Raw genomic sequence first — 72089 nt, forward strand, 5'->3', positions numbered from 1 at the left:
CAGGTCAATAAGCGTCCTTCAACAATAGACAGATACCAATACAGTATATCAAGCCATAAACTCCCCTCGGTACTATCACGGTGTAAATAAATCCATACACAGGTCAATAAGTGACCTTCAACAATAGACAGATACCAATACAGTATATCAAGCCATAAACACCCTTTTCGGTACTATCATGGTGTAAATAAATCCATGCCCAGTTCAATAAGCGGCCTTCAACAATAGACAGATACCAATACAGTATATCAAGCCATAAACTCCCCTCGGTACTATCACGGTGTAAATAAATTCATGCCGAGGTCAATAAGCGACCTTCAACAATAGACAGATACTAATACAGTATATCAAGCCATAAACCGCTCCGGTACTATCACTGTGTAAATAAATCTATGCCCAGGTCAATAAGCGACCTTCAACAATAGACAGATACTAATACAGTATATCAAGCCATAAACTGCCCCGGTACCATCACTGTGTAAATAAATCCATGCCGAGGTCAATAAGTGACCTTCAACAATAGGCAGATACTAGTACCAATACAGTATATCAAGCCATAAACTCCCCTCGGTACTATCACGGTGTAAATAAATCCATGCCCAGGTCAATAAGTGACCTTCAACAATAGACAGATACCAATACAGTTTATCAAGCCATAAACTTCCCTCGGTACTATCACTGTGTAAATAAATCCATGCCCAGGTCAATAAGTGACCTCCAACAATAGACAGATACCAATACAGTATATCAAGCCATAAACTCCCCTCGGTACTATCACGGTGTAAATAAATCCATGCCCAGTTCAATAAGCGGCCTTCAACAATAGACAGATACCAATACAGTATATACAGCCATAAACTCCCCTCTGTACTATCACGGTGTAAATAAATCCATGCCCAAGTCAATAAGCGACCTTCAACAATAAACAGATACCAATACAGTATATCAAGCCATAAACTCCCCTCTGTACCCTCACTGTGTAAATAAATCCATGCACAGGTCAATAAGTGACCTTCAACAATAGACAGATACCAATACAGTATATCAAGCCATAAACTCCCCTCTGTACTATCACTGTGTAAATAAATATATGCCCAAGTCAATAAGTGACCTTCAACAATAGACAGATACCAATACAGTATATCAAGCCATAAACTCCCCTCGGTACTATCACTGTGTAAATAAATCCATGCCCAGGTCAATAAGCGTCCTTCAACAATAGACAGATACCAATACAGTATATCAAGCCATAAACTCCCCTCGGTACTATCACGGTGTAAATAAATCCATACACAGGTCAATAAGTGACCTTCAACAATAGACAGATACCAATACAGTATATCAAGCCATAAACACCCTTTTCGGTACTATCATGGTGTAAATAAATCCATGCCCAGTTCAATAAGCGGCCTTCAACAATAGACAGATACCAATACAGTATATCAAGCCATAAACTCCCCTCGGTACTATCACGGTGTAAATAAATTCATGCCGAGGTCAATAAGCGACCTTCAACAATAGACAGATACTAATACAGTATATCAAGCCATAAACCGCTCCGGTACTATCACTGTGTAAATAAATCTATGCCCAGGTCAATAAGCGACCTTCAACAATAGACAGATACTAATACAGTATATCAAGCCATAAACTGCCCCGGTACCATCACTGTGTAAATAAATCCATGCCGAGGTCAATAAGTGACCTTCAACAATAGGCAGATACTAGTACCAATACAGTATATCAAGCCATAAACTCCCCTCGGTACTATCACGGTGTAAATAAATCCATGGCGAGGTCAATAAGTGACCTTCAACAATAGGCAGATACCAATACAGTATATCAAGCCATAAACTCCCCTCTGTACTATCACGGTGTAAATAAATCCATGTCGAGGTCAATAAGTGACCTTCAACAATAGACAGATACCAATACAGTATATACAGCCATACACTCCCCTCTGTACTATCACTGTGTAAATAAATCCATGCCCAAGTAAATAAGCGACCTTCAACAATAGACAGATACCAATACAGTAAATCAAGCCATAAACTCCCCTCGGTACTATCACGGTGTAAATAAATCCATGCCCAGGTCAATAAGCGACCTTCAACAATAGACAGATACCAATACAGTATATCAAGGTATAAACTCCCCTCGGTACTATCACGGTGTAAATAAATCCATGTCCAGGTCAATAAGTGACCTTCAACAATAGACAGATACCAATACAGTATATCAAGCCATAAACTGCCCCGGTACTATCACTGTGTAAATAAATCCATGCCCAGGTCAATAAGCGTCCTTCAACAATAGACAGATACCAATACAGTATATACAGCCATAAACTCCCCTCTGTACTATCACGGTGTAAATAAATCCATGCCCAAGTCAATAAGCGACCTTCAACAATAGACAGATACCAATACAGTATATCAAGCCATAAACTCCCCTCTGTACTATCACTGTGTAAATAAATCCATGCCGAGGTCAATAAGCGACCTTCAATAATAGACAGATACCAATACAGTATATCAAGCCATAAACTCCCCTCGGTACTATCACGGTGTAAATAAATCCATGCCCAGGTCAATAAGTGACCTTCAACAATAGACAGATACCAATACAGTATATCAAGCCATAAACTCCCCTCGGTACTATCACTGTTTAAATACATCCATGCCCAGGTCAATAAGTGACCTTCAACAATAGACAGATACCAATACAGTATATCAAGCCATAAACTCCCCTCGGTACTATCACGGTGTAAATAAATCCATGCCCAGGTCAATAAGTGACCTTCAACAATAGACAGATACCAATACAGTATATCAAGCCATAAACTCCCCTCGGTACTATCACTGTTTAAATACATCCATGCCCAGGTCAATAAGCGGCCTTCAACAATAGACAGATACCAATACAGTTTATACAGCCATAAACTCCCCTCTATACTATCACGGTGTAAATAAATCCATGCCCAAGTCAATAAGCGACCTTCAACAATAAACAGATACCAATACAGTATATCAAGCCATAAACTCCCCTCTGTACTATCACTGTGTAAATAAATCCATGCACAGGTCAATAAGTGACCTTCAACAATAGACAGATACCAATACAGTATATCAAGCCATAAACTCCCCTCTGTACTATCACTGTGTAAATAAATCTATGCCCAAGTCAATAAGTGACCTTCAACAATAGACAGATACCAATACAGTATATCAAGCCATAAACTCCCCTCGGTACTATCACGGTGTAAATAAATCCATGCCCAGGTCAATAAGTGACCTTCAACAATAGACAGATACCAATACAGTATATCAAGCCATAAACTCCTCTCGGTACTATCATGGTGTAAATAAATCCATGCCCAGTTCAATAAGCGGCCTTCAACAATAGACAGATACCAATACAGTATATCAAGCCATAAACTCCCCTCTGTACTATCACGGTGTAAATAATATCATGCCGAGGTCAATAAGCGACCTTCAACAATAGACAGATACTAATACAGTATATCAAGCCATAAACTGCCCCGGTACTATGACTGTGTAAATAAATCCATGCCCAGGTCAATAAGCGACCTTCAACAATAGACAGATACTAATACAGTATATCAAGCCATAAACTGTCCCGGTACTATCACTGTGTAAATAAATCCATGCCGAGGTCAATAAGTGAACTTCAACAATAGGCAGATACCAATACAGTTTATCAAGCCATAAACTCCCCTCGGTACTATCACGGTGTAAATAAATCCATGCCGAGGTCAATAAGTGACCTTCAACAATAGGCAGATACCAATACAGTATATCAAGCCATAAACTCCCCTCGGTACTATCACGGTGTAAATAAATCCATGCCGAGATCACTAAGTGACCTTCAACAATAGGCAGATACCAATACAGTATATCAAGCCATAAACTCCCCTCGGTACTATCACGGTGTAAATAAATCCATGCCGAGGTCAATAAGTGACCTTCAACAATAGACAGATACCAATACAGTATATACAGCCATAAACTCCCCTCTGTACTATCACGGTGTAAATAAATTCATGCCGAGGTCAATAAGCGACCTTCAACAATAGACAGATACTAATACAGTATATCAAGCCATAAACTACCCCGGTACTATGACTGTGTAAATAAATCCATTCCCAGGTCAATAAGCGACCTTCAACAATAGACAGATACTAATACAGTATATCAAGCCATAAACTGTCCCGGTACTATCACTGTGTAAATAAATCGATGCCGAGGTCAATAAGTGACCTTCAACAATAGGCAGATACCAATACAGTATATCAAGCCATAAACTCCCCTCGGTACTATCACGGTGTAAATAAATCCATGCCCAGGTCAATAAGTGACCTTGAACAATAGACAGATACCAATACAGTATATCAAGCCATAAACTGCCCCGGTACTATCACTGTGTAAATAAATCCATGCCCAGGTGAATAAGCGTCCTTAGACAATAGACAGATACCAATACAGTATATACAGCCATAAACTCCCCTCTGTACTATCACGGTGTAAATAAATCCATGCCCAAGTCAATAAGCGACCTTCAACAATAAACAGATACCAATACAGTATATCAAGCCATAAACTCCCCTCTGTACTATCACTGTGTAAATAAATCCATGCCCAGGTCAATAAGCGACCTTCAACAATAGACAGATACCAATACAGTATATCAAGCCATAAACTCCCCTCGGTACTATCACGGTGTAAATAAATCCATGCCCAGGTCAATAAGTGACCTTCAACAATAGACAGATACCAATACAGTATATCAAGCCATAAACTCCTCTCGGTATTATCATGGTGTAAATCAATCCATGCCCAATTCAATAAGCGGCCTTCAACAATAATAGACAGATACCAATACAGTATATCAAGCCATAAACTCCCCTCTGTACTATCACGGTGTAAATAAATTCATGCCGAGGTCAATAAGCGACCTTCAACAATAGACAGATACTAATACAGTATATCAATTCATTAACTGCCCCGGTACTATCACTGTGTAAATAAATCCATGCCCAGGTCAATAAGTGACCTTCAACAATAGACAGATACCAATACAGTATATCAAGCCATAAACTCCCCTCGGTACTATCACGGTGTAAATAAATCCATGCCGAGGTCAATAAGTGACCTTCAACAATAGGCAGATACCAATACAGTATATCAAGCCATAAACTCCAATCGGTACTATCACGGTGTAAATAAATCCATGCCGAGGTCAATAAGTGACCTTCAACAATAGGCAGATACCAATACAGTATATCAAGCCATAAACTCGTCTCGGTACTATCACGGTGTAAATAAATCCATGCCGAGGTCAATAAGTGACCTTCAACAATAGACAGATACCAATACAGTATATACAGCCATAAACTCCCCTCTGTAATATCACGGTGTAAATAAATCCATGCCCAAGTCAATAAGCGACCTTCAACAATAGACAGATACCAATACAGTATATCAAGCCATAAACTCCCCTCTGTACTATCACTGTGTAAATAAATCCATGCCCAGGTCAATAAGCGACCTATAACAATAGACAGATACCAATACAGTATATCAAGCCATAAACTCCCCTCGGTACTATCACGGTGTAAATAAATCCATGCCCAGGTCAATAAGTGACCTTCAACAATAGACAGATACCAATACAGTATATCAAGCCATAAACTCCCCTCGGTACTATCAATGTGTCAATAAATCCATGTCCAGGTCAATAAGTGACCTTCAACAATAGACAGATACCAATACAGTATATCAAGCCATAAACTCCCCTCGGTACTATCACTGTGTCAATAAACCCATACCCAGGTCAATAAGTGACCTTCAACAATAGACAGATACCAATACAGTATATCAAGCCATAAACTCCCCCGGTACTATCACTGTGTAAATAAATCCATGCCCAGGTCAATAAGCGTCCTTCAATAATAAACATATACCAATACAGTATATAAAGCCATAAACTCCCCTCGGTACTATCACTGTGTCAATAAATCCATGCCCAGGTCAATAAGTGACCTTCAACAATAGGCAGATACCAATACAGTATATCAAGCCATAAACTCCCCTCGGTACTATCACTGTGTCAATAAATCCATGCCCAGGTCAATAAGTGACCTTCAACAATAGGCAGATACCAATACAGTATATCAAGCCATAAACTCCCCTCGGTACTATCACGGTGTAAATAAATCCATGCCGAGATCACTAAGTGACCTTCAACAATAGGCAGATACCAATACAGTATATCAAGCCATAAACTCCCCTCGGTACTATAACGGTGTAAATAAATCCATGCCGAGGTCAATAAGTGACCTTCAACAATAGACAGATACCAATACAGTATATACAGCCATAAACTCCCCTCTGTACTATCACGGTGTAAATAAATTCATGCCGAGGTCAATAAGCGACCTTCAACAATAGACAGATACTAATACAGTATATCAAGCCATACACTACCCCGGTACTATGACTGTGTAAATAAATCCATGCCCAGGTCAATAAGCGACCTTCAACAATAGACAGATACTAATACAGTATATCAAGCCATAAACTGTCCCGGTACTATCACTGTGTAAATAAATCCATGCCGAGGTCAATAAGTGACCTTCAACAATAGGCAGATACCAATACAGTATATCAAGCCATAAACTCCCCTCGGTACTATCACGGTGTAAATAAATCCATGCCGAGGTCAATAAGTGACCTTCAACAATAGGCAGATACCAATACAGTATATCAAGCCATAAACTCCCCTCGGTACTATCACGGTGTAAATAAATCCATGCCGAGGTCAATAAGTGACCTTCAACAATAGGCAGATACCAATACAGTATATCAAGCCATAAACTCCCCTCTGTACTATCACGGTGTAAATAAATCCATGCCCAAGTCAACAAGCGACCTTCAACAATAGACAGATACCAATACAGTAAATCAAGCCATAAACTCCCCTCGGTACTATCACGGTGTAAATAAATCCATGCCCAGGTCAATAAGTGACCTTCAACAATAGACAGATACCAATACAGTATATCAAGCCATAAACTGCCCCGGTACTATCACTGTGTAAATAAATCCATGCCCAGGTGAATAAGCGTCCTTAGACAATAGACAGATACCAATACAGTATATACAGCCATAAACTCCCCTCTGTACTATCACGGTGTAAATAAATCCATGCCCAAGTCAATAAGCGACCTTCAACAATAAACAGATACCAATACAGTATATCAAGCCATAAACTCCCCTCGGTACTATCACGGTGTAAATAAATCCATGCCCAGGTCAATAAGTGACCTTCAACAATAGACAGATACCAATACAGTATATCAAGCCATAAACTCCTCTCGGTATTATCATGGTGTAAATCAATCCATGCCAATTCAATAAGCGGCCTTCAACAATAATAGACAGATACCAATACAGTATATCAAGCCATAAACTCCCCTCTGTACTATCACGGTGTAAATAAATTCATGCCGAGGTCAATAAGCGACCTTCAACAATAGACAGATACTAATACAGTATATCAATTCATAAACTGCCCCGGTACTATCACTGTGTAAATAAATCCATGCCCAGGTCAATAAGTGACCTTCAACAATAGACAGATACCAATACAGTATATCAAGCCATAAACTCCCCTCGGTACTATCCCGGTGTAAATAAATCCATGCCGAGGTCAATAAGTGACCTTCAACAATAGGCAGATACCAATACAGTATATCAAGCCATAAACTCCAATCGGTACTATCACGGTGTAAATAAATCCATGCCGAGGTCAATAAGTGACCTTCAACAATAGGCAGATACCAATACAGTATATCAAGCCATAAACTCCCCTCGGTACTATCACGGTGTAAATAAATCCATGCCGAGGTCAATAAGTGACCTTCAACAATAGACAGATACCAATACAGTATATCAAGCCATAAACTCCCCTCGGTACTATCACGGTGTAAATAAATCCATGCCGAGGTCAATAAGTGACCTTCAACAATAGGCAGATACCAATACAGTATATCAAGCCATAAACTCCCCTCTGTACTATCACGGTGTAAATAAATCCATGCCGAGGTCAATAAGTGACCTTCAACAATAGACAGATACCAATACAGTATATACAGCCATAAACTCCCCTCTGTACTATCACGGTGTAAATAAATCCATGCCCAAGTCAACAAGCGACCTTCAACAATAGACAGATACCAATACAGTAAATCAAGCCATAATCTCCCCTCGGTACTATCACGGTGTAAATAAATCCATGCCCAGGTCAATAAGTGACCTTCAACAATAGACAGATACCAATACAGTATATCAAGCCATAAACTGCCCCGGTACTATCACTGTGTAAATAAATCCATGCCCAGGTCAATAAGCGTCCTTAGACAATAGACAGATACCAATACAGTATATACAGCCATAAACTCCCCTCTGTACTATCACGGTGTAAATAAATCCATGCCCAAGTCAATAAGCGACCTTCAACAATAGACAGATACCAATACAGTATATCAAGCCATAAACTCCCCTCTGTACTATCACTGTGTAAATAAATCCATGCCCAGGTCAATAAGCGACCTTCAACAATAGACAGATACCAATACAGTATATCAAGCCATAAACTCCCCTCGGTACTATCACGGTGTAAATAAATCCATGCCCAGGTCAATAAGTGACCTTCAACAATAGACAGATACCAATACAGTATATCAAGCCATAAACTCCTCTCGGTATTATCATGGTGTAAATCAATCCATGCCCAATTCAATAAGCGGCCTTCAACAATAATAGACAGATACCAATACAGTATATCAAGCCATAATCTCCCCTCTGTACTATCACGGTGTAAATAAATTCATGCCGAGGTAAATAAGCGACCTTCAACAATAGACAGATACTAATACAGTATATCAATTCATAAACTGCCCCGGTACTATCACTGTGTAAATAAATCCATGCCCAGGTCAATAAGTGACCTTCAACAATAGACAGATACCAATACAGTATATCAAGCCATAAACTCCCCTCGGTACTATCACGGTGTAAATAAATCCATGCCGAGGTCAATAAGTGACCTTCAACAATAGGCAGATACCAATACAGTATATCAAGCCATAAACTCCAATCGGTACTATCACGGTGTAAATAAATCCATGCCGAGGTCAATAAGTGACCTTCAACAATAGGCAGATTCCAATACAGTATATCAAGCCATAAACTCGTCTCGGTACTATCATGGTGTAAATAAATCCATGCCGAGGTCAATAAGTGACCTTCAACAATAGACAGATACCAATACAGTATATACAGCCATAAACTCCCCTCTGTACTATCACGGTGTAAATAAATCCATGCCCAAGTCAATAAGCGACCTTCAACAATAGACAGATACCAATACAGTATATCAAGCCATAAACTCCCCTCTGTACTATCACTGTGTAAATAAATCCATGCCCAGGTCAATAAGCGACCTATAACAATAGACAGATACCAATACAGTATATCAAGCCATAAACTCCCCTCGGTACTATCACGGTGTAAATAAATCCATGCCCAGGTCAATAAGTGACCTTCAACAATAGACAGATACCAATACAGTATATCAAGCCATAAACTCCCCTCGGTACTATCAATGTGTCAATAAATCCATGTCCAGGTCAATAAGTGACCTTCAACAATAGACAGATACCAATACAGTATATCAAGCCATAAACTCCCCTCGGTACTATCACTGTGTCAATAAACCCATACCCAGGTCAATAAGTGACCTTCAACAATAGACAGATACCAATACAGTATATCAAGCCATAAACTCCCCCGGTACTATCACTGTGTAAATAAATCCATGCCCAGGTCAATAAGCGTCCTTCAACAATAGACATATACCAATACAGTATATAAAGCCATAAACTCCCCTCGGTACTATCACTGTGTCAATAAATCCATGCCCAGGTCAATAAGTGACCTTCAACAATAGACAGATACCAATACAGTATATCAAGCCATAAACTCCCCTCTGTACTATCACTGTGTCAATAAATCCATGCCCAGGTCAATAAGCGTCCTTCAACAATAGACAGATACCAATACAGTATATCAAGCCATAAACTCCACTCGGTACTATCACTGTGTATATAAATCCATGCCGAGGCCAATAAGCGACCTTCAACAATAGACAAATACCTATACAGTATTTCAAGTATATCAAGCTTGAAAAGAGAGGCGAAAGATACAAGAGGGACAGTCAAACTTGAAAATAAACTGACATGGCCATGGCTAGAAAATAAAATGACAAACAGACAAAAAGACAAATATTAGTACACAAGACACTACATAGAAAACTAAAGACTTAGCAACACGAACCTCATCAAAAACCGGGTGGTGATCTCAGGTGCTCCGAAAGGCTAAACAGAGGCTGCTCCACATGTGACAACCGTCGTGTTACTTTATTTATTACAAATCCGGTAAATAGTCTAATTCGGTAGGTCCCATTTGTGAAAAGGGAAGGGTATTGTAGTTACGAACATATCCGATATCATCTGTGAAACGGTTATTCCATAACGGTCAATCAACTCGTGATGGCGTAACTGTCCCCGGTACTAAAACTGTGTGAATATATTCATGCCAAGGTCAATATGCAGTCTTCACCAACAGACAGAGACCAATGCGGTATATCAAGCTATACACTGACCCAATACTAAAACTGTAATAGCAAATCTATCAAGAGGTGGGGGCAATAGGGGTTCCGTTAACATGTTAACAACAACCCGATTTTGTCAAAAACAGTTAACAAAAATGCACAAATGCTGATAACAGTTAACAAAGTGGGTTGAAAATAGTTAACAGCTTAAATTGATCTCAGATAACAGATAGCAACACCTTGAAAAGGGCTATAATAGGTTAACACTAAAAAGTATTGCCCCCTCTATCAAGGTATTTCAAAGGTGTACCATCAACACAAAACTTCTCCAATGAATATATGTCATATTATTAAAAATCAAATTAACATGGAAAACCGAAATCATTGCAAAACTCGTACAGAAATAGCTATATATGATAAAAAACTTAATGTTTAAAAATCAAATAAAAATTCAATTTTGTAGAATGTTTTGCACAATAAAACTGTCTCTGTATCAATATAAAAAAGAAGATGTTGGATGAATGAGACAACTGTCCACACGAGACTAAAATGACACAGACATTAACAACTATAGGTCACCGTACGGCCTTCAACAATGAGCAAAGCCCATACCGCATAGTCAGCTATAAAAGGCCCCGATAAGACAACGTAAAACAATTCAAACGAGAAAACTAACGGCCTTATTTATATAAACAAAATGAACGAAAAACAAATATGTAACAAATAAACAAACAACAACCACTGAATTACAGGCTCCTGACATAGGACAGGCACATACTTAGATAATGTGGGGGGTTAAAAATGTTAGTTCATTTTGGTATGTTTTAATACAACTGATTTATAAAGTTCAGGCCGAAGTAGTATTTATATCAAGTGTTCAAGTTCTACTTAACTTGAAAGGATTAGATGTAAACATATATTACAACACTTTGAGACTAAAGGCGAACGATAAAAAGATAACACTTTGAGATCTTCCCTCTCACAACTGTTATACCGTTCCGGTCGTTAACTAGACTAAACGTTTTAAAGATCTTCAATTACATCAAATCTGATAATTTATAATTATATGTATATAGACATAGTTTGTTTATGAATGAGCTTCGTGATTTTTAAAACCCACTTTATTTGAGATCATTTATGATAAAATGTTGCTACATGTATTTATGCATGTTCAGTGACTAAAATGCAATCATTGGTAATTATTAAAAAAAACATTGAAGTTGATTATTAAGGGTTGATATCTTTCCAAAACAAACGATGCAAACGGCTAAGCGCGCACATGTTTGATCATTTGTTTCTAACATACGTTTGCTAAGTTTAAATAAAGTAGTCTGTTGTTATTTATGTATTATTGTCATTTTGTTTATTTTCTTTTGTTACATCTTCTGACATCAGACTCGGACTTCTCTTGAACTGAATTTTAAATGTGCGTATTGTTATGCGTTTACTTTTCTACATTGGCTAGAAGTATAGGGGGCGTTTTTGCGCCTGTCCCAAGTCAGAAGCCTCTGGCCTTTGTTAGTCTTGTATTATTTTAATTTAATTTCTTGTGTACTATTTGGAAATTAGTATGGCGTTCATTATCACTGAACTAGTATATATTTGTTTAGGGGCCAGCTGAAGGACGACTCCGGGTGCGGGAATTTCTCGCTACATTGAAGACCTGTTGGTGACCCTCTGCTGTTGTTTTTTCTATGGTCGGCTGGTTGTCTGTTTGACACATTCCCCATTTCCATTCTCAATTTTATTTGACAAACTATGCACTCGCTTAAAATACGTCTACAGTTTGTCGTTCATCGTTTGTTAGAACAACGCTACTATGATAGTCGGTTAAAGAGCTCACCAGAGCTCATGTTTTGTCAGTTATTATGTAAGTGATATAAGCCGATAACAGTCCATTCTGTAAAATATTGGACAGGTCTGAGGCCGCAATATTTTACAGAATGGACTGTTAGAGGCTTATATCTTACTTAAAACATTGTTTAACACGTCGAAAAAGGTAAAATAAAAAAAAAATAGCAAGCAAAGATTTATTTTCATCAAGCATGAAAATTGTTTTGTGAATAAACTTTCATTACATTAAAATATATCCTACATGTTGGCTCCTTTAAATAGTAGCTCAACTTAAAAAACATAGAAAAAAGAATGTACAGCTGAAGGTAAACAGCTATTACTACATGAAGAATAAGACATAATTTCCGCTCACAGTTTCCGTGAATACCTTAACATGCGTTTTGTGTTTTAAAATGGATAAAATGATGAAAATATAATTATATTATTCTAAATGCTACGAAGAAAGAGATGTCGTTATTAGTGATTGTGTTGTTTCAAACTTTGGATTAAAATCAAATGTGTATTCAGAATCTATTAAGATTCATTATTTCAGGGTGGATTACAAAGAGAATATAAGAAAAACAGTTAATTATTGCAAGTTTAATATATAATATTATATAAAATTAAAATGCAGTCCCCTCCTATTATCCTATTAGTTTTTTGTTTCTTCTCGGATTTTATTTTTTACTAGGTGAATGAGAAAACAAGAGAATAGCATATGAAGACAGGTTCTTGTTGAACCATATCGAGTGCATCGCAGTCGATTTCATTTCAATTAAATGATTTATATGAACAAATAAAGAGATAACAACATGCAGTCAGTTATATTCTTTTGATGGAATTTTCAAGAGACTGCTTTTGTTTACCCAAACGGTACCACCCGAACCCCCCCCTTTTTTTCTGTTTTTTTTTTTACTTTTCTGCAAGGTCGTGTCGCTCTTTTTTTCGTTTTTTTTTGTATTCAGTCCTTTGTGTGTTTTTTAAATGTTCCCGAACCGTAATTTTGTCTCGATTTTCTTTTGAAAAAAAAATCTTTATAAAACGATCACTTGCGAACAAAGTGCGAATCGGACACACGATTGGTTTGTTTGACAGATAAAATGCGGTAATGTATTCTTTTATTCTACTTCCCATATTCATCGTCGTTCATAAGCGAAGTCTTGCATTATATTCATATTTAAGCAATAATATCAGACTAGAAAAACAACAACTTGTAAATAAACGGTTACGCCGAAACGTGAAAATTACAAAAACTATTATAGGTCCCTAGTTCACGAAGGAAGTTCTAGATTCGCACTTTGTACACAATATAAGATTGAGGTTGTTCATGGCCCTTGTATTGCGGTATGATCTATCAAATTTTAGAAACATTACTTAATTGCTTTTTTCATTTTAATTTTAATTGAAAATGATGTTCGGAGAATAAGAGCAACACCAGAGGTCAATTTTGATAACCTTAAGACGGACGAGAATAAATCTTTTGAACATAGAAATGCATAAAGCAACAAAAAGCAAGATTTACAACGAGCATAATCAACTTAGCGAATTAGTGCTAACAGACACAACCATAAAACATGAGAAAAATGTGCTGTGATATAAGTATTGGTAGTGATAATATTCAATTTAAAAGTGATTTCTTTCCTCAAAATACTTTTGATGAGTGACAAAATTATTGTATCGGAAGGTGACTATAATATAATGTTGTTTTTTTTCAATTGTCATTTGTTCTTTTGTTGTACTTTTGTTTACATGATGAAAACAATTGGGGTAATTAATAGGTTTTTCTTTATTTCAGTGATTGAACTATCATTTACCTGTAAGAATCAGTTATGCTACCTTTAGCCATGTTAGCTGTCCAATATTTTTAAGAAAGAAAGAGCAGGGATATTCTTAAAAATACAGCGAAGGTAAAATAATGATTTCTTACAGGTAAATGATAGTCCAATCACTGAAATAAAGAACGGGTTAAACAATAGAATGACGTCACAACAATGTTTTAGTATATATATGCCGACTCTAAATAAAATTTACTTACTTACTTACATACTTATTTGTTTCTAACTACACCCCGATTAAACAATGTATTTGTTTTTACGTTTGTAAAAAGTATGTTCACCAACAACATATGCATGCATTATTGAAAGTTCAAACAGGCTCAGTAAACACTGATTAAACGATGTATTTCTTTCTACTTTTGTAGCATTTAGAAAACAACAAGAAACGCCACACAACGTTTACAAATTTTGGTTAGGAAGAAATGCATTCTAAATCTTCATTCTTTATTCTTTTTTTGAATGGTGAATAAGTAACTACATCGAAACACAGATTGACACGTTAAGCGGCTAAACAGTTAGCGTGGCCTATATCGTCCATATCTTTTTGTTCATAGTCTGACCATCTTCCCAAAATCATATATTTTCCATGGTACCTTACAGGTTTCGTGTCTTAAATAAGTAAACACGGAAGCGTCAATAATTATGGGTAACACTCAGTTAGTTTGTTAGTTTGGAATCAGAAAACAACAAAAAGAATGAAACACCTTTTCTGAATAAACAAGTCACACTAGTCCCTTTGATATGTATTCACTTTCACCGAGCGGACCAATCGGAACCACATATAATTCTTTTCTGACTTTTGACAAAACGGCTGATAATTATCTCGACTGCAAATATAGATGTTATCACGGTTATTTCATTACCCCCTTGCAATGTCCGAAATTGATGCAGCGAATGTGTACTTGGATGATTTATTTTACTTGTGAGTAACTTTTCCAACAAACTTTGATTTAATTCCTACCATTCCAAATCATCCTTAATTGTCACTCTCTTCGGTTTGACTGCAGTCGGTTTCTTTTTCATGTTTTTATTTTCTCCTTTCATACAAAGTTCGGGTGTCCTTTGTATGACCTTGGCATGCAATCTGTTCTTTCGGAACTTTCCATGGCATAGTATATCTGCAACCTGTAAGAATATATACATCTATAATACTAAAATTACGAGGTCCAATTTGTCAGCCGTCATCACGTAAAAACGACGAATCAAAGAATTCAACTTTCTATATAACTAATATAGTACAAAGGTGTAGATAAAAAATTACACCACTCCAGGCCCTTTTGTTTTCCACGTAATTAATATTGCCAATAATTAAGAAGTTCCGGGTCGAGTCCGATACCGCTACCAATAGTATATTCACCTGTTACCGATTACCTTATCTGTACGTTCCACATCTGACAGGCGCACCGCCAAACCGTGTATTCAGGATTAATATGCTATATAGTATTACACGGGTCATAATCACAGGGTTGACATTACTTAATTGTCAAATTATTACCTATTGTAGTATTTTAATCAGTTAGACTTTCTAAGATAACAATACGAATACTAGAAATCTGGACTAAAGTAAGGCGTATAGGTACAGTTTTCAATTTGTTAGCGGGCATGACGTAAAACAGCGAGTCAAAAATTCAATATTTATAACTAATATACAATGCTGTTGATTAAAAAATACTCCATTCCAGGACCTTTTGTAATCCAAATAATTAATATTATCAATAATTGATAAGTTCCAGTTCGACGGGTTCAAACAGAAAGATTTGAAAGCAGAGAAAACTGTGTATCTTATAATCAGCATGACTTTATCAGATGACAATACTGATACTAAAATAAGGCTTGCGCATAGTTATATACTTTAATTCAGTCACGGACCCGCGATATACGGGTGTGTTCTAGTATTAATTATGAATAAGAAGATATATGTATACTTGCCAATAAGACAACTTTCAAGAAGAGCCCAGAGGACACAGAAATTAACAACTTTAGGTCACCGAACAAACTAAATACTTAATCAAAACACGAACCCCATGCCAAAAATTGGGGTGATCTGAGGTTCAACGGAAATGCAAACAGGTCCTGTCTCAGGTATAGACTCAGTATAAGATATCAATCGAAACAACACAACTAAACAGTCAAATCTAGTGAGTACATATACATTGAGCATGCGCGTAGCTACGTTTACGTCAAAACGCCCGGGCGTACACTTGCATTTTGATAAACAAATATTGTATTGTTAATAAATGAAAAAAAAACCTGGTTAAAAACACAAGAAGTCTTGTAATTCTTTCCCCAACAGCCTGTAACTACGAAAAAAGAGACAAAAATTACTTTTAAAACAAATAGTATCGTATTACATTTCTTTTCTTTTTCTGTCAAAGTCTGAATCTACTGTGAATTCTCCTCACTTTCCTTCTGCTGAGATTCGAAATGCGGTTTGGGTTTTTGTTGTTATTTCGACATTTCTGTCGCAAAAGCGAGACATATATAGCGAGCGATCTTAGATCTCATTAGCGGCGTCAACATTTATGTTCAGTGTGTGGTTAAAGTTTTTTAAAATATTAAATCTTCATCAAAAGTTAGACAGGAACTTTTTATGATCAAAATAGTGTCCAGAGCATAATGGTGAAATAATATTTGTTTTTCAATTTCCCGTATTTTACTGATCATTATGCTCTGGACACTATTTTGATCATAAAAAGTTTCTGTCTAACTTTTGATGAAGATTTGATTTTTTTTAAATCCTGTAATTGAATAAAAAAAAATGTTCACTTTAGCGGGAAGAAATCACAAGCGAGAACCACGGTTACGAAAACGGAATTCATATTACACCTGAACATCAATGAAAATTAATTATTTCATGTCCATAAACGAAATTTGCTCATAAAATGGGTTTAAGTGGAGGAATTGCTTTACACCACAGATCCCTTTAAAATCATTTTAAAATAACTGGTTTGGACATTTTCTCTAAAACAAAATAACCATGAGATTCCAAATCAACACAATGAATATAAATTAAACATTAAAAAAAAACTAATTAGAATCTATAAAAAAAATATTGTTATTAATTCATTTTTAATAGCGAGAAAAATGATATCTCGTCCTCGATAACTTGTCAGGTTCCGGGTACTTCGAACCCCTAGTACCTACTACCAGCAGGTGCTGTGACCTGGGCCCGCTACCTGGGGCCCTTAGAACCTTCACCTAGGTTCGGGCGTACACTTTAAAATGGCCTAGCTACGCCACTGTTGAGTGGTTTATTCTAGTAAGTACAAATACCTAAAGGTGTTTATTCTGTTAAGTACATATACCTGAAGTGGTTTATCTTTTACTTTTGGTTCATGATATTCTGTCTCTTTGTCTCCGGGGAAAATGTTAGCCTGATATCCTGGGTTTTCAAAGATATCTTCTCTCGTCTCAAAGACATCTATACCGCCACTTCTAGGTGCCAGTACATCGTTGTCTGATTTGTTCTCAAAGACGTCGATGACTTTTTTGGAAAATATATCGTTTGATTTCTTCTTGAAAATGTCATCCATCTTTACCAAGACTCATTAAATACCTGAATTATAAGATACAAATGGTTTAACATTGACAAAATGGTCATCATATCTCGTAGCACTTGTTAAGTTTTCCCTCCAAATTAGACTCAGAGAAATTAGCGATTGGGAAGACAATAATTTAACAGCAGTAAACGGTAAGAGTTTGAAAAAAGATGATTTTCTTTAAAATAAATGTACAATTGTTTTACAGTAAAACTTAGTCTTTCAAGTATATAAAACGTATTCATGGTTGTTGTATTTGATACATATATTAAAGGTAGATGTAATATGTTTCGCATGACTTTAGAATTAAATTGCTCCCCATGTATTTATAAATGTCCGTTACAATGTGTCCTTTAAATTATTCAATTAAAAGTCCAACATTCAATTATTGAATAATGAGAAAGCTTTCAAACCGAATCAAATTAATTGAACTGGAAATTGTCAAAATTATACATTTTAAACATACTAACTGAACGGCTGACTAAAATTAAATAAAACCGTTTCTTATTAACGACTACATATTTTAATTCTGGATTTAATTCAATATAAACCTTCTTATGAGTGTAATTCGTCATATAAAAATGATACTTTAAGACTGAAAAACGAGAAAATGTGTAAAATATCTAATTAACCTATATTGAATAGACTTACATTTAACGCTCATCTTAAGTCTCAATACACTGTATACTATTTGAAATATTTAAATTAAAGTATCGCCTTTTGTTTTAATTGTAAAAGATTTTGAATGCGATAATCAATCGAACAAACTTAAAGTTAAAACTAACATAAGATAAAAAGATAACATACATGTATAGTTAAATCATCAAACTGGTCCCCTCAACTGGTTCCATATTTGCATTGATTGTCATCATGCCTATACGCTGTCCCAATGTCCTATTTTGCATATCCTGTTTGATAGAATATTCATCAAGACTTGTGTATGTTTTTCTATACGGTCTGAAAGACTTCGTATATACTAAACAACTAAAGAAACTTAAACCAACTATGCGAATTTCTTTGGGGTGATTTATTAACTGTCGTGTGAGTCTTAAAGCGTTTATAATGAAATAAGGAGATGAGTTATAATTTCCAAAAAGACAACTTCAAATGAAAGTTAAATGAAGTTGCTTCAAATTAATGAAAAGGCGTGATCATAAAAAAACTATTTGTAGAATGCTTTGTTCAAATTTTGATTAATAAGTTGAGATCTGATATCCAGATTTAATGGTCTATCTCCCTTTATTAACCAACTAAGTGCATTATCGCCAAATGTGACTGTTTATTAAAAATTACATATTTTCTGTAATGGCCCTGTTTTTCTGTAATGGCCCTGTTTTTTTCTGTAATGGCCCTGTTTTTCTGTAATGTCCCTGTTTTTTTCTGTAATGGCCCTGTTTTTCTGTAATGGACCTGTATTAGTGCCCAGTTTGTCTGTATTAAGCCCTGTTTGGGTTTTTGATAAAGTTAATAAAACTAAGTTGTAAACAGTAAAATACCTTTTTGTATTTTATTTAATTTAGTAACCAGCAACCAACATTAAAGAACCATATAAAGGGATCACTGTTCATCCTGTTTTTTAACACATATCTCTTTCAACTTAATATTTTGGAGATTTGGTATATTTAAAGCTTTATAATGGTGAAGTACAAATTATTTTGTTTAAACTAAACTGTCATTAAAAGAGTAAGACAGTACATCAAGTTAGCAGCAACACATACACTTTTGTTCAGTTGGTTAATAAATGTATTAAGAAATGGGTGTTTTTATAATGGCCCTGTTATATGTCCTCGGTCAGTAATAATGGCCTCGGATGTCTGTAATAGCCCTCGGCGTTGCCTCGGGCCATTACAGACTTCCTGGACCATTATTACAGACCTTGGACATATAACAGGGACATTATAAAAAACACTCGTTCATTAATACCATAATATTCAACATGCATTACGAGATATTTTCATTCGTTCATTTTGTGAGAACTTTATTGTATTTTCTCCATACTCCCATTCATATAATTTCTTATCATTTCATGATGATTTTTTGTAAAGAGCAGTTTGATTATTGACTAATCTAAGATTTTTGATCTTTGACTTTTTGAAATCCTATCTTGCATCTTCGATATTTTTATGATCGTGATGAGGAATAATAGAAAGGACTATGCTGTTCCAATTTTTAGAATAAACTTGCACTATTGACCCATTTAAACATATACATATATTCGTGTCTTGAAAATCTAGAGATTGAAAATTGTATTGGCTGTTAAATCATTTATAAGACACGAAAGATCACCTTCGTTTCCGTATTCAGAATTTTCAATTTTATTCATTAGCATTCAACCATCGCTGGTGTGTATGGTATACAACGTCAACAATAATCCATGGCCCGTGTTTGCGATAATACAATTTTTAGTTGAAAATATTACCAATGTTATTTCAACTGATCGGGCGGAGCTTACGTTTTTATTTGCATTAGGACAGTCTATTTGAAGATGTGTGTGATAAGGATGATTGCCGTTATATTATTGTTGATTTCTAATCACCTATCATTGTCATTGAAGGAATTTACAAAAGAATGACAGGACACTTCATTGATGAGTTTATCCTAAAACACCTATAGATGGACTGGTTTATAATGAGCGAACCGGTTAAACCCCACCCAGTCAAGTGAAATAAATCGAGTAATACCAGCGTATAAGGATGTTGATTTGCCTAATTATAATGAAATTTCTGTTGCACTTGACTAATAAGAATATTTTCCATACGTGGTAGAAACAACCCTGTCCTCTATTAGTCTTATATGCAAATCTACGATATGCAACATTATTTTGGTGGGCTTTTTTTGTGTGTGTGAGAATGAAACTTTACACACAGTCCATATGGATTTTAAATGTGAAGGTAGTAAATTTGCTTCCACTTTATGATTTTATTAGGTTTAATTGTTTTCTTCATGGTCTTTATTTTGCCTTTTTTAGTCAGCACCTTGTTCATCTTTTGCTATGAGAAATAAGGTCTAGTATTCATTTATTGATCTGGTAATCCATGTAATATTTACCAATCAACCATGACATACATAAAATCTGAACTTAAGCAGCTATACGAGAGTCAATAGTGAACCTTTTGTTCGTGAGGATCAATCCTGTTGTCGGGAATTTCTTTTGTTGACTATTATTTTGCTTTAATATTATGTCTATTGGATTCGGTATTGCTATTTTTCAACAGACCACAGCATCCCCACACATCCGATTTAACCGTAAAATAGATGTATAAATACACAGCCATGTCCGATCTGTGTTTTCGTTAGATGTTTTTTCTGCTTGTATCGATCTGATAGTTTCAATCAATTTCAACTGATTGTTATAGTTTGTTCTTATGTTGTGTCTTAAAATCCCTGTCCGCTCTAGGGTAGGGTTGAACACAAACAAACATTGTTTAATCTCGTAATACCCTTTATGTGCTTGTTTCAAGACAGGTACCCGTGGTTCAGTGTATGTCTTTGGTTCATGTCTGTAGTTTTTTTTTCTCTTAAATTGTTTAGTTATAAATTGGGACGTTAGTTTTCTCAATTGAATTTTGTCATATTCATTGTTGAAGGACTTGCGGTTACTTGTTATTGCTTATGTCGCATTCATTTGAACTTTGATGGGTAGTTGTCTCATTGGCAACCATACCATATTTTCTATATTTTCTTTTCTAAATAAATTTACAACACATGGTCCTGACAGTCTGTCACTTTCATTTCATCTTGATATAGTAGGTCACTGTGACATATTTACAAAATGTATCATGGTCGCATTTTTTTAAATCCTCGATGATGGAAGTCAAATACATTAGTTTACTTCTCAAAAAATAAATTTAAAGGATGACACATTTTGTCAAAAATATATATAAGACAGCAGAACAGACCACAACCACAACCAACATATGACTTTTCCTTAAACAGACTAGCTTTCCAACTTTTTTGTTAATGTATCACTACAAAATAATCAATCTACAACACAAACGATCCAGATAGCCTGACCTTGTACGAGCGTTGAACGAAGTTGGGACTAAAGTCTAACAACAAGTATGAACTAATATTGACTCTATGTTCTACTGCTTGTACGCATGAGCGTGTTGTAGGTGTAAGATCAAAGTGGTCTTTTTTTTTTTTTTTACTAAAGTCGTATTTTAAGGGGTTCCATAAAATATGTTCTTGACATTTATTTTATTACATAAACAAATAAATTGGGAAAAAATAACCCTCAGATAACAGTTACATAGTTATGCTTAAAACATTTATCTATATCACAGTCATTTAAACCCTCATACTAAAACATATAAATATAAATACTGGTATAAGTTATGTACAATGGTACATGATCGTATGTTATATTCTATTCCTATACAATACACTATACTGTATAACCAGAATGCATTCATGATATGCAGCAGGCTTCAAATTATATATCTAAATACAAACAGCCAGGATAATACTTCGTCAAAATCCCCCCTCCCCCTTTACACCCGCATTTTTTTTCAATTCTAAAAATGAAGGATGACGTGCTACCAAGTTTACAATTATCTAGAAGCTCAATACTATAATTTAAGTAATATTATGTATATAATAAGATGCAAGAAATATTAATTTGGCCCATTTATTACACTATTTAAGACCACACAAGGAGAGGTAGTTTTTCAAAGGCGCATTTATAAACTGCGATATCGTTTACCAATCATCTAAATGACATCTAGCGAGACAATAAAGAAAGTTTTTGAAGAACAAAAAAAAAAAGATGATATTCAGAACAAAATCAATTGGTCGTTTTAAAAAGAAGTGAAAATACATAAAAAAAAACAGAGTTTTCTGAAGTTATAAAATAATAAACGACACTACTACTTCGACTTGTGTGGCAAGTGAGTTATAGTAAGTCACCAGCTGTACGACTTTTTCGTATTCTTGAACCTGACTGTATACAGAGGTAATTTTAATGATAACTCAAGGTGATGTACGTTATATTATCCACACTATTTCTTCTTAAAACATGAGGGTTAAATAATTTTTTATCGGGCAGTGGCGAATAACATTTTTTATCACTAAAAATATAACATGATTTTGTGTCTGTGCGTGTGTTTAACCCTCCAGCAAGAATAATATTACCCATTGTGGAGTATTTATCATTACCTTTCCTACTGTATATTACTAGAAATATCATTTGGAAAAACAACCGCGTGGAGACCATATTTATTTTATATTCGGTAAGTTAGATTAATTAAAAACCCCACTTCCCCCCACCCGTATTACACAATATATCATTTCAAACATAAAATCGTCCAAAAAGTATTAATTTCACTTTCAAATTGTTAATGTTCACTTTGTTACGCCTCCTTCCTTTTCTAGCAACCTGATTCCACCCGTGTAAATTGTTCTCCACACTCACTCTCTTTGGGTAAAAAAAATTCAGTTAATTTCATATCTCCGATCTTCATGGCTAAAGATAGTGGTGTCATGTCTTGCTTATTAGCCTGGTTAAAATCAGCCCCATTTTCAATAAGAAGCTGAATGACTTTATAGTGATTTTCTGTTAGAAGTTTGCATTTTGATCCAAAATGATTATATTGTTCATATAGATGATCGGGATAATCTTCATGCAGTTGACCTAAATCATCAAATGAATTATACTTTTCCATTTGACGATAATAATATTCGCTATGATTACCCATAATACTTTGTAATACACACACCATGAGCGGTGTAGAGCCATTCCAGTCAGATGCATTTATATCAACCCCTTTATCTATAAGGATTCGAACTATTTTGTAGTTTCCGTCACTACTGGCGAGATGTATCAAATGTCGCCCAAAAGAACCAAATGTATCAACAGAAGTCGCTTTCTTTATCAAAAGTTGTACAATACCATGATTACAATACAGGTATGCAGCATGAAGGCATGTTCTTTCTTCAAACACATTTTTTTGAACTTTTGACTCAATAATAGCCCCTTGATCGATCAGGAATTCAACTATAGTAGAGTATCCACCAATACACGCACTATATAATGGTGTCTGACCATACCGACCAATTGAATTAACATCCGCTCCTTTTTGTAGATTTTTTTTTACAGTGTCTAAGTAACCCTCTCTGCATGCGTCATACAAAGCTTTGTTTACATCTGCTCCACTCTCTAGAAGCATTTCAACTTTTTTATAATATTTTCGTTGGCATGCAGCAAACAAAGGAGTGTATCCATATCGAATTGTCAGAGATAAACTATCATCTTCTTGAAAACCATCATCTTCGACAGTCAAGTCTACATTTGCTCCATTTTCTAACAGTAATTTGACTACTTCCGAATGTCCTCTTGTACACGACAAACACAACGGGGTTTGTTTAAAACAAGTTGACACATAGGATTCGTTGGGGCTGAAGAAACAATTAACCAGTACCCTATCATATATAATTTCATAAATGTGTGATTTTACTGCTCCACTTATACATGCCTGATACAGTTCATTCAATATATTGTCATTTCCATAATCTTTTAACCTCAAAATACGATTTACTATTCCATTAACCTCTGGGCAAAGAATATTTAATATTCCTAAACTTTTGTTAGAAGATAATATACTTCCTGTACGATTGTCACTGCATTTGTGGTTTTGAAGATAGTTCGATAAATAATCATTTCCACCGATGTCTGCTAATATAATAGGGGTGTATCCATGCTTCAGGTTTATGCTCTTATAATATACTAGATTATGGAGTGTGTGTCCGAGCGAGAACTGCTCTAATTCATTACTTTAGGAATATTTATCTAAAAGTAGTATTTCAATATTCAGCCCCATTCTACTATTTAATACTGATAGCGTTTGACATTTTTAGCCGAACAAATTTATCCATTTTATATAACTTCAATTATTGTATGCTGGTTCATATTCTGGACGCCAATCTTTGCTCCTTTATCATATAATTCACTAACAAAACAATTATGAAGCTTAGAAATGGAAAATTACTAAATACTAAACTTGTTCAAAGGGTATCCACACGTCTCAATCTTCAAAATCGGTTATCTAAAAATACTACCATCGCTAACATTTTTAACAATAAAAATCGTGGTTACCCTTCTATCGATAAGTGTCATGCCAAAAAATGACTTACATGTCCCCGTCTTTCCACCAACAATACGGTAAGGTCCACGTTTAATGGTCGCACATTTTCTTTAAATTTTTAAACTGATATAACTTGAAAAACAAACAGTATTATTTATTTACTCACATGAAACAAACCGGGGTGTGGTATTCAGTACGTAGGAGAAACTGGACGATATTTATCTTAACGCACTCAAGAACATCTGTATCGTTTTAAAAGACCCAATAAATTCAAAAGTATTATTTACCAACACCTTAAGAAGCACAACCATCCTTTTAAATATTTAGCAGTTCAACCTTTAGAAGTAGTAAATAAGCAGCCTGGTGAATCGCATTCAAAGTTTGTACGATCACGGAAAATAATTGAATTAAATTGGATTAAAAAATTACAGACAGTTTACCCTCTCGGTCTAAATGATAATATCATGGGAATTGGTAATATATCTAGAACCAATTCCGTTAACATTTTGGATATAGTTTCTAAAACTGTTCGTAAAAAACGTTCTCACGGTCGTAGAACAAATCGCAATCAAAGAAAATTTCGAGCCAATCATACCAATATTTCGGACCTAATTTCTATTTCAAAAACGGCAGACATTATCTGTTAACAAAATTCTGTTCGTTACCGGTTAATAAGTAAAATAAAATTTTGGAGGATTGCAACACAATTTCATATAGCAGTCCTAAGTATGAAATTGTTCAAATCATTATGGCATATTGTTATTCTAAATTATTTCCCAAAATTGATCGCCCTGAAGATCATAAAAAAACATTTTATTAAAATTAAGTATGTCAATAAAGGCTTTAATTTTGTAAATATTGCCGGTATATTTAACGACCATTCTGTTAAAGAACAAATTCCTGGATATTTTGACAATACTGAGCTACCTCTTATTTGTTATATTTACAAGAAATCTACCCGGAAATTTGTGTTTAATTATAGTCAATTGTGTAAAGATGTTAATATCAGTGAAAATACACCGACTTCATGTAATTGCAGTAATTCCGAATATATTTATGGACCCATTTCCCATGTTATAACAGGAGATCTTAACATCGTTCAAGACCGAGAGTTAAAATCATTCCTCAGTAAAGGACATAAATATCGTCCCCCGTCAATTATTAATTGGAATGAGTGTCGTAATATCATCCACGACTCACTCCATACTTACTGTATGAAATGGATAAAACGGGAAAAAGCTGACAAAAAATCTTTGGACTCTTTTTTTAATTCAGTAATGAAGATAGTTGATATACGTATTCAACATTTTGAAGAACATTTTACTATAAACTTTTACAATAACCACAATAAACCTATTTCTCGTATCAAACATAAACTAAAAGAACTAGCCAAGGAATTTGTTTTTGTCCCGGCAGATAAAGCTGCTAATAATATTAGTATTGTTTGACGTAAATTTTACATTGAGGTTCTGAAAAAGGAAATCACCAATTCACCAACATTCCAACTGACTCCATTTTCAGAAAACGAAATCTGTAACAAACATAAACTTTTAGCCACCGCTTTACAAGCAGAGCCAAATACAATGAAAGTCCCAACTATGTATTGGCTTCCGAAGCTACACAAAACCCCTTACAAATATAGATTTATTTCGTCTTCAAGCCATTGTTCAACTACTAAATTGTCTATTCTTCTTACCAGCACACTTGGTACAATTAAAAACCTGATAATAAATTGTTCAAATAAGGCCTTCGAAAATAGTGGAATAAATTACTTTTGGAGTGTCAAGAACTTGTTGGAAGTACTTTATAAATTGCATGCTTATATTGGTGATTTTGAATCTGTTCAAAGTTTTGATTTTTCTACCCTGTATACCACATTGCCTCACATTCTCATTAAGAAAAAATTCACACACCTAATTAAATGGGCATTCAAAAAATCAGAATGTGAATATATATGTTCAAACTCTTTTAGGTCATTTTTTAGTAGCAATAAACAAAAAAAACTATGTTAATTGGACATGCTTTGATACTATATATGCCCTTGAATATTTACTAGATAACATGTTTGTTCGCTTTGGGGATTCCGTATATCGTCAGATTATCGGAATTCCAATGGGGACTAACTGTGCACCACTTATTGCGGACCTGTTTTTGTATTGTTATGAGTTACAATTTATGACAAAAATAAGCAAAGACCCATCGAAACAACATCTGATAAACAAATTTAATAATACTTTTAGATATTTGGATGATATTTTGGCTCTCAATAATGACGACTTCAGTATGTATATTAATGAAATTTATCCTGTTGAACTTACTTTAAATAAAGCTAATACTAACAATGACCACTGCCCTTTTCTCGATCTTGATATCTATATCACTAATGGAAAGCTGAATACTAAAATTTATGATAAAAGGGATGATTTTTCATTTCCTATCGTTAATTATCCGTTTTTAGATGGTGACGTTCCCTTGTCACCATCTTACGGTGTTTATATATCTCAACTTGTACGATTCGCTCGTGTATGCAACAATGTTTTAGATTTTAACGAGAGAAATTTATGTATTACTGAAAAATTATTACACCAGGGTTTTCGATATCACAAACTAGTCAAAACATTTACTAAATTTTATCACCGGTATAAAGACATCATTCGTAAATATAGCTCAACATGCAGACTTCTAATACGTTCAGGTATTTCACATCCAATTTTTTATGGTAATATTCTTTATAAAGCACAAAGGTGTCAGTATTCACCTCAGAAACTTACAAAACCTTTGAATAGACTTATTAAGAAGTGATATAATTACGATACTGTTGTCAAGTCATTAAAGATTGCATATTTTGGCGTTAATATTGAGTCACTGATAAGGTCTTTGCATCGGAACTAAACACATTTATTCTTAAAACAGTTGTTGGCATGACACGGGTTATGTTCTTCTCATATATGTTATGATGGTATGATACTAAACCCCTAACGGGAAGGATTGTGCCTGATGTTCATATGAATCTGATAATCTTTCAGTCAGTTTAATTGAAGTCTGGAGCTGGCATGTCAGTTAACTGCTAGTAGTCTGTTGTTATTTATGTATTATTGTCATTTTGTTTATTTTCTTTGGTTACATTTTCTGACATCAGACTCGGATTTCTCTTGAACTGAATTTTAATGCGTATTGTTATGCGTTTACTTTACTACATTGGTTAGAGGTATAGGGGGAGGGTTGAGATCTCACAAACATGTTTAACCCCGCCGCATTTTTGCGCCTGTCCCAAGTCAGGAGCCTCTGGCCTTTGCTAGTCTTGTATTATTTTAATTTTAGTTTCTTGTGTACAATTTAGAAATTAGTATGGCGTTCATTATCACTGGACTAGTATATATTTGTTTAGGGGCCAGCTGAAGGACGCCTCCGGGTGCGGGAATTTCTCGCTACATTGAAGACCTGTTGGTGACCCTCTGCTGTTGTTTTTTATTTGGTCGGGTTGTTGTCTCTTTGACACATTCCCCATTTCCATTCTCAATTTTATTATATCGTTTATTAATATCAGTCCCAATTTTTAGGAGCATCATTACTTTATCACATAGATCTAAAAGAGGGACGAAAGATACCAAAGGGACAGTCAAACTCATAAATCTAAATCTAAAACAAACTGACAACGCCATGGCTAAAAATGAAAAAGACAAACAAACAACAGCACACACGACACAACATAGAAAACTAAAGAATAAATAACACGAACCCCACCAAAAAACTAGGGGTGATCTCAGGTGCTCCGGAAGGGTAAGCAGATCCTGCTCCTCTTTGGTAAGTGTCGTGAGGGTATATGTTAAGTTTCCAAGTAAATTGTCAATACCTAATTCGTTTATCGACAGTTAATGTAATGAGTTTTACATACAAAAACGATGTTGTTTGGGGCTTTATCTGCGGGGACAACAACATATTTGTCATGGAGGTAGGATAGGTGTTTTGCAACATTTGGGTCTTTAAAGATTGACGTAGCATGGGCATTGATAGACCCATTCAGTTTCTTAATTCTGATTTGTATCAACGACCTCACTGCCTTAATCCATTCGGAAAGAGTATCTACGTCTTCCTTCTTGCGCTTAGCCCGTTGCCTGGCATAATCCTCAACTGAATCCATCAAAATTTTACAGTTGAATTTCCAATTGATGGATTTAGGCTCACGATATTTCGGACCTTTCGATAACACATTTCGTAGAGAAGTGCTATTGACAATGTTGAGGTAACCGGTAATAACGTGGCCAGCGGGATTATATGTGAATTGGGAACTAGCACAAGTGCAATCGGGAGGTTTAGACTTGAAGTCGTCAATATAGAGATCCTGCAAAACGTGTTTGTAATTGAAAATTTTAGTGCAAAGGTGTTTCTTAATCTACATCAAGCTCAAGCATGTTTACAGCTTCATATTTGTTATTGAACATTCTGGCTATAGATTGTTCACCAGGCCACAGGCCGCATGCAACGCGACAGGCGGCATGCAACGCCGTCCTACCATCACTATCGACTTTATTAATTTCTAACCTACGCGCATAATATAACATAGTTTCATTAAAGTTTGATAACTTTTCTGTGTAACCGTTAGAAACAAGCAACTGGGACACTTCCTTATTTCCACTCTCAAAAACTGATATCAAAGCTGTTTTTGTGTCCTCCTCTGATATCGATATAGGACAACTTTTTTGTACCAAATATTTTGATAATTCATAAAACCCCTTATCTATTGACACAAAAAGCGCAAATTTTCCATATTTATCAGGTATGCCAAGATCTAAACCCTTGTCTATAAGAAACTGGATTAATTCAACGCTATTTGTATTGCATGCAACGTGTATCAGTGTTTTCCCATTTACATCTATTTCTGTAAAATCTGCACCTTTATCTGACAGAATTTTGATTGCTTTGATTGAACCATGTTCACATGCCAATTTTATAAGCGATTTCCCATCAACTCCTTTATAGCCAAAATCTCCCCCTTTATATAAAAGAATTTTAACCGCTCTATCATAATCTTTTTGAACAGCACAAACTAGCGCTTGATTAATATCTGCTCTCTCGTCTAGTAACGTTTGCATTAGGAAACCATAACCATGTTGACAAGCGGCATTCAAAGGCATTTCACCAGAGATCGTTTGCATGTTTACACTTGCCCCATATCTAATAAGCGATTGGACAGTTTCTAAATCTCCAAGTACACATGCCTGATATAAAGGAGTCCAGCCATCCCCTACAGAATTGCTTGTACATGCCGTGATTTGTATCTGACATTTATCGTTTTTGCTTACTGCCATACTTGCACCTTGATATGGTCCTACTTCATCTTCCCCTAAAGCCTTCAAAATGCTTGCATTTACAATTTTACCCTCTGTTTATGCCAAATGAACAGGTGTGTGTCCGTCTTTATTTGTCTGCTTAGTATCTGCTCCATTGTCCAATAAAGTAAGTATTACGTCTACGGAACCTTTCCTACATGATTTGTGCAAAGGTGTTTCTAAATCTACATCAAGCATGTTTACATCTGCATTTTTGTTAATCAACATTCTGACTATATCATTGTTCCCAACGCAACAGGCGGCATGCAACGGCGTCCTACCATCACTATCGACTATATAAATGTCAGCATTGATATCAATAAGCAGCTCTACTATATTAGTATTGCCTTCTTCGCATGCAATGAATAAAGCGGTTTTCCCTTCAATGTCGACACTATTTATACAACAGCCTTTTGAAAGAATAATTTCGACTATTTTTTCGTTGCCTCCTAAAGTGGCAGCTATTAGTAAATCTTCATATTGGTAAACATTCACCCCTTTATCAATCAAAAGACTAACTATTGCTGCATGACCCAATAAACACGAAGCGTACAAAGGTGTGCGACTATATTTATTTTGTTTGTTTATGTCGGCATCTTTTTGTATGAGAAGTTTTACTAAACTATAATGGCCTCCAACACAAGCAGTATACAATGGTGTTTCACCTTGAGTATTAGCAACGTCTATGTTTGCTCCTCCTTTGAGTAGAATTTCAACCGTCTTGAAGTATCCATCATGGCACGCAGCTGTTAATGGTGTGAAAAATCCAATCTGACCGTCAACATCAGCTCCAACAGAAATAAAAAAATCAACAAGCTCATCATAACCACGTAAGCATGAAATAACAAAGGAACTAATCCCGTTGTCGTCCTTACAGTTGATCAAATTCCTTATCAAGTTATGTTCCAAATCTTTTATGATATTTCGAAACTTAATCCTGTATTCCTCAAATTCCATTTGCGTATTGTTCAAGCAACAATGTATCTTTCCATTTTCAAGGTCTGCTTTTATCCTATCATGGTATTTATTTTCGTCATTTTCCGGAACCATAATGGTAAATTTTCCATGTGCTTTCTGTAATGACTCCAGTTGTACACGCTCGCATATGACTTTATCATCTGCATATTTGAGAATAGGGTCGAGTAGTATTTTGCCGAAGAAAGAACACAGAAAGTCAAACATTTTATCATGTATAACAGTGTATTCCTTGTCGACTTTTCTAAAATAAGTGTCAATACAGGCATTCATTTTGGCTTGAATTGCTGATCGAGATGTGCCACGGTTTAAAGTGCACCATTCAAAGATGTCTTTTAGTTTCTTTTTTTCATCTTTTTCTAAATTGTTTGAAATATCAAAAATTCCATCATTAATTATTCCGTTATAAATCACACATAGTAATAAAGCACAAAATTTCTCTGTGTCAAAGGACTTCAGGTTATTCCATTCTTTACAAAATGTATCGAACGGACTGTTAAGAAACTCATTCATATCAAAGTTTTTGTGTCGAGAGCAAAGGAAGCACATTAATGGGGAAAACTTATTTTTGTTTATAATATCTGTAATATCTGGTAATATTTTGTCATAATGTTCAAGGTGTTTGCTAGCAATGACTAATTTGTCCTTATGTGAATATTTGTCAGATAAATTGTACGCATTCTTATGGAATATATCAAATGCTCGTTGAAAAATCTTTTCTTTGAAGACATCGGTTCGACAAGTGGCCAAGATTTTTGTTATGCCCTTATCAAGTATACTTTGTACCCTTTTCGAAATGTTCCTCCAATTTTCGATTATATTGATATTTGCTGTATATTTTCCACATATGTTATCTACAAAAAAACCTGGCGAATATTTTCTTTATAGCGTGTTGTGATATCTTGAATAGATATGCATGGCACAATGCTATATTGATATTCATTACATAGCTGCAATGCTATTGTCTGTGCAGTCAGTGTTTTCCCTATTCCGGACACTCCAGTCAAAAGCACGCAATGTTTGTTTTCTAATATTCTTATTATATCTGGGACTATGTCTGTTTTAATAAAATATTCACTATCCTGCTTCCATAGCTTAATTTCGTGTACATCAGAGTCTGAAAAGAGAAAAAGTGATAAAAATAATAAAAAAAAAAGAAGAAGAAACAAGGTGAATGTAAAGCCCTTTATACCTGAACTTCTTGCATATAGAACAAACAGAAATCGGTCGATCAAAACAGCTTGAAGATTAAATGAATTAACTTCAAAATCAGCTTTTATGTGTAAAACTACAGAACATTATAACATTAATGATATTGTATGTCAACACACGAATTCTAACTACCTCAATTATTAAGCCCTATGAAAAAATTATAACCACCGGCATTGCCATCGATCAAGTAAACATGTGGTAGAATTAAGTATGCGACTTTAATCTTCAAACGACATTTCTAGTGCTCAATCAAAAGCCTGGTATTTTCTAGGAAATCTCAAACTTTTATCGACATGCGTAGGAATAAAACAAACATTGTTGTTTTACGGGTGCATTTAACATTTATGACACTACAGCTGCAAGAGTATTTCATGCTAAAACATTAGTTCTTTGTACAAGACAGGGAATGCCCTCGATGGCGAAGAGTACACCGGTAGTAAAATAACTCAGGAATTGTAAAAACGTAAACATCTTGTTACCCTATCAAGTTTTAAGTTTATTCTGTTAACATTATCAATATGTTGGTTTGTTTTATTTCAATATATGATCCTTCATTTGATCAGTTTGTAGTTTTAAACATGATTAAGTTTGATCAAAATATGGTAATCAATTTAAACAATCATACAAAGAAATTTTAATTTACATGTACATGTATTAATTTACAATAAATAGTAAGTTAATTGCAGGATCGCTGTTTTGCAATGAAACATACCATAAAAAGATCCATACTCCTTTAATGCTTTTCCTTGTGCAACTACTGTCTGAAAAAAGATTAAAGAAACATTTTAGATGCACTTCATGACGATAAATACCTAATTGAGATTCCTAAGAAAAATGTTGCATGATCAGCGCATTTTCCCTCTGTTGATGTTCTGGAAAAGTCTTGATGCCATATAGAAACTAACACATTTGTATGTCAAGCACAGATATTTTGAAGAATATTTTCTAAGGACGTAAAGTATTTCTTATCCGTTATAGTATCTATCTGTCATTACTCTGGAATGAAGTTATCATAGCCGTATTTGACACAACCTTTTTCAACTTTTGATCTTCAGTGCTGTACAACTTTGTACTTTTTTTTCACTTTCTTTTATATCTGGGTGTCACTGGTAAGTCTTGTGTGGACGAGGTACGTTTTTGGCGTAATGAATTTAAACCTGATGTTTTTTTTTGTTATCCATTAATCATGTGTGTCTTTGTCTAATACGTTCTCCTATTTATTTGTATTGTAGTCCAGTAATATTATGTTGTCATTTCAATGTTATATTTAACATAGCCATTAAAGTGCGAGGTTTGGCATGCCACAAAAACAGGTTCAACCCACCATTTTTTCCTTTAAAAATGTCCTGTACCAAGTCAGGAATATGGCCATTGTTATATTATTGTTCGTTTCTGTGTGTGTTACATTTTAACGTTGCGTCGTTTGTTTTCTCTTATTTTTGAGTGTAATTTCACATTGCGATAAGACTTGTCACGGTACTTGTCTATCCCAAATTCATGTATTTGGTTTTGATGTTATATTTGTTATTCTCGTGAGATTTTGTCTGATGCTTGGTCCGTTTCTGTATGTGTTACATTTTAGTGTTGTGTCGTTGTTCTCGTCTTATATTTAATGCGTTTCCCTCGGTTTTAGTTTGTTACCCCGATTTTGTTTTTTGTCCATGGATTTATGAGTTTTGAACAGCGGTATACTACTGTTGCCTTTATTTATCATATATGTTGAATTAGTTAATTTTTTTCTGAGTTTGAAATAGTTGCCTATACACTGATGCACATTCAACAACTTTTGTAAAGATGCGGGCGACTAAGAAATCACTAAGAAAAACGAAAGTATGTTTGTCATTCAATATAGTCATTGAATAGGTAAAGTCCTATGAAGTGTTATCCTTATACTCGCAAAAATATTTCATCAGCATTTATTTGAGAAAGTGTCAACGACATTGCTGATATACACCTATAAAATTCTTTTAATTCTGGCATGAATGGTTCACATGAGAATACTAACAACACAATTTTCCGTATAATCAATATATCTAAAGGACATAATTCTTTTACGAAAAAAATAGTCGGCACTAATTTGTAAATTTGTATGAGGTATTGATACTACATGTATAAAACATGTAATTTAAATTTTATACATCAGTAAAGCATTTTACACTTGTGTGCAATGGTCATAACTCTTTAAAAAATCTTGATCGGCTCTCATTTACAAACTCAAAGACATAGCTGATATAAACCTATGATATAAGTTTCATAAAACTCTGGCAATCATTGTACACATGACATCCCTTATATTGCAATTTTTAATATTATCAGTATTTCAAAGCGGCAAATCTCTTAGAAATAAATGATCGGCATTTATTTTGAAACTCCTCCAAGACATTGCTAAAATAAACCTAGGATTTAAGTTTCATAAAAGTCTGGTGAGAATTGTAAATATGACATTGCAGGAGATGCAATTTTCTTTATGATCAATGTTTCCAAGGTGCATCACTCTTATTTATTTATTTAAATATTTGATCAGCACTCCTCCAAGATGCATTTAATTTATGAGTTTTATAAACATCTGACAAGATCTAGACCTGTACACGTGAAAGCTCTAAAAAGACAAGACTGACAGAGGGACGTAAGGACAGAAAAACATCTATTATTTCTTAGCCGCCCGCAACGTGGTCACTGGGAAAAAATGAGGTGATCAACTGAATCGTCATGTTTCAGGTGTAAAACCACCAAATCATAGTACTTTACATCTCGTTACATACGAAAAAGGATCGGAAAAAAATTTCCCTTGAATTTGACAGTTATGAGAAATTAATCCTACATTTGATTGCGGTAAAAAAAATAACTGAGATATGAACATATATCTTTGGTGTTTCAAAGCAACATTTTTATTTTTCTAATTTGGTGTTTTGATAAAATGTTGTGGAAACTTCAGGTTACATGGTTTCAAAAGCTTATAAGAAACTAAAAAATTGGTTAACATCTAGAGATGGTTATTATCTTATATGGAAAGAAATGTTATGTGAAATTGTGTCTGTAGTACTGGACACGATAAACGTTTATTCATGTTAAGTATTCCTTTGAATGACTGTTCCAAGTCACGAATAGACAGCTGTTGGCCATTCGTTTGATGTGTTTGAGCTTTTTATTTGGATTTTTCCTCGGATGTGGATATTTTTGTCATTCAACTTATTATTGGAATAGAAATACATTCTGCCAATTTTTTGAAACGTGCAAATTCAACAAAGACTATATTTGTTATATAGAAAAAGGTGTAGAATAACATCTACCGTTCAAAAATAATGCAAACAAGAATGTGTCCATAGTACACAGATGCCCCACACGCACTATCATTTTCTTTATTTAGTGGACCATAAAATTGGGGTAAAAACTCTAATTTGGCATTAAAATTAGAAAGATCATATCATAGGGAACATGTATACTAAGTTTCAAGTTGATTGGACTTCAACTTCATCAAAAACTACCATGACCAAAACCTTAAACCTGAAACTTGGTCTAAAATTTTCTGTGTTCAATTGACCATGAAATTAGGGTCAAAACTATAATTTGGCATTAAATTTAGAAAGATCATATCATAGGGAACATGTGTACTAAGTTTCAAGTTGATTGGACTTAAACTTCATCCAAAACTACCTTGACCAAAAACTTTAACCAGAAGCGCGACAGACGGACGGAATGAACAGACGGACGGACGCACAGACCAGAAAACATAATGCCCCTCTACTATCGTAGGTGGGGCATAAAAAGAAAGGTATATGAAAATCGGATGACTTTCCTGATAATAAGAAATCAAAAACCATGAACAATATATCACTTACAAGTCGTTTATGTTGACATATTCGTTATTGGCACCCTAGAACTTATGAAATGTACATTTTGCTCTTTCTTCCTCATAACTATGTTGGCACCTTTGTTGGCGCTGGGTGCACATTCCTACATGTATAAATAGAGCCCATATAAAAAATGCAGGATGATTGTAATCATGGTAATGCATTTCTTGAGATATGTAAACGCCATACGATTGAGAAGATGTTTTGTTACAACTGGTAATTTAGAAGTTAGAAATTTTAAAGGTGGACATATAACACGTTTAAATTTGTGACTACAGACGGAACAAATGGTATCACTTTTAGTTCGAAATCACTTTTAGTTTGAAATATAATTGATACGTTCATTTTCAATAAACTTATTGTTGATAAAATGTTGATTTAATCGAAAAAAAACTAAGAGGTTCCCTTCAGAGGCAGATTAAGAGAAATTTTTGGATCCGCCACTGCCCTTGCATAGACAGCTTTAAGCATATTTGACAATCAATGCGAGATGTTTGGTGTTGTAATTACACCTAATATAAAAAAAAGCCAGATTTTGATTGGTTGATAGCCAGTGTATTTTTCGCATATACTCTAACATTTCTTCTTCATTTCAAGCAAATTTTCCCGTTTTTCACCACTGCCGGTGAATTTGCCTCAAATACCATAATGGTATTTGCCATTTTGGAAATTCCTTTTTTACCATGTTTACCTCTCGAGCATCTTCCCGCCAATTTTTTTCGGATATGACGTTATATAAAGAATCGAGCTAACGCTTATGTGTACATGTATAATTACCGCGGTTCTATGATAATATCCTCTTATCCACAAAATTACGAATCACCATGTTTATGATTTACAGCTTTCAAGAAAGAATAAAATTATATTTTGTTGACAGAAAGTATGGTAAATGACAAGAAAGGTCTTTGTTTAACAGTGACAGAAATATTTGCCAGTTTTTCTAAAGAAACAATGTTAAATGAGCATTTGCACTTAATATTTGATTTTGACACTTAAAATACGAGTTTCAGTTTTGTGAGAGTGTACAGTGTTCGTTTAAACTATTGTGTGTTAAGATAACCGTAGTCACACATTCTGTCATATGTCATTATCTATACTATATTATGATAGTTTCTGTTTATTTAACTGGCCTTTGGTAAAATAAAAGTACCCAGACCTTTTAAGAGATCATACAACCAACTGCACAAAACTATAAAGAAATCATTATGATTGAAACCACTAACATGTCATGGCGCGTATGTTCTTATTTGTGTGTAACTTACATTTTCAAGAGTTGATATTCTTTTGTCATACTGTCTGAGAGTTTCTCCTATATCTATCAGCCCTACATGTACTTTTCCGAATTCTTTATCAGCAGTCTTGGATATAGTTTCAGCATATTCCACAAGTACCTGTAGTTTCTGTCTGATTTCATTGACCAATTCAAAGCTAATGGTATAACCTTGCAAGAAACTCTTTCCTATTGTAAGTATGCAAATGAGTAATAATTGTTACAACCTACGACATGTTTTAATATACGAAATTGTGAGTAATTGTAGTACGTTAACATATTGTGTACCAATATATCAATTCTAAATGTGTTAACGGAAAAGAGTGATTATATAAATATGTATATTTTGATGTTCTAAATTTATATCTTGTTTGATAAGTTTAATTGAGTGCTTGATATCGATCATAGGTTAAAAGCTTTACTCATTTTTATCTCATGTTTTAGTTAGATTTTATTTGATTTCTCTATAGATTGTATCAGTTACAGTGCTGTTACTCTTGTAAAATCTCGTTTCATTATAATAAATAACTAGAACAATAAACACTAATACCATAGAAGAAACAAAACAAAGTAACTGAATGGGTATGGGGGTAAATGAAAACAAGACGACTGATAACACACTATACGGACAAATTGATTGGTTGATTGATAATCATTGGAGATAAGAGCTTGATGAAATTAGAAAGTCAAAAATAATTACTTCCTCTATCCCATGAATCTGTCAACTTCTGACAGGACCAAACATTATCTGAAAATTATTAAAGTTGTCTCCCTTTCCTAGCAGTATTTTGTCGTGATCCAAATTATTGTTATCTATTTTCAGATTGAAATGAACAATTAATTTCCCAATAGGCGACAATGATAGCCTTTTTCGAGATACAGACTTTAGGAAGTTGATTTTTTTTTAAACAAAACCTTTTATTAGGACAGTATTTTTTTGTCCAAAAAATATAGGCTTTTCTTGGCGTTATTTGTACTTATCTCCCATGCCTTACAATTTTGCACTTAAAAATATGTGTCTCATCCTAGCATTGAAAAGACGCCTCAGTTCCGTTAAGGCTAAAGAAAATAATTTATTTGGCCTTTGGTATAATGCAGAGTTCACAAAGTCTCTAATAATAAAAAAAAATAACGGGCGCACATATCGACCTATCAGGATAAGAATTCTGAATACCATGTTATGCTCAAAAAATGGCTGCGCCTATAAAATCTAATGGTGATTTGCAACCTTCAATGGGATATATTTAAAAAAGTGAATAGTCAACATCAGAGTAATTTCATTAAACTTGTATCAAATAAGTACATGCATGTGTGAAATTTTCTCTTTAATAATGTTAATAGCGAAATGGTCCATAAAAGGGTTAACAGTAATTAATGAGTGATAAAAATGTCTATTAAAAAACTAAGGTACAGATCATTACCATTCTTTCTCCATTGATCTAATTCCTCAATAATTTTCTTTTGATCAGCTGCATTCAAATTAAGTTGATAAATGAAATTTTCGATTAGTTTTAGTGACTGAACATATTTCACATCATCCCAGATTGTGAAATTACAGTGAGCCCACTCATTCCGTATCGTAGATCTGACCTGAAATACATATGAAATACAAACATGTATTATTATCGTACCTTCTATACATTTTTATGTATATTGGTCAAAAGCCACGTGTTTACTCCCAATTAGATAAGTCGCCACGGCTTATTTAACCCTTTCGCGGCGAGTGTATCCTTGAGGATACACAATGCGCAGGGCGGATGTATCCTTGAGGATACACGATGCGCAGGGCGAGTGTATCCTTCAGGATACATAAATATTGTCCCAATAAAAGCCGCAATTTTACGCTATTTGCCGTTCTTAACAGTTGAAATCAATGTTTCAATTAAAATCTACGATATCTGAGGGTATTATTTCAGTTCTTCAACAGCATTAAAAACATCGTGAAAGGTAAATAAATCAAATCGGAAAAATTTATTTTCTAAAATTAGAACCGGAAACACGTTTTGAGGTCATGTGGGGTTTCAAAATGGCTTCTCTCGATAACGAGGAGTGAAAGTACAGCTGTTTTATGTGTTTTGATGAAGCCCTTTATTATTCTTAGGTAGTTTTAACTATACAATAAAAATAAATGGTTCAATATATCTTAAATAAATATGATAGCGATCTTTTTATTCCCCCCACAAATCGGAACAAGACAAGTAAGTTTTTTTCGCGTTCATGGCTTTGCTGCAAAAACAATTTCTCGATTTCGAGGGAACAGAGATATGGCTTTGAAAAGCTGGTACTCGGGTGACACATACACTTTGATTGAGTATCGGGTGAAATAAGCGGATAGGGCTTTGAATGTACGGGAGAACAATGCACGAAATTGAAAGCAGTTTAGGAAGTGCAACTTCGTCTGCTAGTATTTCAGTGTGAAAATGTCGTCAGACGAAACTGATGTAGAATTTGCAGGTTCAGTGAAACTGATGTTATTAATGCCGGAAAAGAGGTCTTACTTACTTAATGAGGAAAGGTTAAGAATTGGTCAGGGTGGGCAGGGGAAAGATGACAGTGAGGGCTATAATAAGTCAAATAATGAGGAAGCCAAAGGGGAGCAGGAGGTTAATATTAATTGGTGGCACAAACAATGAGATTAGTAGTGTTGAAAAAGTCTACACATATATTTGCCCCTTGTGGGAATATTTGGCTAAGTCATGTCATGGGTACTGAAAAGGAGGTGTCACATTTAGGGCAACTTTATATGGATAATCCTTTTCATGAATGCATTCTAAATCAACAAAACTGATAACTTTAAGCTTTCCACTGATTTTTAAAGGTGCTGTTATGTCACTATCCCAGATAAGGGGGAAAGGTTGAGCGCTCAAAAACACGTTTAACCATGCCACACTCATTATGTGCCTGTCCCAAGTCAGGAGCATGTAGTTCACTGGTTGTTGTTGGTTCATGTCTGTCATTTTCATTTTAGATTAATTGTTTTGTAATCAAGAACATGTAGCTATATATATAGGCAGTTAGTTTTCTCAGTCGAATTGTTTAATATTTCTCATGTCTGGTGGGCCTTTTATAGCTGACTTTACATTATGGGATTTTCTCATTGATGAAGGCCATATGGTTGCCTATAATTGCTTACATCCACTGTATTTGAACTTTGGTGGATAGTGGTCTTATTGTCAATCATACCTCATCTCCCTATTTTCATATTCACTACAAAGGCAAAGGCCAAATGACAACAAAATGCCTTGGAGCTACAAATCAGAAATGAAAGCATTTCTTGGTCTAGCATACCATTTACTAAGTTGTATTGGTTAACAGATCCAATAATGGTCACCTCAATATTTTCTTGTACAATGATTAGGGACAGGTATACCCATATTTTATGGTACCTTCATTTCTCTGACCATCATAGTAAATGAAACTTGATTACGTGAACATAATGTTGATCCTTTCTGTAATATTAAACCTGTTGTTTCATTAGTTGAAACTCTGAAGAACAAAACAAATGTCTCAATCTTGTTAATATAATATATATATTGGTCAAGTTAAATGTGTAATAAATGATGGCCAGTTAGCAAGATAAGAGGTTAAACTACCCCTTTACCATTGTTCACTACCCTTCAAACAGAGGTGGCTGACCAATACATTTAGTATTATTGATATTATCAAAAAAACATTGCAATGGCTCAAAAAAGTATATTTCATTTTACTTGGCATAGTTAAATTTGTAATGCCTACATATTATTTACCATTCATCCAACCTTAAATTTCTTCAGTTTTCTTGTTTGCTGGTAAAAAGGATTGATAAATAGATATTTTGTGCTGGGTAAGCAGGGTAAGGCCATTACTAGACATAAGTTCACACACATGCCTTCAAACTGAAACAATAAAGAGAGAAGTCAAGTTTGCTGTATTTAATTTGTTCTTGTTGTTTGTTAAAATTTTATTGTTGAAAGTTCATAATTTAGTTATCAAATTCTCTTAGTTAATTGTAATACTGATTATATAAATGGGAAAATATTGCTTAATTTTTTATCAAAATCTAAAGTTTTGTGACTTAATATGGGAAAAATGAAAATGCACTGAATTATCAAGAAAGGATGAAACATATGACTGATATGTGTACATATGTAATGAGAGTAGAAATTCATTGTGTAAGTGATTATTCTTCACATGATTACAATGTACATGCATATATATGATAACTAAAGTATCTATCATAATTAAAATAGTAATTTAATATATTTTATATACTCAGTGATTAAAAGTTTTTCATATTACATAATCAGAAAATCTAGAACAAAGCTGTTGCATATTGGTAATCATGGTAATAGAGGAAGTTGAAAAAACCACCAAACCTTTGAAAAAAAGACCAACTACAAAAATAATTGTATATTTATATATAATGGTTGACCCTGATAAAAAATTAATCCATTTTGTTTATCTACTTATAAAAGATAATCATGACCAACTATATTCTGCTTTTTTATTCTTCTAAAATATGCAGCATGGACTAATTGAACCAGAGACTTATATGTCTGATTGAACCAAAAATTTTTTTTTTTAGCAGATTTTTTTTTTTTTTTATAAAGTATTGTTATGTTTACCAGGGGAAATGAAACAACAAACATATCTTGTTTGTTTAATAACACTCTTTAATACAGTACAATATCAACAAAGTATCCGTGGTATCCGTATATGAGTATATGATCGTTTCATGATCTATCACTTTGAAAACGAGTAGTCGTTCGTCGATTGACAGAGTTGTCTTTTCATCAATAAAAATGGCGGTCGGAAACGAAAAGTCAAACGGTTAATTTAGGAGAGATAAAAAGCTTCGGTTTTGCTATAAACGATGTTTAAAAGACAAAAAACGAGTGATAAGAGAAATAAGAAGACTCGGTCATAATGATTTGTTGAATTATATCCGTTTAAACACATTTTTAACGTAAAAAAGTACATCCGAATGTCGACATTTTGGCAGCATTGAGCTAAAAGCAAAAATCGATCTTTCAAGCATTGTAAAGACATTATTTTTTGTTTTAATTTTTATTCACTAGGAAAATCTTTTACAGAGCAACCTTTTGAACTTCTGTATCAGTTGTTTAGGCGATCTGAAACTGCGTTCTCGAGTTACAGCACGTTATTCAATTTGCAACTTTTCTTGAAGCACCGTTCACGAAATTAATTCAGGCTGGGGAATCTGAGCGTGCAAATTTGCCTCGGCCACAGAAACCCGCGGAAAAAATAAAATCAGTAGTGAAAGTGTTAAATACACGGTTAGTAGTTGTGTTACGCTCCTTTATAAAAACAATCTAGTGTTGAGAACAATCTTGAAGGTTTTAACAGACGAAGAAATTAATGATAAACGATTGAAAAAAATGCATGAAACACATTTAAAACTAACAAGTTTTTACTGGTAGCATTTGTTTTTGTATAAACTAATGGAAGAAGGTTCTTAATACTAATGGTATTGCAGACTTCATAACTTTGATAGGCCTATAGTATAAATACCATATGTAAAGACAGTCAGTAAGCAAAAGTCGTTAAATAATGTGCTAGTAACCTAATACGGTATATATGGGGTCAGTAAATTCCATTTGGGGATTGGAGTTTCGCTCTATATGAAGTTTACTGACCTCATTTATATCTTATTAGGTCACTAGCACACTGTACTAGCTAATAATATTTGCATGGTATGCCTATGCTTTTGATAAATGTGCATCGTCTACAAAATGTATCCGTTAAACAGATAGGAAAAAGGCGTAAGTTTAATGCAACGAATTATTTACTTGACTATAAATTTGGTTTAACAGGGATTAATCAAAAGTTTCAAAATGTTGCTGTTGTGTGTAAATTAAAACTTGTTAGCATATTTTCAGCTGAAAATTACAAAATGTTTATACCAAACAATATCGAACTTTTATAGTAAGGAGAAGGTCAATAGTTCTAAACGAAACTTAAACCGACCACGTATTTTACATATGATAAACATTAAAACGACGTATTTTCTATTGAAATTGAAGAATCCCAAGCCTGCGAACAAAGCACATTTCCAATAAATTTTCAATCTATTGCTGCTAGTGTTTTTTTACTTCACATTTTTAACACAAAATTTGAAATGTACACTTTGTATTGTAAATTTCATCATAATTAACCACCAACAGCAAAGAGTATCAAAAAGTCATGCTGATTAACAATTCTCCTTTGAATTTTTTCATTAGCGTCAATTATGACATTTAGATGTGTATGAGTTTGGATTTTGACCCAGTTAGGAATATTTACAAATTGGAAAATCCGTATCGATACTTAACAAAACTGCTAAAGATATATGCAAATAAATAGTTGAGGATGTAGTGAAACAAATTAATTGTTATTTATTCAGAAAGGGATTAATTGAATATGCTCAGATGATTATTTATACATAGCCCGTATCAAAATAAATGAATGTTGTGGCTCATTAAATATTAATTGAGCGTAGATTTAGCATCTAGGAACATGCAAAAACAGGTACATGAACCATGTATATTTTATTTTTAATTATCATATTTATATGAAAATGCAAGTAGTTAAACACCCCTTCAAAATATATCCTTGCATCTTGCTTTTTAAATGTTTTTTTCCAGGAATTTTTATCTTATTTACTCATTGTACATGTATGTGCATTTTTTCCAATTTTGTATTTAAAGAAAATCTGACCTCAACATCATGGATCTTTAGTTTTTGTTCTACGTACACATTTTAGTTCTTATCGAAAATGGGAGAAGGTAGATCATGCTGAGGATGGTATGTGGTGACGTCATCTAAATCATTTACACAAAAAGAAAAAAGTCTTTGCATTGAAGGATGTCGCCAAGACCAGACCTGTGTATACAGATTGTGTTGTCGCATTATGGATGAATTGTTGGTACACATATTAACAGAAAACGGAAAAGACCTTATACTATATCATTATAATTTCCCAGACATTTGGTATATACTTACATCATTTGCAGCCGTCTGAACAAATAAGGGAAACATGTCTATCTTGATAATAATCCCAAGCAAAGCCGAAGAATCACAAGTTTCATCAAACGCTGTATAATGGGACATGTGTGTCTGAAGGAACACCTTTGACAAATCAACAGCATTCTGTACTTTGTAATCATAGGGAACTGAATGAAAACCACGAGTTGCCTTGTTGTTATTGATTGCCTCATAATTGAGGTTGAAATTTGCCGCACCATATTTTCGTAGGTATTTTGTCTGTGTTTGAATGTCGATCTGATCAGAGCTCTTGAGTGCGTTGTAAAGCTTTTTAACAACTGGGTCCACATATTTTCTTAAAGATGGTGATAAAATATTGTGCAAACAAATTCCAACAACCAGCCATCTTTTCTTGTTGTCATCTAAGTCTCCTGGTGGACCTAAAGAAATAATTATGCATATTTAATCACGTTTTTGTTAGTATATACATTTCTATATCTTAGAAGGATGTAGCTTAATTTGATTTATAGCAATTATAGGAATATAAATGTAATTATGTGCACAGTTTATTCTGTTAAATTTGGTAATTGTTTTTTCAAAGCAAAGTAAAATATGTATTTTTTTAAATTTTATTTTGCTTTCAAATAGTTTTTAATGTGAATAATGATTATCTATATTCTTTATCTTAAGGTCAAAATGATCCACACAACTGCTTCATAATTATGTAAATAAGGAAATGGGGTATGATTGTCAATGCAGAGTACACAATCAATGGATGTCAGTAATACAAGTTTGAATTTTTTTTGAGTCGAAGTTTGACATGTCATCATCAGTTATCGTATTTTTTGTGTATTTTTCCATTGATATTTTTTTTTGATAATTTTTCACCTGAGATAGAAAATTACATAATATGAATTAACACTAAAAACTAAGGGCGCAAGTACCAAATCCAAAATAAACACAAAGCAAAAATCAAAGAGCTGATAGCTCTGAAGTGGAAGAAGGTGAATAAAAGGTTACTTGAATTACCATAAAAACAGCCCCAATAACCCAGCCTGCTTTGTTCCATTATCGTTATGACGTCATTTTTTTTCTTCAAACAAGAATGTGTCATAAGTACATGGATTTCCCATCCGTACAATCATTTTCTATGTTCAATGGACCGTGAAAATTAGGTACCATCTTTAATTTGGCAGTAAAATTAGAAAGATCATATATATCATAAGAAACACATGTGTACTAAGTTTCAAGTTGATTGGATTTCAACTTCATCAAAAACTACCTCAACCATAAACTTTCACCTGAAGCAGGACGGACATAAATGGGGCATAAAATTGTAAGACTTGTTACATACCTGCCAACTTTTGAAAGTTCCCATGGGGGTTTTTAGTGCGCGACAACAATTTTAAAGGTTACAATTTTTAGCGAAGTAATTTGCACGATCTGGATTGTCTAGAAAAAGTGTCATATTTGTATGAAGAGCTTACATGCCTTTTTCTTAAGTCTGTTTGCATGATTCTAGTTATTAAACCAGATGCTCCGCAGAGGTTGAACCCTGAACGGTTGGGGCAAGTATGAACACAACATTCATGCTGGATTCAGCTCTAAATTTGGATTGTGATTAAATAGTTGACACAGCATAGGTTTCGGACACAGAATGAATGTGGTCTAATGAACTTAAATATTTTGTTTGCCTTTGAGCAATTCACGATGCTGTTGAATATTAATCCTCTCAAAAAAATGTTTGAAGAAGTGAATATACATTGTTTATTGCATAAAACAATGATTTAAGTTGATTCAACTACTATTCTGGACAAAGAAAGATAACTCCAATCAATTGAAAATTTCTTGCTATTGCACAATAGTGTGCAATTAGATATTTCTTGCTATTGTGCAATACTGTGCAATTGTAAATATTTGCTATTGCACAATACTGTCCAATTGAAGATTTCTTGCTATTGCACAATACTGTGCAATTGAAAATTTCTTGCTATTGCACAATACTGTGCAATTGAAGATTTCTTGCTATTGCTGAATACTGTGCAATTGAAAATTTCTTGCTATTGCACAATACTTAATATAATAATTTTGGATCCTGATTTGAACCAACTTGAAAACTGGGCCCATAATCAAAAATCTAAGTACATGTTTAGATTCAGCATATAAACAAGAATGTGTCCTCAGTACACGAATGCCCCACTCGCACTATCATTTTCCATGTTCAGTGGACCGTGAAATTGGGGTAAAAACTCTAATTTGGCATTAAAATTAGAAAGATCATATCATAGGGAACATGTGTACTAAGTTTGAAGTCGATTGGACTTCAACTTCATCAAAAACTACCTTGACCAAAAACTTTAACCTGGAGCGGGACAGACGGACGAACGAACGAACGAACGGACGAACGAACGAACGGACGCACAGACCAGAAAACATAATGCCCCTCTACTATCGTAGGTGGGGCATAAAAAATCCCAAGAATTCAATTTTTGTTAAATTGAAACTTAGTTTAATTTTGGACCCTTTGGACTTTAATGTAGACCAAATTGAAAACGGGACTAAAAATTAAGAATCTACATACACAGTTAGATTTGGCATATCAAAGAACCCCAATTATTCAATTTTTGATGAAAGCAAACAAAGTTTAATTTTGGACCCCGATTTGGACCAACTTGAAAACTGGGCCAATAATCAAAAATCTAAGTACATTTTTAGATTCAGCATATCAAAGAACCCCAAGGATTCAATTTTTGTTAAAATCAAACTAAGTTTAATTTTGGACCCTTTGGACCTTAATGTAGACCAATTTGAAAACGGGACCAAAAATTAAGAATCTACATACACAGTTAGATTCGGCATATCAAAGAACCCCAATTATTCAATTTTTGATGAAATCAAACAAAGTTCAATTTTGGACCCTTTAAGCCCCTTATTCCAAAATCAAACCCAACCTTCCTTTGGTGATCATAAACCTTGTGTTTAAATTTCATAGATTTCTATATACTTATACTAAAGTTATGGTGCGAAAACGAAGAATAATGCTTATTTGGGCCCTTTTTTGGCCCCTAATTCCAAAACTGTTTTAACTAAAACTCCCAAAATCAATCCCAACCTTCCTTTTGTGGTTATAAACCTTGTGTCAAAATTTCATAGATTTCTATTTACGTAAACTAAAGTTATAGTGCGAAAACCAAGAAAATGCTTATTTGGGCCCTTTTTGGCCCCTAATTCCTGAAATGTTGGGACCAAAACTCCCAAAATCAATACCAACCTTCCTTTTGTGGTCATAAAACTTGTGTTAAAGATTTCCAATGAACCTTCAAATATTATTCTAAGGGAAGCCATAAATCTATCTCATTCTATGGACAAACATAACCAGGAATCTTGGATAGGAAGCATTAAACATATATTTAAATTTCTAGACTTAGAATATCTATTTGTTAACCAGTCAAACTTTAAACAAAACCATATTCTAAAAAAAGTAAAAACATCTTTAACTATTAAATTTAAAGAAAGCTGGTTAGCTAGTTTAGAAAGCAATTCTGGGAAGTGTACTAATTTACAATCTGGTAATAAATTAAGAACTTACAGAAAATTTAAAAATATTTTTATGTTTGAACCATATTTAAAAATGAATTCAAAAAAAGACAGGCAAATAATCACAAGATTTAGAACTAGCTGTCATGATCTTGAAATCGAAAGAGGGAGGTATATTGGAATTAAAGCTGAAGACAGAAAGTGTAAGCTATGTAAGAACGCAGTTGAAGACGAACTACATTTTCTTTTAAAATGTCCTGTTCTAAAAGATACTCGATCTCAACATCTATCTAATTTAAATTCAAAATTCAAAAATTTTTCAAGATTATCTGATGAAATGAAATTTGTTTGGATTCTTTCATCTGAAGATTTGTTTGTTACTTCAAACTTATCTAATTTATTACACTCCCTTTTTGAAGAACGAAACAAAATTATAGAAAATATTGTTGTTTGAAAAAGAAAAAAAAAATAGAAGAAAAAATATTTATAGATATATATATATATATAGGAAATAAAATTGATCAGGAGTTGTCTCCCATAGACCTAGAACTATAAAGATTTATGTAATTTCTTCAGGTCACAGTGGCACCCATAACTATGTTTTGTCAATAACTTGATTTATATCAGGTTAATTAGTGTAAATGTGTATTCATGTGGTTTTTTGTTTAAATGTACTTTAATCATTCTAATCATTTTCTGTGCTTTATTTTGTAATTCATTTGATTGTATAGCTCAAATTTTGGGCACCATGATTGGTTAATAAAATTATCTTATCTTATCTTATCTTATTCACTTTTACTAAAGTTAGAGTGCGAAAACTAAAAGTATTCGGACAACGACGACGACGACGACGACGACGCCAACGTGATACCAATATACGACCAAAAAATTTTTAATTTTTGCGGTCGTATAATCAGTAGAAAAGATGAACATGTAGCTAGCAGACTAGGGTTTATATTCTTGTGTAAGAATATATGATGCTTGTTGAAATTTCCAATTTTGAATTATGCACAAAGATGGACCTTTTACAGGTTTGGAACAACACTCCAAATGAGGGATAACCTGTTTGTTGGTCTTTGTGAAAAAAAAAGAATAGTACATTGCGCTTTAATATCTTTATGGTATCATTGAATTTTGTCAATTTTGTCAATCAGCCATGCTTTTATCCTCAAGCTGTTCACGATTTTACAACTAGATGAAAACAACAAAGTTCAAAATCTAGCATGTTAGAATAATCTTCAGAGGAAACTTTATTGATTGGATTATTTATTTGATCATGAGAAACACAGAATTTGTTGGCTGAACACGATTGTTTTACCTTGGGAACAAAATAAGGAACAGATGATTTTCACTAAATCGTGTTTTAGAGGTTTTTTTAACGATACCCTTAATAATAATATTTTTAATAAATGCAAGGACGTATTATAAAACGTCCTTGATAAGAGTGAAGAAAATGAACACAGGGCAAACGTCCTATATGGTTGAAAGAACTCAGGACGAACAGACCAAGGGCGAACATGTTAACAGGGCGAGTCGACCCGATACCAAATTCACGCATGCGTACTACAAATATCTACATTAAAAACATCCGGTTATAAGTAAACAAACAAAGTTCATTTAGATGAGATGAAATCTAATAATTTACATAAATAAAAGGGTACATATTTACGATAGTGATTGTTTTTCAATCCTAATTTACATATTAAATGATTCAGATGCTTAATCATGTGTAAAAATCGGTGTCAAGAATTGGAAGTTGTTATGAAATTGTAATGCACAGAAACGGATGCGGCATACGGAGGTTCAATTATTTTAAAGTCGGCACCATAGGTCTTCAGAAGACTTCAAGTCTTCTTCCACCAAAAACCGAACAACAGATTATCAATGGTCTTTCAAACTCTAGGATGTTTCTTTGCAACACCTTATCTGATGGTTGTCGCACTTTGCAGAGATTATAGCTTAGAAACACCCTCTCTTTTAGTGAACCATGGTTTATTTATAAAACTGATTCGGTTAATTTTATGAGCATTCATTTGAAGGGCCACTGGTGAGAAAAATACTAATACATATGTTAATATTATATTTGATATGACAATGACTGAAATATTCTTACCTGTATGTGACGAAGTTTGTATTTCACGTAGTTCTCTTTCCAATTCAGCCGGGATTGCACTTTGTATGGGAGTTGGTGCTTGGGTAGCCATGTTTAGCTAAAAATAATGTAAAATTTGATTTTGATTTAATTTTACACCAAAATCTGAATCTAAACAACATTATCTTTACCGCTAGGTTATGTTTGTGTCTCAACTTACATTTATGTACTAGTGACATGTTTTCGCATTTCTAAGATCTATAAATACCAGTATAGTTGTCTGATCTGGTTTTTTTTTTTTTTTTTTTGATAATGTCAATTAATGGCAGTTGATGTCTTCAGTTTCTATTGTTCCATGTACTTTTTTTCAGTTGAATTAATAAAATCGATTTACGATATTTAAACATCGGTAAACTAATGTCGACTTCGTATATAGGGAAAACGGTAGTATTACATTTTCCCAGCATTAGGTTGGCCTTTTGTGTACCCGACAGGTGAAGGAAGTCAACATAAGAGCGCTGTGATTGGATGTAAGGGTACAATATATTTTTTTTATTTATCTATGAATAACTGCAGTGTGTAAATTTACAATATAGATTTTAAAACCTATTGAAACATTTTCTAGAGGATAATTTGAAAAGGCTTCCAATATTTCATAAATTTGGTGTAAAATGACGGTGGGCATGGATAACATTAACAAGCTCCGTTGGAAATTGGTCATGATACTATTCGCCTTCAATTTTTAAAATAGAGTAATAAAGTACTAAAACCACACATAATTGTTTTATCCACGTTTTTATTATAAAAAGTGGTAAATTTAGGAATTGTTAGTATTGTCGCCTATGGCAGAATAAATAGTACCGTTTTCCCTATAATAATTGGCGGACATTAGGACCTACAAACCTCAAACCATGTTACGGTTCATTTTCCGTACTAACAACACAATTCCTATAAAACAATTTTTGCATGTGGTTATATTGATGCTTAAATTTCCCAACGTCTATTGAGAACAAAACTTGTTTTGGTACTCATGATATAAGCATATAATTTGAGGCAGTTTGTACATTTTTACCTTTAATCTTACTGCATAATCTTTTTGAAAAAAGATAATAAACAATGACGTCAGTTATCTGTGCAGCAACATCATGTACTCCAGTCCAATTGCATTAATTTATCAATGAAATACATGCAACTTTATTCATACAACCGAAAAAATATCCAGACGTGCAAGCGTAAAAGTATTTCTACTTTCAATTTCATTTTACCTAATATTTTCTACAAAACCAAAATACAAATCAGATAATTGCCACAAAAAAAATTAACGGCATTTTATTTTCTGTTTCTGACTTTATCAGGATGAATATCAAGCGTTTAATTTCAAGTTATCACAATAATATAAGTTAAATTAAGTGTTTCCTCATGATGTGTGCTTTAATTTTCACATGAATAGTGTGGTAACGTCTGAACAAACAATATCCCTAGTACGAAGCATGTCTTCCATGAAAAGTAAAAATTTATTTAGCTTTTTTTGTTTGTTTTTATACAATAAGACACTGAATCCTTTACGTTTCTTTTTAATAGCCCATAATGACATTCAAATCATTATCATGATTATAGATTCATAGTTCATAAAATCATTGATACCAGCTGACTCGGCAAAAACTTATCAACTTTCAGTTTTCAGCAAAAGTAGCCATATCATTGTCTTTGTACTATTCTATGAATTGTCACTTCCATTCTGGCTTATAATTCTCATTGTATATTCACAAAAGCAAGATCAACACATCTAATATCTACCATGAATAGCATAATTCTTATTTTGGGTAGGTTCTCTCTATCATCACTTATTCACTTTCATCTTCAGAAACTAACTGTTTTGTGTCTTAAACTATAAATGAATAAAGAAAACATAAACTGAAACAACTGTTTTTGTGGTTATAGTTTAATTGTATTCTCAGTTATGAATTGAACAATATAAACTAAAACATATAAAGGAAATAGAGCATCAACGCGACGCGTTAAATGACATAAAAAAAATACAGTTATTTTTTTTTTACGCAAAATGTGATGCTATCCAAAATTTCTGGGGAGAACACTGGAGATGTATCTTTATGCCACTCAAAGAGCTTAGGTAATTATTAGTTCATGTATTTCTGCCTTCACCTTTTCGAAAACCAGTGACTTGAACTTGGCCAGTAATTGACATATACAAAAATAAGGCATTAAAGAGAGCACCCTTTTTAAAAGTGTGCAAAAAAATAGAAAATGCTTTATAAATGCATAATTTTATGTTTTTTTGAATATATTTTCACAATATGAATGGCTAGAAACCCAATAGAACTAATTTGGTGACTTTTAAGGTACTTTCAAATAAACATATATTTGAAGGAATTTTTGACTAATTTTATCCAATTATGCAAATAAGCTTGTTACTAAAAATAGACACAATTCGGAGAAGTCTAAAATATATTTTCTGGTTTCCATTGAACCTAGGATATGCAAAAACTTCATTAGCTGGAAAAGTTTTAACCAACCTCCTGGACGATTTTTCAAATTTTGCATGGTTTTCTGCATGTTCTGTGAGACAAGCTCTTAAAATCGTAAAACTAAAATTGTTGTTCAACTAAACAAACATAGATGAATTTCATTTTGGTGTTATTTGCATATATGCCCTATACTGGCGGGTCCGAAAACACACATTGAAAAATGACAAAAATAACATGTTATACGCATGCTACGCTAAACCAAAAGAGTCATTTTGATTAAATTTTATAGATACAAAATGTTCAATAAATATGTCTTTTCTTAATACAATGTAAATATGTTAGATTGTGCAAAATAGCATGAAATATAAATAGGATTTGAATATTTAAAAAAAAAAAAAATGGAAACCACCAATTCGACCGTAACTGTCAAAAAAAAGTAAGATAACAAAAATAACGAACTCTGTGGAAAATTCTAAACTGAAAATCCATCAGAAATTGGCAAAATCAAAAGCTAAAACACACCTAACGAATGGATGATTACATTCCTGACTTGTTATCCTATGTACAAAATGAAGGATTACCCTGGTTTTATATCTATCTTAACAGTATAGGGGCCTTGTTTTCTCTTTGACACATTTCCTGTTTCCATTCTCAATTTTATGTTTTTAAAAATCAAGCTGGAAGTATTAAACCAAGATTTTTAAATTTTCATTTGTTATGCCCCTCACTTAGGGATATTATGTTTTTCAGTCTGTGCGTCCGTTCATTCGTTCGCCCGTCTGTCCTGCTTCTATTAAAGTTTTTGGTCAAGGTAGTTTTTGATGAAGTTGAAGTCAATCAACTTGAAACTCAATACACATGCTCCCTGTGATATGATCTTTCTAAATTTATGCCAAATTACACGGTCCACTGGACATATAAAATGATAGTGCAGTGGGGCATCCATGTACTATGAACAAATTCTTATTTTGTAATTAGTTCGTAAAACAAAATATTTCACACAACAAATTGGTTATTATTATATCGATAACAAGAGGAATGCATATGCATATAAACATAAGATAATAAAGTCTGTCTATAAAGATTCTATGTTAAAAGTTTTAACCATGAATAACCACGAATAACCGAGCTTTTATTTCCATTTTCTCAATTTTTCTGAACAAATCATATTTATCCAAGAATTACATTTAAAAATTTTCTATAGGACTTCTTAAGATAAACATCAGATAGTATTTTCTATTCATATCCCAATTCGAAAGTTTTAACCACCAATAGCCAAGATTTTTCACAAAATAAACATAAAATAGTATGTTCTTTTTTCTATATAGATCAAACTTCATAAATATTAACCATTAACAACGGAGATTTTCTGCGTTTCCAGTTTTCGACGTTTTTTCACTAAAAAACACTCTTTTCACCTCAAAATTACTTCAATATGAATAATAATAGCTAAGGGTCAACATAATAGTTTATTAAGATAAGGTTTCCTGTCTTCCTCAAGCTTTAGGTCTAAAAATGCAACAATAAATAATATTTTTTCTTCTTTTCCAGTTTTCAGCATTTTTTCTCTACAAACCACATATTTCACCCAAAATAACCTTTTCCGCAATTTATATCAATGTATAGTTTTAGTATGTTGTTAGTACAAGTCTAAATTATAATTTGCACTAAAAATTAAGCTTGTGTTGCAATTAGTTGGAGGTTGAGTGATTTTAGAGCTAAATTGACTAGGCTATTGCCAATTTTTTGTAAGCGTGTAATGTGAAAGTCAAATTATTGTTGTGAAAATGGGAAATGAGGTCTAGCAGGACCAGGGAAATGACCACAAAAAAAATGAGAATTACTTACGTACAAAATGTACATAGTGTAAGCAGGATACGGGAATCTGACAAAACAATAAGCGGGATCCAGGATCGGAACCCCCAATGAGACCCCCCTTTTACATATTGTGACATATACATATAAGATAAACCTACATGTATAAATTTACAAGTTGTTACAATTACATGCTGAAGGCCAATACTACACCATGTAATTGTATACTCTGAAGACTTCAATTACTGTGGTGCATTTAACAGCAGTAACTGGTAAAAGATTCAATTGAATGATTGTCCTTGGATAGAATGAAAATTAATAGGAGTCGTTTTTGCCTGTATGTGCCTTAATTAACTCTCATACCACATCTTCTGAACAAGTTTCGATAACATTTGGTTGAGGCAAAGTTAGAGTTGGGAAACCAATTGCATACGTGCATACAGACGGACAAGAGTAAAGCTTTATGCCCCCGTCGGGATATAAAAATAATCCGGGTCGGAAATTTTATCTCAGAGATGTAGCTGTCAGATGGTGGAATTTTTCTTGTGGGCGGAACTTGGGAGTTATTGGTGCACGACGTGAGAACTACTATAAGGTCATGACGTCAGGGTACCCAAATTGCACCTATTTTGACAGTTTTTTAACCTACGTTTATTTATACTTCAGACAAAAGTTTTCATTATATGTTTATTTTGTAGATGTATCATTATTCATTATATGGTTTCACCAATTTAATTTTGAATCAATATGGAATCGTAGAAAAATTGGTCTAAACTGACCTCCAAACCATCAATGATTCTGAAATGAGGAGTACCCAAATTGCATCCATGCTTAAATTCGCATCGTCAAAAGTATAATAACAGACATGACAGAGCTTTTGTTTTTTTTTCAAATATTTTGAACAATTGGATATTCGTTTTTTAAGAAAAGGAAACTTACATGTATTAGGCAGATTTTACAGTATTGTGTTCTGTCTCCTACTTTCATGTTGCTAATGTGACGGAGACAAAAATGAGTAACGTTAGCGACATTTGGACATGTCACATGAGCAACAACATCTTTAAAAGTTAAATGTATGCACACAGTGATGTTTAATATATGCCTGGAGTAATAAAATTGTACAGTCTGGTTTAGAATTTCTAAATATACAGAATGTCATTTGCAGGTGTACTTTATATCAAATGAATACACAAGAAACCAAAAAATTAGTAACGTTAGCGACATTTGGACATGTCACATGAGCAACAACATCTTTAAAAGTTAAAATGTATGCACACAGTGATGTTTAAAATATGCCTGGAGTAATAAAATTGTACAGTCTGGTTTAGAATTTCTAAATATACAGAATGTCATTTGCAGGTGTACTTTATATCAAATGAATACACAAGAAACCAATTCGTAATAGTAACATTAGCAACATCTACTATCATGTCATTATGTTTTGTTGCGAACGTCTTTTTGATGGACGGAATACATTTAAGGTCCTCTTGTAACGATATTACATACAACTTACCTTCTAAGCAGGCGCGTAGCAACCCGTACGCAAAAACGCAGTTGCGTACACATCGAAAATTTGTCAAAAATAAAAATATGGTAAATCTAGTTAGAATAAAACTTAAGTAATAGAATTAATTATAAAGTGTTATAAAAATATGTTAAGTCACTTTGTAACTATATTCCGTTCCGGAAACTAGTTTTCTCTTTACATTTTCGGGACCAGCATCGTGATTGTGCTGCTGATGCAAACAATTAAAACAGCTGAGTCCTCGGGGTTTCAGAATACAATAAGTGCGTCTACTATGCCTACTTACCCTGACATCTTTTCTGAAGATTTCAAAATGACTGATGAAATAAAACGTGATGTTCTATTAATATAAGGGTAATACTTTTGCAACCTATTCGCCGTTTTTTTTTTTTTTACGATCAACGTGTTTTTTGCTTTGTTATTTTATGTTCGGTCGTGCAAGATGGGTGCCTCGTTCATTTAATTTTACGTGTCTCGAGATTAAAAGTGCTTATTCTCCATGTGCAAAATTTAAAGTGCTTGTTTTCCTTGCTTTGTAAAAATAAAAGACTCGTTTTTGGAAGTTGATAAAAATAACTCGGATTTAGTTTTGAAGCTTAAAAAAAGTTTTCCTTGTAGATTTTGGGACTTCAAAAGTATTTATATACAAATGTATAGTTAAAGGTTTCCAAACTATGATGTTTTAAACAAGGATTTATACACGGGAATCTTTAAAATACTTAACATATAATATGCATGTATGTCGGTCTGGACGACAACGATAGAACACTCTTTCAGTACCATGAGACGACTAAAGAAATACAATGAAATCGATTCGTTTATCTGGGCTTGTTCTATTGAACATATACCATGAAAAACAAATTTCAACAGACACGGTCGGTTTTGGATAACTGGAAAGGAAATGGTCATTGACTTTCAGAACTAACTTTGAGAATTAAACCTAAAAGAAAGACTGCTTGTTCTCTTATAAAATAAAACAGAGAAATGTGATTCCATTTATTTATGTATTTTCTCAATAAAAAAAAATACCCTTTAAGACTTAGAAATTTGGATTTTCTCAGTGAATGTATAGTGGGTTGAGACTAATTGGGTAACAATTCAAATATATGGTGGTGGCACTATATATTTTAATTGTTACCTAAATTTATAAATAAGCTCTAACCACTACACATTATAGAAATTTTTTTTTTCTCTATTTTTTTGGTTTTTTTTCAAATTTAATTATTTTCAAAAGTTGACATGTTACTCATGAAAATAAGATTTCTGTGAGGTCATTTTCAGTTCCAGGAAATCGCGAGAATGCAGGATTTTGCACCATTTACGTACTCTAGAGCTTCTGTGGGACTTGAGCGGCCCCCAAACCCCTCGCCGTATGACTTCTTTCCCCGGCATTGCGTACACATCAGTTTGGCCTAGCTACGCCCCTGTTCTTTGCTTCCCAATCATGTGAAGGAACTGACTCCGAATCTATTTCTGCAAAGGGCGATATCGTAACTCCTATACAGGAGAGTTACAGATATAAATATATGTTGCTCACGTGACACTGATTTGGACGGAAACCTCGAACAGTAACGTTCGCAAAAAATAAAACAGCCAATGATATTGATTCCTCAAGTCCTTTGACCCCCTTACGTCATCCAAATTTAATATGATTGCTATTTTCAATTATTTATAAAACCCGGGATAAAAATAACTACAATGGGCTGTCTGAGAACTAACAAGAAAATTGCGATCGTGACATACCACAATGGACGGAAAAGACGTGACGTTAGCAACAATATTATTAAATTACCTTTTTTAGCCTTTACCAATAAAAATCTGCCTTAAAGTTATGATTAAAACACAAAAGAAGACTTTTTATTAAAATATAAGTCCATGTTATTAGGCTCCACTTATAAATAATACTTCAAAATTCCACTCCAAATAAGCTGGATGTCAGTAAAGTAGGTCATGATGTCTATTCCATGTCCAATATTTTGAAATTGAAAACCCTCTAATTCTAACATAAAACACAAACACAGAGTAATTTTTATTTTTATTTACTCAGAAAGACACATTTTATTCAATAACATAATGCATTACTCCATTACACAGTCTGTTTCACAGTTTCAGCAATTGCTTTTTTGATGGATACAAAAAACAATAATTCCTTCTTATTGTAAAATCTGCCATTAGCTCATTTTAAAAAGATGACGTTTTGATGACGTCGCATGGTGACGTTTCAATAGATTTTGCTTTTTCAGTAAACACGTCATCTGTTGATTAATACTATGAACAATTTGTGCATACATAAATATTTTTACCTATGTTGAAAGATGTGCATAGTATCAAATTATAAAAATACAAATTGTTTAGTCTCTAGGAAATCTTGTAAGATTTCCGCTGCTATTTTCGCTAAAAAGGTGCAATTTGGGTACTCGTTGCAATTTGAGTACCGTAACGTTAGAGAATCCAGTATGACGATGGAAGTTTTTAACAACCTTGACTGACTAAACAGCCATTTTGCGGTCGGTAGAATCCAGTGTATATTACCTGCTTATAATTTATGCCATGCTCCACGGGGCTGCCATTTGTTATGATGATGCCGACTAATCGCAAACGCCGTTTCAAACTTGACCTCATGACGTCATAGAACTCCCATCATGCATTTCATACATATCAATCGAATGAATAAAATGAAAAAATATACCATTTAAAAATTATACCGATTGAATAAAAAATATTGCATTCGAATGAAAATATATACCAATTGAATGAAAATATATTGCATATAAATGACAAATTATACCATCTAAATGACAAATTATACCATTTAAATGACAAATTATACCATTTAAATTCCAAATTATACCATTTGAATAAAAAATATTGCATTTATATGAAAAAACATTGCATCTAAATGAAAAATATACCATTCAAATAAAAAAAATATTGCATTTAAATGAAGAAATCTACCAATAAGCTAAAAAACAAAATGCATTTGAATGACAAATTATACCATTTGAATAAAAAATGAATATTGCATTTAAATGAAAAAATATACCATTTAAATGAAAAAATATACCATTTAAATGAAAAATTATACCAGAGACATATATACACATCATCATATATACATATGTGTATATATGTCTCTGATTATACCATTTAAATAAAAAATATTGTATCTAAATGAAAAAATATACCATTCGAATGAAAAAATATTGCATTATAATGAAGAAATATTGCATTATAATGAAGAAATATACCAATTAAATATAAAATATTGCATTTAAATGAAAAATTTCGCATTTTTGCAACCAATACCATGCCATAGATGTGTCTTCTTTCTTAAACAAATTGAGAATTTTACATTGGATGTAAAGCAAATGTTTGGAAGTTGTTTTTTTTCACATTAAATAGAGAAGATGGATCCTTCTGACTGGCATCAATGCACGGGGGGGGGGGGGGGGGGGGGGGTAACTTCGATATTTTTTTGGTAGGGGTGTGCCATTTTTGCCTCAAAAAACGTACCCATTTTAATATAACATTCACTGAAATTCAGTACCTATAGTTATATAAATATTTAAGAAAGAATGACCTATACTTATATACAATATTTAAAATATGACCCATGCTTATATAAGCACTAACTCATCATCACTCATAATTCATAAATATACCAGCTACCCTTAAGTTTTTATATATGAATTGACATCGTTTGGTGCACATATATTTTATCGTTATATATACGCATGGATTGTTGGATAAACTGCATGTTTAAGTGGGTGTGAGCTCGAGATTTTAGTGGGTAATTGACCATTAATAATGTAAGATTCTCAATAGCATATTTTCCCCCGTGCATCAATGAAAATTTAGGAAGATTGCTGTTTGCATGTATTTTGGATTGCATATTCTGGTAAGTACAATAATTGAATTTCACCATTTTGGTGATATTATCTGATATGCTCATTTTATTCAACATATTAATAAAATAATTACAGTATTATAAATATCTTAATTTTTATTTTTGAAGAGTAAAAAGAATAAAAAACCTACAATAAACATTTATTTATGCAAACATTTTCATCTTGTCTGTTTTGTCCTGAGGTTTTGTCACAGTCACTTCCTATTTTGAATAGTTATTCCAAAAAAATTATTAAGGAATGTTTATTATTTTGATTTGGTTTGAACTTTTTTTATTTCTACTGTAAGTGTAAGTGATTTTCCAAGCTAACTTTATTTTATTTTTATGCACTTTACAGTTATTTAGGCTGAATATATAATTATAACCACACATTTTAGGAGTAAGCATTTAGCTTCTGAATTCCACATTTCTTGGTTTTGCTAGTAAGACAGTTGAAAAAAGAAAAAGAAATAAGCAGTATATATGCATAATGCCATCTATTTTATTATATTTTCAGATTATAACAATGGTTGCATGATGCAAAAAAATCAGAAGAATCAACCATCTGAAGAAAAACTGAGAAGTGGTGGATCCAGAGGGAGGGGTCTGGGGGGTTGGACCCCCCCCCCCCCCCCCATTTTTTGTGGATCATCTTTAAAAGTCAAACCGGACTTTTTGAATTCCAGCTGGACTTTTTAGAGTTCAGCTGGACTTCTTAAAGTTCAGCCTTATAGAGGCCATATTTTTGCCAGAAATGCCGGCCGGCATTTTTTTTTCTTTTTCAGATGTACTTTTATGAAAGTCCAGCTGGACTTTCTGAACCGGACTCCTGCTAATTTAAATATTTCGAGCCGGTTTACGGCTAATTTCGCTGAAAGTCCAGCCGGGGTATCCATTATAAGCAATTCACAGAAAAGTCCAAATGATTATTATAAGTACGGTTCTCAGTACGGCTACTGTCCGGCTGGAGTACGTGTCATGTTTTTCTTACGGGTAAGAAGAGCTATCCTTTTTTTTAGGGAAAGTTTGTTAGTCTAGTTTAAAAGATCAAAACTAAGCCAATTTTGCAAGATCAAAAATAAAATGCAATTTTGGCAGATATTATAACTTCATTTCATTCAACATTATTTCTTTTAGCATTTTCAATGAATGTACAAGTACAAGTACTTTGAAAAGTACGAGAAGCTAAGCAACAGAACAGAATTCATTTGGGTCATTGCTGTCTAGATTATATAGTGGATTCATAGATTGTCATATTGATTTATGTGCATATGAGCACAGAGGAGCAGTAGTCAATGAATAATCTTGTGATGAGAGGTATGTTTATATTAAAATGATGACTTTCTTTGATAATTTTGTCCTCTTGTCAAACTTGGTAAATAATGTACATGTAGTTTCCAAGATTTGTTTTAAAATTTGAGGTCATAGAGTTCCAAGTTTTGATTCTTGTTGTGGGCAAGTTTGAAAATTATCATGTAGACAAATTATTTTTTTTACAAAACCATAAACAATTTGTTGATATTGATGAGGAGGTCAGTTTAAGGAAACCAAGAAATAACTTGTGGTAAAGTAATTAATATTGTGCAATTGTAGTAATAATATAGGGTTACTGCATGAATATTGTCCTGCGTAGAATTTTATATTGCACGAGCTTGCAAGTGCAATTTACGTTCTACGAGGTACAATATTTCCCAATATTCATGCAATAATTTCGAAGATTTATTGCACTAGTGCAATATTAGAATTTATCATATACTTAGACTATATGATTTTTACTGTACGATAATAGCATTAAACTAACGTAAATTTCATATTTTTCGAATTGGTGCTTAGCGGGCTTATATGAAAAGTTTATCACATGCTTCGATTGTTATCACATGCCTTCCCGTAACGTTATCGCATGGCATTCCGGTGCTACTCGGCAAATTCCGGAAAATACACCTCAATGTTACGTTTTCAGTGAAATCATTACGAAGTAGCAAGGACGTATAACTAAAATATACGTCCTTGATGCAACATGACGGGTCATACCACCTCGGTCTCAGCATCATGGGCAGCATCTGGCATCCTTACTTATAATCCCTTATTATGATGTTTATAAGCGTCTTATGATGTTTTTGTAGTGAAATATCATTTAATACCACAAAATTACATCTACTTAATATGTTTTTGTTTATTCATATAATGTTTTAAAATTTATACTTACAAATTGATGAAGAAATCTCGAAGCGGCGGTTCCCGCTGAAGCTTTATGCAGATCTCGTGTTTTCTCGCGATTCGCGACACTTCTCGGATTTTATCAAGACGGTATCGGGAGTTTCCTATCCTTCTAATATACGTCCTTGGAAGTAGTATACAAAATAATTATTTGGATACTGGAAATTATGATTGTGTAAAATAATAAAAACAAAAACAAATATTAATTATTAAAATTCATTTTTAAAAGTTTCAAACATAATTTAGAAGGTTACTTTAAAAACAGTTGACTTTTCCTAACAGTGTTCATTATGTATATTGTTAGATTATTTATTTTGTTGATTCCATATTAAAATATTTTCTTCTCTGTTGAGGCATATGCTAGAACGATATCATATCGAATGTACTAAATCCGGGTTCCGACATCCGTGAACTTTTCAATCTTTGAACTTCTATTTTGGAACCACGTAAAGGATCAATAAATGAATCTGTTATTTTTCTCCATTGTTGAAACATATGATAAAAAGATCATAATATGTCATTTTTTATATCGCATGTATTATCAGCCCTCGGTCAATATCAGCCCTCGAGCCATGCGGCTTTTGGGCTGATATTGAACCTAGGGCTGATAATACATGCGATATGAAAAATGACATGTAATAATCTGATATTATTGCATGCTAACTTTTGGTAACTTTCTGTGGGAAATATTATATTGCTATGCAATGCTTAACTTAAATGTTGACAAGTTTCTAATTCCTTGATACAGGTCTCAATTTGGATTGTAAATAAATATTTGACATATTATAGGTTTCTGAATACATGTATTCAAAGAACTTGAAATTGGTTACACAGCTACTTTTGCATAGGTACTATTTCTGAACCCAAAAATATGTATAGTACTGGAAATATTTAGTACCATTTTGTTACTTTAAAATTATCATAATATTAAGTTCCTGTTATTTACAGTACTTGATTTGTACTTGAAAATTAAGTTCTACAGTTTTTTATTGTCTCGTCTTGACGGAGTCAAAAAGCGAGACATAGTCGGCGGCGACGGCGTCAACACTGTATTAGTTTGTGATTAGGTATAGTTCATGGCGAACCACAAGTGATAGGTCAATCATATTTGGTATGCAGTCGAATAAGCATTGGCACATCTCATTTCCATGGAGATTATTTGGCCCTGCCCCCTCAGTCATGGTCTATTGACTCAAACTTTTGCTTATTTTACATGTATTAGTTTGTGATCAGGTCAGTTTATGGGAAACCACAAGTGGTAGTTCAATGATATTTGGTATGCAGTTGTATAAGCATTGGCACATCTCATTTCCATGGAGAATATTTGGCCTCGCCCCTCAGTCACAGTCTAATGACTTTGAAACTTATCTTATTTTATATATAGACATTGGTATATTTCATTTCCATGGAGATAATTTGGCTTCGCCCCCTTAGTCATGGTTTATTGACTTTGAATTTTTTTCTGAGTTATCATGTATTAGTTTGTGATTAGGTCAGTTCAAGGGGAACCATTAGTGGTTGGGCAATGTTAATTGGTATTCAGTTGTATAAGCATTGGCACATCTCATTTCGATGGAGAATATTTGGCTTCGCCCCTCAGTCACAGTCTAATGACTTTGAAACTTAACTTATTTTACATGTATTAGTTCATATGTAGTTTCTGATTATATCAGTTTAAGATGAACTGCTAATGTTTATATATATAGTCAATGATATTTGGTATGCAAATTCATTGGCACTTGCAAGTATTGTTTCCATGGAGATTATATAGCCCCACCCCCTCATCATGGTTCATTGACTTTGAAACTTTTACATAGTTTTACTAATTTCCTGTCGATATGCACATCTACGTAGTATGTCCTTATTATCTACAAAGTTTCATGAAATTCTGTTGTGTGGATTCAGGGGAGTTGCAATGACAAACTGTTGAAGTAGTACATTAAAGCAAAAAGGTTCAAAGAAGCAGAACTCCTAGAAAAAAAATTGAATCGTAATTTCCTGTCGATATGCACATCTACGTAGTATGTCTTTATTATCTACAAAGTTTCATGAAATTGCAGAAATTCGGTTGTGTGGTTTCAGAGGAGTTGAGATGACAAACTGTTGAAGTAGTACATTAGAGCAAATAAGTTCAAAGGGGCATAACTCCTAGAAATAAAATTGAATCTTAATTTTCTGTCGATATGCACATCTACATAATATGTCCTTATTATCTAAAAAGGTTTCATGAAATTCTGTTGTGTGGTTTGAGAACAGTTGTGGTGACAAGAAACAGGACTGACGTCAGACGGACGGGTCAAAAACATTATACCCTCCAAAACTTCGTTGAGTGGGACATAAAAATGCTGAATATCATGAAACTTAGTTAAATTGTTCATATCTTTTGTTGTAAGCTCCCATTTGATTTTTATAAATTTAAGTTTTTTAGTTTCTGAGTTATAAGATTTTCTTCATACATGTCATAAGAAAAGGGGTGATTTTCAAGTTTTTTGGAAATATCCTTAAAGTTTTGTTAAACTTTGATGACTGATTTATAGCTATTAAGAAAACCTCCCTTCAGTTTTTTTTTAATAAATTTTTGATATAACATTGAGAAATTATTGTTTGTTTACACATGTTTACAGTCTGACAACAGATTAACCAATTATTCCGCAACAGCCCAGTGTATTGCACAACAGAGAAATCTTTAATTGAATATATATACACTGCTACTTTTGCATAGGTACTGTTGCTGTACTAAAAATCTGTAGTACTGGACATTTACTTTTGATATTTAGTATTATTACTTTCTTTACTTAAAAATTATTGTAACATTTAGGTACGGTACATGTATTTTATATATAGTGTTTTGTACTATACATTTTGGTACAAATAATACCCACAGTGATCATATTATTCCATGTTTGAAAACTTTAAGAGATTTGAAAATGTACGGTGTAATAACATGAATAAACTGTTATAAACTGCATACCAAATACCATTGACTTATTATAAGTCGTTCCCAAACCTAATTCCAAACATTAACTTGTAACAGGCGCGTAGTTCCCTCTATACGCTAACACACAGTTGCGTGCACATCGATTCGGCATGCAAACAAAAAATGGCAAAATCAAAAATTATAATAAATTAAATGTTTAAAGGAAACACATATGGGTCGTTTTCAAAAAATGTCGAATTTTCAGTACACCCATGCTAACTTTTTTATTTCTTATGGAAATTTCAGTTGTAATGGTTTCAATGAAAGCTTGTCGGATTTGTGATTCAGAACATTAATAATAAACACACCTTACATCTATTTTGATAAGATTAAACTGCATTTAAGACCCATTTTGGGGGTATTTGTCTTCGTACAGTGTCAGAAAAACACATTTCAAATGATTTTTTTGCGATTTTCTGATCGCCTTGATATTTACAAAAGGGACTTTTTAAGAACGTTAAATATTATTCTAACGAAAATTCGTAGCTTCTATATCACTGTATGTAACATATTATCTACAAACTAAATTGAATCTGCGTACACGAGGTTCATGTCTTTCCTGTTACCGCTACTTATATCAGCCGTGAAATTAATCTCCCTATGAATATTGAATCAGTCAGTGTTGATTTCAAAAGTGCAAAGTAATCTTTACATTTAAAACGCCTCGTTTCTTGAACGACAGTGTAGAGAAAAGAAATTTCAAGACATTTAGTGAAAAAAATATAGCGTACTTTTTTTTATATCTATGCTGTTACCACCAATTTTGATTAAATACACCAACAGTATATTTGTAAAAAGTGCAATAACGTGTTGGAAACCAAATTCACAATAGAAAAACATAATCACTTCTCCAAAGGGAGTAGTTATTTCACAACAGCAATCAAAAACGAAGAAATTTGTCTATCCTGTTATGTCTATCCTGTTACTATGGTTGCTATGGTTACAGTAACAGCATAGACAATTGTAGACAAAAACGTCGTTAATTTTTTTATCTTAACATATAGGTGCAAAACGAATGAAATATTTCGTTGTTTGAAGTCATCTTCAGGTTATAACGTCTTAATCTTCCCAATTAAGCATTCGCAGGTGCAATACTGATATCGGTAACAGGATAGACAAAAAGGTAACAGGATAGACTTTTATATAGTAATATATCAGAAACGTACGTTCCTGTTACCAATGAAATATAGAGAAAAGTAAACTAACTTATGAGGGATTTACTTGATGTTGGGTTTATTTGAAAGGGTGAAAAAATGCCGAACAATATAAATTGCTATCTTAGACTTGCATTACTGGTGCTAATTTTTACAACCTTTGAAAACCAATTTTTAGAGGCATTTTTTAGTACAACCTGGAAAATTGGCAAATTATCTATTATATTACAGAATGAATATATATTATTAGTTATCTTGGTGTAATCAGGGGTGTACAGAATTTTACACCGTTGTTGAAAATTCATACACCCTGAGGCGCAGCCGAATGGGTGTATGAATTTTCAACAACGGTGTAAAATTCCGTACACCCCTGATTACACCAAGATAACGAATTTATTTCTTATGAACATTTCCTTAACTCATTTTGAAACCAGGATGTAAAATTGAAAAAATGGTAATGAAAAATTTACAGTGTAACGTTTTTTTCAATGTCTATGTTGCTGCGCATTGTAAAATACTTTTTACTTAATTTTTGGGAAAAATCAGAAAAATTTTGTGTTCTTTGAGTTTTCAGGAAAAAAAAAAATTTTAAATATTTTTTATTTAAAATTTTTTGAATTTTTTTTTTTTTTTTTTTAAATTTTTAATTTAACATTTTATTTTGATTATTATTATTTTTTTTTTTTTTTATTTTTTAAAAAAAAATTTTCTAGGCAAAAAAAAATAAAAAATTCTGAAATTTTTGGCAAAATTTTATTTATCCCGGGGTGAACCAGGGTGGGGTGTTATTTACACCGGGGTAATTAACCAATCAGATTGCAGTATTTTTGCTGCATAAGAAATAAAGAAGTTTATTCTCTTGAAAACCATCTAATTGTCTACGTAAAACAAGCTTAACATTTTATCTTAACCTTTTCTTAATAACCCAAAATTTCTTTTGAAAATGGTAACAGGATAGACAAAATAATGTACCACCGATCAAAAAATGTTATAACATATTCTTGTATGACATCATTAAGATTGCATCTTTTAATATGTTGTTCTTAAAGTACTGTTTGTTATGATTTGCTTATGTAGAGGGTTGTTTGAATAAGTAACTTTTAATAATTTTTTCAATTTCAAAATTCGACATTTTTTGAAAATGACCCATATGTCACTTTTTTAATTGATGAAATGTCATTAAATAACGGCATTTGGTTTCAAAATAAAAGTTTTATTAGAGATCATGACAAACTCGTACAGTAACTTGTGTCTTTTACAAGATTAGAATTTGTTATACTCAAGTCTGAGACAACTATAACACGTTATAGTAGTCTCAGACTCAGTCTAAGACATGTAGTTTCGGAGCACATTTTACTGAGTACGGTTTATCTGTTTGGAATGAGATGTACCAATCGGTATTTGATTTATCAGAACCCGATACATGTTTGTCACACTACCAGAGCCAATCACTCTGCAAACACGCCAAAACAGTATTGGAAAGTCTCATTATATTTTGCGTTCATAGACCAATCCATATAATAAAGGAACTGGAGAGTGGAGTCGCGTCTGGTATTATTAGAAAATCGCTTCTTTGTGCCGTATCTGCTTCCTTGTGTTGTTGGAAATATAACAAACGAAGGAATCTCAACTTTGTCTGAGACATACGAAACTGACCTGGCATGTAATTTTGACGAATTCAATTGGGATGTCGCTCGATGGCGAACACGTCCGCTGGTTTATAACATCTCGCGAGTGCTACCGTGGAGTATCTATGTCAAGGTACTACGTCTGTTGAAAACAAATGTACGATCAACAATGAACAACGACAGGTTACCATCGCTAGCATTACTGCATATTCATCGGGAATTCAGTGCGTTTCTGCCTAAACCCGAACAGCAGATTTTGGACAAGTTTGAGTAAATTCGGTATCACAAAAATGTGTTGTTTATGTATTCAAATGACCATGATTTATTCTATTTAGAAGATTTATTAATAGTTTTACATTCATAAATTGTTTATAAGTCCTATCTATATGTAGCTCCTCTTTTAACCGTCCTATGACCGAAAACCGAAAAAAACCAACATTTTTCTGCATAAAAGGGTCCCAAAAATGTTTCGCCTCGCTTCACGCGGCAGTAGTTGCTTGCACATCGTTTCATTCTAGCGACGCCCCTAATTACGATTCAATTTTTTTCTCTAGGAGTTATGCCCCTTTGAACTTATTTGCTTTATTACTACTTCAATAGTTTGTCATTGCAACTCCTCTGAATCCACACAACAGAATTTCATGAAACTTTGTAGATAATAAGGACATAGTACGTAGATGTGCATATCGACAGGACATCTACAATTCATTTTTTTTCTAGGAGTTATGCCCATTTACTTTAAACATATTTTATTTCAAAAAATCATGTACATGACATACACATATAAATACAGTGATACAATATTACAAAGGGTTTCCCTTATATTAATCCGTCTCCCTGAAGAAAAAAGATAAAGGGAAATAACTGCAAATAAAAAAGTTGATTTTTTTTTTCGTCAGATCTTTCCTATATATATATATGTACCGGCGGCGGAGTGTGTTTACAGGACTTTGTCAAGACTGTCTCACCCAATTACGATCCTAATTATGCACGAAGGACTATAAGCCAAAACGCTTCGAATCTACCAAAAATTGTTGTACTTGTTTAAACACGAGTATGCCCCTTTGAACTTATTTGCTTTATTACTACTTCAACAGTTTGTCATTGCAACTCCTCTGAATCCACACAACAGAATTTCATGAAACTTTGTAGATAATAAGGACATACTATGAAGATGTGCATATTGACAGGAAATTATGATTCAATTGAAGTTTATCCATTGCCAAGGTACATTAAAAGGTTGTTCTTTTATCAAAATCTGCACATATATAGGATTTTTTTATAAGCTTAAACTGTTGATCTTCTTTCTGTTGTTTGCTTACATTTTGTTTCAATTTACTTTAAAGTAAAAGTATATAGTAAAGGTATAAATTAGTGAGCATCGGTTCATACTACATGTAGTTTTTGTCTGGACTTCTAGATTAATTTATATATATACATACTGAATGTATTTAAGCTTGTAACCAAATGAAAGGAAAAGACAGTATTGACAAGAATTGATATCACTGGTAAACATGTATGTCATGTAGGTGACCGTGTGAATGTCTTGCAAAACTGATGCCTCGTTCACACGGACATTTAATTCGAATTGAATTCGAATCGAATGCGAATCGAATTCGCTTACCGCGTTCACACACTCTTCTTTTTTTAATTCGAATTGATTCGAATTAACTAATTCGAATTAGTTAATTCGCATTAGAAATACGTTTTTGTTAATACGAATTAAAAGCTAACGTCGTTTGGACAGTAAAGCGAATTTGACGCGCATTGCAATTCGAATTCGAATTGACGTTAGGACGTGAAACGTTTCGAATGCGAATTAAACTAATTCGAATTAGTTAATGCGAATCGAATTCGAATTACGTGTGAACTCAGCATGATATCAAAGTAAGTTCATCTGTAGAATTGCAGTTAATTTAAATAATTTTATGTTTTCTACCTAAAACTGTTTCAAGTTTAATCTACATGTTCACTGTTGCTTACTTTTCTCACTTTCTGATTCAATGCATGCATCAAGCCTTACTCTACTCCCCTCCTACTGCTCCATGCACACGCACTTGAGATGTCAGAAATTCAGACTATCATAGCATTTACGTTACAAACTTACCTAGTCAGACTGGCCTATATTATGTATTGATAAGTTAACGTTGTTATCATTTAGAAAACATAAAATATTTGCCACTGGACGTTCAAATAAGCAAAAAAAAATCAACCAGTTAATGATTTTGCATTAACAGAATGAATTTTCAAACATATAGCAATAAGATTATGTAATTTATGGAAGTTAGATTTATATTCTTTATGAATATTTTATTTCAGTTACCATTCACAGTGAACGTAGTGAAGAATAACCAATACCATGAATACAGGACATAGAAGACTACCTCACAAACTTGGGAATTTTACAAAAAATAGAACGTTTAAATTTACTAAGAAGACATTTATTTTGACATTTATAGACTTGGAAAGTAAGGAAATTAGAATGTGAATAAAAATCCTTGGAAATAAAATTTTGAACTTTGAAGAAGATTGAAGATAAATTATAAATGTTTGTTCTAAGAAAGTTTGAAGAAAAAGGATACATTCAAAACTGTAAAAAGGAAACATTACACTATTCTCAATTTATACTCTTGAGATCAATTACTCTTGATATATAATTAAAAGATCTTATAAAAGTAAGGAAATTTGGTTGAATTGCCAATGAGAAAAAATATTCACCAGAGTTAACATGATGTGATAGTGAGCAATTATAGGTCACCATATGTCCTCCAACAATGAAAAAAAACCTACATGTATATAGAGTGTTGTGAAAAGGTTTGGACATGAAAAATAGAGAAAACTAAGAGCCTTATTTTATCAAGTTAATACATGAAAGCAAAATATGAACCAAAGACCACCACTGAAATACTTCTGATTATTGTTGATTTACTCTTGAAATATCATTTAAAATGTTTGAAAAGATATCATCAATACTCAACTTGTTAAACAACAAGGCACTGTATGACAGAAAGTTCTATGTCAAAATCCTTGTATGTGTATTGCATCAGAAACAAATTTTAGATAGAACACTAAGAGACTATATAAGGAAATGCAGATAAAAAGTATCATCACCTTAAAATAAAGTATAGCATTTTGTCATTGACAGTTCCATTAAAAGTTTCAGCAATACAATGCAACTGTTACATAAAAATACAACTATACTATATACTATAATAAGTGTGTTATATATACTACGATAAGTGTGTTATATACTATATATATATATATATTATAATGCATAATAATAATAGACGTTATACGTCCGTGGTACAAAACATTCGTATTACGGACGTGGTACTAAATATCCGTATTACGGACGTTTTACGGATGAGAAGCAACGGACGTTTTACGTCCGTGGTACTATTCGTCCGTAGACGTGCCGTATAATACGGACGTATTACGGATTTTTTACGGACGTAAAATATCCGTAGCTATTTTACCTGTGTATCAACCTAACGGCTGAGTAATTCTGTAAAACAATGCGTGTACACGGAGAAATTACAAAAAGACGATTTCACCTGTTTTGGGCTCCGCCATGTTTTACGGTGATCAGTTTAACACCAGTGGTACGGTTATCAAATATAACATGAATAGGTAAACTCCATTAAATTTGCATGAATCTCAAATATTTACTTATACAAGGTACTCAGAGTACCAATATACGAATCCTGGCAGGTACTGCAACTGAAACCTAGTTCCAAAACCATTAACAACTACAATGTAATTAAAAAAATCCAGTTTACTAATAAAAAGAGGGTCCCTTGTGAAGGACACAAGAAGTTACTTGCTACGAAATAGAAGAAAAGCTCACGTTTTGTCCTGTTTCTAAATCTCATAAAAAAAATATATATTGTTCGACAATGTAGATATATTGTTTACTTCGATATCAGTTCAATATGATATCACCGGCGGGACGTGCTCATCGTTGTTGAATGATTTGTCCTTAATTTGGTTTAATTCTTATCTCTTTTTATGGAGTAGACAACAGTCAGGGACAAGATTTCGGTTTAGAATCATAAACAGTTACTTTTATTAAAACATTTGCAAGCCATGTTGCTATGTAAAACTCATTCTTGTTCAACAAGCACTATCGTACAGATTTTCAAGATGTTTTCACCAACATCAGAGTACAAGTAAAAGTATATCGG

The 72089-nt window shown here is 33.4% G+C and overlaps 4 protein-coding genes across 4 annotated transcripts; all 4 read right to left on the reverse strand.

Moving 5' to 3' along the window:
* Positions 1-15232: 15232 nt before the first annotated feature.
* LOC139498003 (uncharacterized) lies at positions 15233-17913 on the reverse strand. Its single transcript, XM_071286292.1, has 2 exons — positions 17669-17913; positions 15233-15488 (listed from the first exon to the last, which is right to left on the reverse strand). The coding sequence occupies exons 1-2, from the start codon at positions 17894-17896 to the stop codon at positions 15321-15323; spliced, it is 396 nt and encodes a 131-aa protein (XP_071142393.1). The 5' UTR covers positions 17897-17913; the 3' UTR covers positions 15233-15320.
* Positions 17914-23271: 5358 nt separating this feature from the next.
* Positions 23272-24069, reverse strand: LOC139497505 (fibronectin type 3 and ankyrin repeat domains protein 1-like). Its single transcript, XM_071285734.1, has one exon. It carries the CDS (start codon positions 24067-24069, stop codon positions 23272-23274), a length of 798 nt encoding a protein of 265 aa, XP_071141835.1.
* Positions 24070-29372: 5303 nt separating this feature from the next.
* On the reverse strand, positions 29373-30293 carry LOC139497507 (kinase D-interacting substrate of 220 kDa-like). Its single transcript, XM_071285735.1, has one exon. The coding sequence runs from the start codon at positions 30291-30293 to the stop codon at positions 29373-29375; it is 921 nt and encodes a 306-aa protein (XP_071141836.1).
* Positions 30294-32143: 1850 nt separating this feature from the next.
* On the reverse strand, positions 32144-58656 carry LOC139498008 (uncharacterized). The gene is made up of 7 exons (XM_071286294.1): positions 58573-58656; positions 50236-50332; positions 44604-45025; positions 39044-39212; positions 37615-37811; positions 33214-33262; positions 32144-32406 (listed from the first exon to the last, which is right to left on the reverse strand). The coding sequence occupies exons 2-7, from the start codon at positions 50324-50326 to the stop codon at positions 32144-32146; spliced, it is 1191 nt and encodes a 396-aa protein (XP_071142395.1). The 5' UTR covers positions 50327-50332; positions 58573-58656.
* Positions 58657-72089: the final 13433 nt, after the last annotated feature.

Source organism: Mytilus edulis, chromosome 12 (genome assembly GCF_963676685.1).
Source record: "Mytilus edulis chromosome 12, xbMytEdul2.2, whole genome shotgun sequence".
In the NCBI taxonomy this organism is placed as follows: Eukaryota; Metazoa; Mollusca; class Bivalvia; order Mytilida; family Mytilidae; genus Mytilus; species Mytilus edulis.

What these genes read in the sequence shown, in the direction of transcription:
- LOC139497505 (XM_071285734.1), bottom strand. Translation starts at nt 24,069, where the DNA reads ATGCTTCTAGAGAGTGGAGCAGATGTAAACAAAGCTTTGTATGACGCA.
- LOC139498008 (XM_071286294.1), bottom strand. Translation starts at nt 50,326, where the DNA reads ATGGCTACCCAAGCACCAACTCCCATACAAAGTGCAATCCCGGCTGAA. An exon ending in ACAAACTTCGTCACATACAG is followed by an intron (nt 45,026 to 50,235) that starts GTAAGAATATTT and finishes TTATTTCTTTAG; the next exon opens with GTCCACCAGGAGACTTAGAT. An exon ending in GAATATCAACTCTTGAAAAT is followed by an intron (nt 33,263 to 37,614) that starts GTAAGTTACACA and finishes ATCTTTTTTCAG; the next exon opens with ACAGTAGTTGCACAAGGAAA.
- LOC139498003 (XM_071286292.1), bottom strand. Translation starts at nt 17,896, where the DNA reads ATGGATGACATTTTCAAGAAGAAATCAAACGATATATTTTCCAAAAAA. An exon ending in TAAAAGATAAACCACTTCAG is followed by an intron (nt 15,489 to 17,668) that starts GTATATGTACTT and finishes ATATTCTTACAG; the next exon opens with GTTGCAGATATACTATGCCA.
- LOC139497507 (XM_071285735.1), bottom strand. Translation starts at nt 30,293, where the DNA reads ATGGCAGTAAGCAAAAACGATAAATGTCAGATACAAATCACGGCATGT.